A 72,089-nucleotide genomic window follows, 5' to 3' on the forward strand; every position below is an offset into this window, starting at 1 on the left:
TATGGGGGGTGCTGCCATTGACGTCCTTGGACGTCCAAAATTTTACCCATTCATTTTCAATGGGAAATTTTTTTTTTTCCCCAAATCAACAGAAAATGACTAGATATCAATAGGACGTGTCCCCCAAATGTCCCTGATTGGATTGCCGCTTATGGAGGGTGCTGCCATTGACGGACATGGACGTCCAATTCTCCCAATCTTTTCTAATGGCTTTAACTTTGTTTAGTGCCAATGACTGGCATTATGGTCCATTCTATTGATAGACCTGAGTGGGGCTAAGATTTGTATCTCCACAGAGGAAAGACCAAGGTGTGTAATTTCTCCCGAAATTGCAGTTTTTAGTTATTACCTGGGTCTTTCCTTTGGAAAGGCCAAGGTAATGCTGTTGTGCAACTTTATTATACTTATTATTTATTATTCTTTATTATTATAATTCATCTATTTCTCCGCGTTTTTTCGGCGCGCCGCGCAGCCCGAACCATAGCACCGATCGGCACCGTTCAAGTATCGGCACGACCGGAATTTTCGTGCGACGCGGGCAATTTTTCAAACCGCCACGAAAAATTTTCCGTTCGCCCGTAAACGGCAATTTTCCGAAAAAAAAAAAAAGTTTCAAAATGTATTTAGTCCTACAATTTTTGACCAAATGACGTAATTTGGGTATCAAAAATTCCGGGACGGTGAGGGGCATAAAAGTTGTATACAGAATTTGGCAAAAATTTACGGTTCCCCGGAAATTTGCCAAAAACTTTCCTATTCATTTTGAATGGAAAAAAAACGCGCGCTTCACACCCGAACCGTTAGACCGATCGGCACCGTTCAAGTATCGGTACGACCGGAATTTTCGCGTGACACAGGAAACTTTACAAATGGCCCCGAAAATTTTTCCGTTCGTCCGTAAACGGCAATTTTCCGTGAAAAAAAAAAAAAGTTTCAAAATGTATCTAGTCCTACAATTTTTGACCAAATCACATAATTTGGGCATCAAAAATTCCAGGACGGTGAGGGGCATAAAAGTTGTATACAGAATTTGGAAAAAAATTACGCTTCCTCGGAAATTTGCCAAAAACTATCCCATTCATTTCGAATGGGAAAAGTTCCCATTCACTTCCAATGGGATTTCCAATGGAATTTACATTGCATTGATGCCATTGACGGCCATGCATGTCAAATCTACTGATGCCAATGTACTTGGATTCAATTGACTATATGGATGTCGATGCCATTGACGGCCATGGACGTCCAAAATTTTTCCCATTCATTTTCAATGGGGAAAAAACAAAATTTCCCCAAATCAACAGAAAATGACCAGATATCAATAGGACGTGTCCCCCAAACTTCCCCAATTCCATTGACGCTTATGAAGGGTGCCGCCATTGACTTCCATGGACGTCCAAAATTTTTCCAATTCATTTTCAATGGGGAAAAAACTCAATTTCTCCAAATCAACAGAAAATGACCAGATATCAATCGGACATATACCCCAAACGTCCCCAACTCCATTGACGCTTATGGGGGGTGCTGCCATTGACGTCCATGGACGTCCAAAAATTTTCCCATTCATTTTCAATGGGAATTTTTTTTTTTCCCCCAAATCAACAGAAAATGACTAAATATCAATAGGACGTGTCCCCCAAATGTCCCCGATTGTATTGCTGCTTATAGAGGGTGATGCCATTGACGTCCATGGACGTCCAAACTTCCCATTAATTTCCAATGGCATTTCTTCATGTTTGTTCATTCTATTGATGCCAATGTACTTGGATTCCATTGACGCCTATGTAAGTTGATACCATTGACGTCCATGGACGTCCAAATTTTTTCCCATTCATTTTCAATGGGATTTTTTTTTTTTTTCCCCACATCTACAAAAAATGACCAGATATCAATAGGACGTGTCCCCCAAACTTCCCCAATTCCATTGACGCTTATGAAGTATGCCGCTATTGACGGACATGGACGTCCAATCCTCCCAATCATTTCTAATGGCATTTATTTTGTTTAATGCCATTGACTGGCATTATTGTCCATTCTATTGCTATACCTGAGTGGGGCGAAGATCTGTATCTCCACTGAGGAAAGACCCAGGTGTAATTTCTCCCGAAATTGCAGTTTCTAGTTATTACCTTGGTCTTTCTGAAAGAAAGAACAAGGTTATGTTATTCTACAACTTTATTATTATTATTATTATTATGCAATGGTTTCTCCGCGTTTTTTCGGCGCGCCGCGCAGCCCAAACCGTACCACCGATCGGCACCGTTTAAGTATCGACACGACCGGAATTTTCGCGCGACGATGGGAATTTTTCAAACGACCCCGAAAAATTTTTCGTTCGCCCGTAAACGGCAATTTTCCGATTTTTTACAACTTTTTCAAAACGCTACTTGTCCTACAATTTTTGACCAAATCACATAATTTGGACATCAAAAATTCCGGGACGGTGGGGGGCATAAAGATTGTATACAGAATTTGGAAAAAATTTACGGTTCTCCGGATATTTGCCAAAAACTATCCCATTCATTTCCAATGGGAAAAGTTCCCATTCACTTTCAATAGTATTTCCAATGGAATTTACATTGCATTGATGCCATTGACGGCCATGCATGTCGAATCTATTGATGCCAATGTACTTGGATTCATTTGACTATATGGATGTCGATGCCATTGACGGCCATGGACGTCCAAAATTTTTCCCATTCATTTTCAATGGGGAAAAAACTAAATTTCCCCAAATCAACAGAAAATGACCAGATATTAATAGGACGCATACCCCAAACGTCCCCAACTCCATTGACGCTTATGGGGGGTGCTGCCATTGACGTCCATGGACGTCCAAAATTTTTCCCATTCATTTTCAATGGGGAAAAAACTAAATTTCCCCAAATCATCAGAAAATGACCAGTTATCAATAGTACGTCTCCCCCAAACGTTCCGAACTCCATTGACGCTTATAGGGGGTGCTGCCATTGACGTCCATGGACGTCCAAAAATTTTCCCATTCATTTTCAATGGGGAAAAAACTAAATTTCCCCAAATCAACAGAAAATGACCAGATATTAATAGGACGTATACCCCAAACGTCCCCAATTCCATTTACGCTTATGGAGGGTGATGCCATTGACGTTCATGGACGTCCAAACTTCCCATTCATTTCCAATGGCATTTCTTCATGTTTGTTCATTCTATTGATGCCAATGTACTTGGATTCCATTGACGCCTATGTAAGTTGATACCATTGACGTCCATGGACGTCCAGAATTTTTCCCATTCATTTTCAATGGGAATTTTTTTTTTTCTCCCAAAATCAACAAAAAATGACTAGATATCATTAGGACGTGTCCCCCAAATGTCCCCGATTGCATTGCCGCTTATGGAGGGTGATGCCATTGACGTCCATGGACGTCCAAAATTTCCATTCATTTCCAATGGCATTTCTTCATGTTTGTTCATTCTATTGATGCCAATGTACTTGGATTCCATTGACGCTTATGTAAGTTGATACCATTGACGTCCATGGACGTCCAAAAATTTTCCCATTCATTTTCAATGGGAATTTTTTTTTTCTTCCCCAAATCAACAGAAAATGACTAGATATCAATAGGACATGTACCCCAAATGTCCCCGATTGCATTGCTGCTTATGGAGGGTGATGCCATTGACGTCCACATACGTCCAAACTTCCCATTCATTTCCAATGTCATTTCTTCATGTTTGTTCATTCTATTGATGCCAATGTACTTGGATTCCATTGACGCTTATGTAAGTTGATACCATTGACGTCCATGGACGTCCAAAATTTTTCCCATTCATTTTCAATGGGAATTTTTTTTTCTTCCCCAAATCAACAGAAAATGACTAGATATCATTAGGACGTGTCCCCCAAATGTCCCCGATTGCATTGCCGCTTATGCAGGGTGATGCCATTGACGTCCATGGACGTCCAAACTTCCCATTCATTTCCAATGTCATTTCTTCATGTTTGTTCATTCTATTGATGCCAATGTACTTGGATTCCATTGACGCTTATGTAAGTTGATACCATTGACGTCCATGGACGTCCAAAATTTTCCCATTCATTTTCAATGGGAATTTTTTTTTTTTCCCCAAATCAACAGAAAATGACTAGATATCAATAGGACGTTTCCCCCAAACGTCCCCAATTCCATTTAGGCTTATGGAGGGTGATGCCATTGACGTCCATGGACGTCCAATTCTCCCATTGATTTCTAATGGCTTTTACTTTGTTTAGTGCAATTGACTGGCATTATGGTCCATTCTATTGATAGACCTGAGTGGGGCTAAGATTTGTATCTCCACAGAGGAAAGACCAAGGTGTAATTTCTCCCGAAATTGCAGTTTCTAGTTATTATTACCTTGGTCTTTCTGAAAGAAAGAACAAGGTTATGTTATTCTACAACTTTATTATTACCTTGGTCTTTCCTATGGAAAGAACAAGGTATTGTTATTCTGCAACTTTATTCGCCTTATTATTATTATTATTATTATATCATCATCTTATTCTCCGCGTTTTTTCGACGCGCCGCGCAGCCCGAACCGTACCACCGATCGGCACCATTCAAGTATTGACACGACCGGATTTTTCGCGCGACGCGGGGACTTTTTCAAAATCCCCCGAAAAATTTTCCGTTCGCCCGTAAACGGCAATTTTCCGGAAAAAAAAAAAAGTTTCAAAATGTATCTAGTCCTACAATTTTTGACCAAATCACATAATTTGGGTATCAAAAATTCCGGGACGGTGAGGGGCATAAAAGTTGTATACAGAATTTGGCAAAAATTTACGGTTCCCCGGATATTTGCCAAAAACTATCCCATTCATTTCTAATGGGAAAAGTTCTCATTCACTTTCAATAGGATTTCCAATGGACTTTACATTGCATTGCCATTGACGGCCATGCATGTCGAATCTATTGATGCCAATGTTCTTGGATTCAATTGACTATATGGATGTCGATGCCATTGACGGCCATGGACGTCCAAAATTTTTCCCATTCATTTTCAATGGGGAAAAAACTACATTTCCCCAAATCAACAGAAAATGACCAGATATCAATAGGACGTGTCCCCCAAACGTCCCCAACTCCATTGACGCTTATAGGGGGTGCTGCCATTGACGTCCATGGACGTCCAAAATTTTTCCCATTCATTTTCAATGGGGAAAAAACTACATTACTCCAAATCAACAGAAAATGACCAGATATCAATAGGACGTATACCCCAAACGTCCCCAACTCCATTGACGCTTATGGGGGGTGCTGCCATTGACGTCCATGGACGTCCAAAATTTTACCCATTCATTTTCAATGGGAAATTTTTTTTTTTCCCCAAATCAACAGAAAATGACTAGATATCAATAGGACGTGTCCCCCAAATTTCCCCAATTGCATTGCTGCTTATGGAGGGTGATGCCATTGACGTCCTGGGACGTTCAAACTTCCCATTCATTTCCAATGGCATTTCTTCATGTTTGTTCATTCTATTGATGCCAATGTACTTGGATTCCATTGACGCTTATGTAAGTTGATACCATTGACGTCCATGGACGTCCAAAATTTTTCCCATTCATTTTCAATGGGATTTTTTTTTTTTTTCCCAAATCAACAGAAAATGACTAGATATCATTAGGACGTGTCCCCCAAATGTCCCCGATTGCATTGCCGCTTATGGAGGGTGATGCCATTGACGTTCATGGACGTCCAAACTTCCCATTCATTTCCAATGGCATTTCTTCATGTTTGTTCATTTTATTGATGCCAATGTACTTGGATTCCATTGACGCTTATGTCAGTTGATACCATTGACGTCCATGGACGTCTAAAATTTTTCCCATTCATTTTCAATGGAAATTTTTTTTTTTTCCCCAAATCAACAGAAAATGAGTAGATATCATTAGGACGTGTCCCCCAAATGTCCCCGATTGCATTGCTGCTTATGGAGGGTGATGCCATTGACGTCCACGGACGTCCAAACTTCCCATTAATTTCCAATGGCATTTCTTCATGTTTTTTCATTCTATTGATGCCAATGTACTTGGATTCGATTGACGCTTATGTAAGTTGATACCATTGACGTCCATGGACGTCCAAAATTTTTCCCATTCATTTTCAATGGGAATTTTTTTTTTTTTTCCCAAATCAACAGAAAATGACTAGATATCATTAGGACGTGTCCCCCAACCTTCCCCGATTCCATTAACAATTATGAAAGGTGCCGCCATTGACGTCCATGGACGTCCAATTCTCCCATTCATTTCTAACGGCTTTTACTTTGTTTTTTTCCAATGACTGGCATTATGATCCATTCTATTGATAGACCTGAGTGGGGCTAAGATCTGTATCTCCACAGAGGAAAGACCAAGGTGTGTAATTTCTCCCGAAATTGCAGTTTCTAGTTATTATTATTATTATTATTATTATTATGCAATGGTTTCTCCGCGTTTTTTCGGCGCGCCGCGCAGCCCGAACCGTACCACCGATCGGCACCGTTCAAGTATCGACACGACCGGAATTTTCGCGCGACGATGGGAATTTTTCAAACGACCCCGAAAAATTTTTCGTTCGCCCGTAAACGGCGATTTTCCGATTTTTTACAACTTTTTCAAAACGCTACTTGTCCTACAATTTTTGACCAAATCACATAATTTGGACATCAAAAATTCCGGGACGGTGGGGGGCATAAAGATTGTATACAGAATTTGGAAAAAATTTACGGTTCTCCGGATATTTGCCAAAAACTATCCCATTCATTTCCAATGGGAAAAGTTCCCATTCACTTTCAATAGTATTTCCAATGGACTTTACATTGCATTGATGCCATTGACGGCCATGCATGTCGAATCTATTGATGCCAATGTACTTGGATTCATTTGACTATATGGATGTCGATGCCATTGACGGCCATGGACGTCCAAAATTTTTCCCATTCATTTTCAATGGGGAAAAAACTACATTTCCCCAAATCAACAGAAAATGACCAGATATTAATAGGACGTATACCCCAAACGTCCCCAACTCCATTGACGCTTATGGGGGGTGCTGCCATTGTCGTCCATGGACGTCCAAAATTTTTCCCATTCATTTTCAATGGGGAAAACACTAAATTTCCCCAAATCATCAGAAAATGACCAGTTATCAATAGTACGTCTCCCCCAAACGTTCCGAACTCCATTGACGCTTATAGGGGGTGCTGCCATTGACGTCCATGGACGTCCAAAAATTTTCCCATTCATTTTCAATGGGGAAAAAACTAAATTTCCCCAAATCAACAGAAAATGACCAGATATTAATAGGACGTATACCCCAAACGTCCCCAATTCCATTTACGCTTATGGAGGGTGATGCCATTGACGTTCATGGACGTCCAAACTTCCCATTCATTTCCAATGGCATTTCTTCATGTTTGTTCATTCTATTGATGCCAATGTACTTGGATTCCATTGACGCCTATGTAAGTTGATACCATTGACGTCCATGGACGTCCAAAATTTTTCCCATTCATTTTCAATGGGAATTTTTTTGTTTTCCCCAAAATCAACAAAAAATGACTAGATATCATTAGGACGTGTCCCCCAAATGTCCCCGATTGCATTGCCGCTTATGGAGGGTGATGCCATTGACGTTCATGGACGTCCAAAATTTCCATTCATTTCCAATGGCATTTCTTCATGTTTGTTCATTCTATTGATGCCAATGTACTTGGATTCCATTGACGCTTATGTAAGTTGATACCATTGACGTCCATGGACGTCCAAAATTTTTCCCATTCATTTTCAATGGGAATTTTTTTTTTTTTCCCCAAATCAACAGAAAATGACTGGATATCATTAGGACGTGTCCCCCAAATGTCCCCGATTGCATTGCCGCTTACGGAGGGTGATGCCATTGACGTTCATGGACGTCCAAACTTCCCATTTATTTCCAATGGCATTTCTTCATGTTTGTTCATTCTATTGATGCCAATGTACTTGGATTCCATTGACGCTTATGTAAGTTGATACCATTGACGTCCATGGACGTCCAAAATTTTTCCCATTCATTTTCAATGGGAATTTTTTTTTTTTTTCCCCAAATCAACAGAAAATGACTAGATATCAATAGGACGTTTCCCCCAAATGTGCCCGATTGCATTGCTGCTTATGGAGGGTGATGCCATTGACGTCCACGGACGTCCAAACTTCCCATTCATTTCCAATGGCATTTCTTCATGTTTGTTCATTCTATTGATGCCAATGTACTTGGATTCCATTGATGCTTATGTAAGTTGATACCATTGACGTCCATGGACGTCCAAAATTTTTCCCATTCATTTTCAATGGGAAATTTTTTTTTTTCCTCAAATCAACAGAAAATGACTAGATATCATTAGGACGTGTCCCCCAAATGTCCCCGATTGCATTGCCGCTTATGGGGGGTGATGCCATTGACGTTCATGGACGTCCAAACTTCCCATTCATTTCCAATGGCATTTCTTCATGTTTGTTCATTCTATTGATGCCAATGTACTTGGATTCCATTGATGCTTATGTAAGTTGATACCATTGACGTCCATGGACGTCCAAAATTTTTCCCATTCATTTTCAATGGGATTTTTTTTTTTTTCCCAAATCAACAGAAAATGACTAGATATCATTAGGACGTGTCCCCCAAATGTCCCCGATTGCATTGCCGCTTATGGAGGGTGATGCCATTGACGTTCATGGACGTCCAAACTTCCCATTCATTTCCAATGGCATTTCTTCATGTTTGTTCATTTTATTGATGCCAATGTACTTGGATTCCATTGACGCCTATGTAAGTTGATACCATTGACGTCCATGGACGTCCAAAATTTTTCCCATTCATTTTCAATGGGAATTTTTTTTTTTTTCCCAAATCAACAGAAAATGACTACATATCAATAGGACGTGTCCCCCAAACTTCCCCGATTCCATTAACAATTATGGAGGGTGCTGCCATTGACGGACATGGACGTCCAATTCTCCCAATCTTTTCTAATGGCTTTAACTTTGTTTAGTGCCAATGACTGGCATTATGGTCCATTCTATTGATAGACCTGAGTGGGGCTAAGATTTGTATCTCCACAGAGGAAAGACCAAGGTGTGTAATTTCTCCCGAAATTGCAGTTTCTAGTTATTATTCAATAATTGTTGACGTTTTTTTCGGCGCGCCGCACAGCCCGAACCGTACCACCGATCGGCACCGTTCAAGTATCGGCACGACCGGAATTTTCGCGCGACGATGGGAATTTTTCAAACGGCCCCGAAAAATTTTCCGTTCGCCCGTAAACGGCAATTTTCCGGAAAAAAAAAAAAGTTTCAAAATGTATCTAGTCCTACAATTTTTGACCAAATCACATAATTTGGGTATCAAAAATTCCGGGACGGTGAGGGGCATAAAAGTTGTATACAGAATTTGGCAAAAATTTACGGTTCCCCGGAAATTTGCCAAAAACTTTCCTATTCATTTTGAATGAAAAAAAAACGCACGCTGCACAGCCCGAACCGTTTGACCGATCGGCACCGTTCAAATATCGGCACGACCGGAATTTTCGCGCGACGATGGGAATTTTTCAAACGGACCCGAAAAATTTTCCCTTCGCCCGTAAACGGCAATTTTCCGGAAAAAAAAAAAAAGGTTCAAAATGTATCTAGTCCTACAATTTTTGACCAAATCACACAATTTGGGCATCAAAAATTCCGGGACGGTGAGGGGCATAAAAGTTGTATACAGAATTTGGAAAAAAATTACGCTTCCTCGGAAATTTGCCAAAAACTATCCCATTCATTTCGAATGGGAAAAGTCCCATTCACTTCCAATGGGATTTCCAATGGAATTTACATTGCATTGATGCCATTGACGGCCATGCATGTCGAATCTACTGATGCCAATGTACTTGGATTCAATTGACTATATGGATGTCGATGCCATTGTCTGCCATGGACGTCCAAAAATTTTCCCATTCATTTTCAATGGGGAAAAAACAAAATTACCACAAATCAACAGAAAATGACCAGATATCAATAGGACGTGTCCCCCAAACTTCCCCAATTCCATTGACGCTTATGAAGGGTGCCGCCATTGACTTACATGGACGTCCAAAATTTTTCCCATTCATTTTCAATGGGGAAAAAACTACATTTCTCCAAATCAACAGAAAATGACCAGATATCAATAGGACGTATATCCCAAACGTCCCCAATTCCATTGACGCTTATGGGGGGTGCTGCCATTGACGTCCATGGACGTCCAAAATTTTACCCATTCATTTTCAATGGGAAATTTTTTTTTTCCCCCCAAATCAACAGAAAATGACTAGATATCAATAGGACCTGTCCCCCAAATGTCCCCGATTGCATTGCTGCTTATGGAGGGTGATGCCATTGACGTCCAGGGACGTCTAAACTTCCCATTTTTTCCAATGGCATTTCTTCATGTTTGTTCATTCTTTTGATGCCAATGTACTTGGATTCCATTGACGCTTATGTAAGTTGATACCATTGACGTCCATGGACGTCCAAATTTTTTCCCATTCATTTTCAATGGGAATTTTTTTTTTTTTCCCCAAATCAACAGAAAATGACTAGATATCAATAGGACGTTTCCCCCAAATGTGGCCGATTGCATTGCTGCTTATGGAGGGTGATGCCATTGACGTCCACGGACGTCCAAACTTCCCATTAATTTCCAATGGCATTTCTTCATGTTTGTTCATTCTATTGATGCCAATGTACTTGGATTCCATTGACGCTTATGTAAGTTGATACCATTGACGTCCATGGACGTCCAAAATTTTTCCCATTCATTTTCAATGGGAAATTTTTTTTTTTCCCCAAATCAACAGAAAATGACTAGATATCATTAGGACGTGTCCCCCAAATGTCCCCGATTGCATTGCCGCTTATGGGGGGTGATGCCATTGACGTCCATGGACGTCCAAACTTCCCATTCATTTCCAAAGGCATTTTTTAATGTTTGTTCATTCTATTGATGCCAATGTACTTGGATTCCATTGACGCTTATGTAAGTTGATACCATTGACGTCCATGGACGTCCAAAATTTTTCCCATTCATTTTCAATGGGAATTTTTTTTTTTTCCCCAATTCAACAGAAAATGACTAGATATCATTAGGACGTGTCCCCCAAATGTGCCCGATTGCATTGCTGCTTATGGAGGGTGATGCCATTGACGTCCACGGACGTCCAAACTTCCCATTAATTTCCAATGGCATTTCTTCATGTTTGTTCATTCTATTGATGCCAATGTACTTGGATTCCATTGACGCTTATGTAAGTTGATACCATTGACGTCCATGGACGTCCAAAATTTTTCCCATTCATTTTCAATGGGAATTTTTTTTTTTTCCCCAAATCAACAGAAAATGACTAGATATCATTAGGACGTGTCCCCCAAATGTCCCCGATTGTATTGCCGCTTATGGGGGGTGATGCCATTGACGTCCATGGACGTCCAAACTTCCCATTCATTTCCAAAGGCATTTCTTCATGTTTGTTCATTCTATTGATGCCAATGTACTTGGATTCCATTGACGCTTATGTAAGTTGATACCATTGACGTCCATGGACGTCCAAAATTTTTCCCATTCATTTTCAATGGGAATTTTTTTTTTTTCCCCAATTCAACAGAAAATGACTAGATATCATTAGGACGTGTCCCCCAAATGTGCCCGATTGCATTGCTGCTTATGGAGGGTGATGCCATTGACGTCCACGGACGTCCAAACTTCCCATTAATTTCCAATGGCATTTCTTCATGTTTGTTCATTCTATTGATGCCAATGTACTTGGATTCCATTGACGCTTATGTAAGTTGATACCATTGACGTCCATGGACGTCCAAAATTTTTCCCATTCATTTTCAATGGGAATTTTTTTTTTTTCCCCAAATCAACAGAAAATGACTAGATATCATTAGGACGTGTCCCCCAAATGTCCCCGATTGTATTGCCGCTTATGGGGGGTGATGCCATTGACGTCCATGGACGTCCAAACTTCCCATTCATTTCCAAAGGCATTTCTTCATGTTTGTTCATTCTATTGATGCCAATGTACTTGGATTCCATTGACGCTTATGTAAGTTGATACCATTGACGTCCATGGACGTCCAAAATTTTTCCCATTCATTTTCAATGGGAATTTTTTTTTTTTCCCCAATTCAACAGAAAATGACTAGATATCATTAGGACGTGTCCCCCAAATGTCCCCGATTGCATTGCCGCTTATGGAGGGTGATGCCATTGACGTTCATGGACGTCCAAACTTCCCATTCATTTCCAATGGCATTTCTTCATGTTTGTTCATTTTATTGATGCCAATGTACTTGGATTCCATTGACGCTTATGTAAGTTGATACCATTGACGTCCATGGACGTCCAAAATTTTTCCCATTCATTTTCAATGGGAATTTTTTTTTTTTTCCCAAATCAACAGAAAATGACTAGATATCAATAGGACGTGTCACCCAAACTTCCCCGATTCCATTAACAATTATGGAGGGTGCTGCCATTGACGGACATGGACGTCCAATTCTCCCAATCTTTTCTAATGGCTTTAACTTTGTTTAGTGCCAATGACTGGCATTATGGTCCATTCTATTGATAGACCTGAGTGGGGCTAAGATTTGTATCTCCACAGAGGAAAGACCAAGGTGTAATTTCTCCCGAAATTGCAGTTTCTAGTTATTATTATTATTATTATTATTATGCAATGGTTTCTCCGCGTTTTTTCGGCGCGCCGCGCAGCCCGAACCGTACCACCGATCGGCACCGTTCAAGTATCGACACGACCGGAATTTTCGCGCGACGATGGGAATTTTTCAAACGACCCCGAAAAATTTTTCGTTCGCCCGTAAACGGCAATTTTCCGATTTTTTACAACTTTTTCAAAACGCTACTTGTCCTACAATTTTTGAGCAAATCACATAATTTGGACATCAAAAATTCCGGGACGGTGGGGGGCATAAAGATTGTATACAGAATTTGGAAAAAATTTACGGTTCTCCGGATATTTGCCAAAAACTATCCCATTCATTTCCAATGGGAAAAGTTCCCATTCACTTTCAATAGTATTTCCAATGGACTTTACATTGCATTGATGCCATTGACGGCCATGCATGTCGAATCTATTGATGCCAATGTACTTGGATTCATTTGACTATATGGATGTCGATGCCATTGACGGCCATGGACGTCCAAAATTTTTCCCATTCATTTTCAATGGGGAAAAAACTAAATTTCCCCAAATCAACAGAAAATGACCAGATATTAATAGGACGTATACCCCAAACGTCCCCAACTCCATTGACGCTTATGGGGGGTGCTGCCATTGACGTCCATGGACGTCCAAAATTTTTCCCATTCATTTTCAATGGGGAAAAAACTAAATTTCCCCAAATCATCAGAAAATGACCAGTTATCAATAGTACGTCTCCCCCAAACGTTCCGAACTCCATTGACGCTTATAGGGGGTGCTGCCATTGACGTCCATGGACAACAAAATTTCCATTCATTTCCAATGCCATTTCTTCATGTTTGTTCATTCTATTGATGCCAATGTACTTGGATTCCATTGACGCTTATGTAAGTTGATACCATTGACGTCCATGGACGTCCAAAATTTTTCCCATTCATTTTCAATGGGAATTTTTTTTTTTTTTCCCCAAATCAACAGAAAATGACTGGATATCATTAGGACGTGTCCCCCAAATGTCCCCGATTGCATTGCCGCTTACGGAGGGTGATGCCATTGACGTTCATGGACGTCCAAACTTCCCATTTATTTCCAATGGCATTTCTTCATGTTTGTTCATTCTATTGATGCCAATGTACTTGGATTCCATTGACGCTTATGTAAGTTGATACCATTGACGTCCATGGACGTCCAAAAATTTTCCCATTCATTTTCAATGGGAATTTTTTTTTTTTTCCCCAAATCAACAGAAAATGACTAGATATCAATAGGACGTTTCCCCCAAATGTGCCCGATTGCATTGCTGCTTATGGAGGGTGATGCCATTGACGTCCACGGACGTCCAAACTTCCCATTAATTTCCAATGGCATTTCTTCATGTTTGTTCATTCTATTGATGCCAATGTACTTGGATTCCATTGACGCTTATGTAAGTTGATACCATTGACGTCCATGGACGTCCAAAATTTTTCCCATTCATTTTCAATGGGAAATTTTTTTTTTTCCTCAAATCAACAGAAAATGACTAGATATCATTAGGACGTGTCCCCCAAATGTCCCCGATTGCATTGCCGCTTACGGAGGGTGATGCCATTGACGTTCATGGACGTCCAAACTTCCCATTTATTTCCAATGGCATTTCTTCATGTTTGTTCATTCTATTGATGCCAATGTACTTGGATTCCATTGACGCTTATGTAAGTTGATACCATTGACGTCCATGGACGTCCAAAATTTTTCCCATTCATTTTCAATGGGAATTTTTTTTTTTTTCCCCAAATCAACAGAAAATGACTAGATATCAATAGGACGTTTCCCCCAAATGTGCCCGATTGCATTGCTGCTTATGGAGGGTGATGCCATTGACGTCCACGGACGTCCAAACTTCCCATTAATTTCCAATGGCATTTCTTCATGTTTGTTCATTCTATTGATGCCAATGTACTTGGATTCCATTGACGCTTATGTAAGTTGATACCATTGACGTCCATGGACGTCCAAAATTTTTCCCATTCATTTTCAATGGGAATTTTTTTTTTTTCCTCAAATCAACAGAAAATGACTAGATATCATTAGGACGTGTCCCCCAAATGTCCCCGATTGCATTGCCGCTTATGGGGGGTGATGCCATTGACGTCCATGGACGTCCAAACTTCCCATTCATTTCCAAAGGCATTTCTTCATGTTTGTTCATTCTATTGATGCCAATGTACTTGGATTCCATTGACGCTTATGTAAGTTGATACCATTGACGTCCATGGACGTCCAAAATTTTTCCCATTCATTTTCAATGGGATTTTTTTTTTTTTCCCAAATCAACAGAAAATGACTAGATATCATTAGGACGTGTCCCCCAAATGTCCCCGATTGCATTGCCGCTTATGGAGGGTGATGCCATTGACGTTCATGGACGTCCAAACTTCCCATTCATTTCCAATGGCATTTCTTCATGTTTGTTCATTTTATTGATGCCAATGTACTTGGATTCCATTGACGCTTATGTAAGTTGATACCATTGACGTCCATGGACGTCCAAAATTTTTCCCATTCATTTTCAATGGGAATTTTTTTTTTTTTCCCAAATCAACAGAAAATGACTACATATCAATAGGACGTGTCCCCCAAACGTCCCCGATTCCATTAACAATTATGGAGGGTGCTGCCATTGACGGACATGGACGTCCAATTCTCCCAATCTTTTCTCATGGCTTTAACTTTGTTTAGTGCCAATGACTGGCATTATGGTCCATTCTATTGATAGACCTGAGTGGGGCTAAGATTTGTATCTCCACAGAGGAAAGACCAAGGTGTAATTTCTCCCGAAATTGCAGTTTCTAGTTATTATTATTATTCAATAATTGTTGACGTTTTTTTCGGCGCGCCGCACAGCCCGAACCGTACCACCGATCGGCACCGTTCAAGTATCGGCACGACCGGAATTTTCGCGCGACGATGGGAATTTTTCAAACGGCCCCGAAAAATTTTCCGTTCGCCCGTAAACGGCAATTTTCCGGAAAAAAAAAAAAGTTTCAAAATGTATCTAGTCCTACAATTTTTGACCAAATCACATAATTTGGGTATCAAAAATTCCGGGACGGTGAGGGGCATAAAAGTTGTATACAGAATTTGGAAAAAATTTACGGTTCCCCAGAAATTTGACAAAAACTTGCCCATTCATTTTTAATGAGAAAAATAAAATTTCAAAATGTATCTAGTCCTACAAATTTTCACCAAATCACACAATTTGGGCATCAAAAAATCCAGGATGGGGAGGGGAATAAAGGTTATTAACACAATTTGGAAAAAATATACGGTTCCCCGGAAATTTGCCAAAAACCTGCCCATTCATTTTTAATGGGAAAAAAAGACAACTTTCAAACTGTTACTAGTCCGTCAATTTTTGACGAAAACACACAAGATGGGCGTCAAAAATTCCGGGATGGTGAGGGGCATAAAAAATAGCGAGAAATTTTTTTTGATAAAATGTACGGTTTCCCGGCAAATTGCCAAAAACTGGCCCATTCATTTTTAATGGGAAACAAAGAAAAGTTTCAAATTGTATCTTGTCCTTCAATTTTTGACCAAATCACACAATTTGGGCATCAAAAATTCAGTGATGGTGAGGGGCATAAAAGTTGTATACAGCATTTGTAACAAATTTACGGTTTCCCAGAAACTTGCCAAAAACTTTCCCATTCATTTCTAATGAGAACATTTCCCATTCACTTCCAATGGGATTTCCAATTGAATTTTTTTTTTTTTTTTACATTGCAGTGATGCCATTGACGGCCATGCATGTCGAATCTATTGATGCCAATGTACTTGGATTCAATTGACTATATGGATGTCGATGCCATTGACGGCCATGGACGTCCAAAATTTTTCCCATTCATTTTAAATGGGGAAAAAACTACATTTCCCCAAATCAACAGAAAATGACCAGATATCAAGAGGACGTGTCCCCCAAACATCCCCAACTCCATTGAGGCTTATAGGGGGTGCTGCCATTGACGTCCATGGACGTCCAAAATTTTTCCCATTCATTTTCAATGGGGAAAAAACTACATTTCCCCAAATCAACAGAAAATGACCAGATATTAATAGGACGTATACCCCAAACGTCCCCAACCCTATTGACGCTTATGGGGGGTGCTGCCATTGACGTCCATGGACGTCCAAACTTCCCATTCAATTCCAATGGCATTTCTTCATGTTTGTTCATTCTATTGATGCCAATGTACTTGGATTCCATTGACGCTTATGTAAGTTGATACCATTGACGTCCATGGACGTCCAAAATTTTTCCCATTCATTTTCAATGGGAATTTTTTTTTTTTCCCCAAATCAACAGAAAATGACTAGATATCAATAGGACGTGTCGCCCAAATGTCCCCGATTGCATTGCCTCTTATGGAGGGTGATGCCATTGACGGCCATGGACGTCCAAATTTCCCATTCATTTCTAATGGCTTTTAATCATGTTTTTTCATTCTATTGATGCCAATGTACTTGGATTCCATTGACGCCTATGTAAGTTGATACCATTGACGTCCATGGACGTCCAAAATTTTTCCCATTCATTTTCAATGGGAAATTTTTTTTTTTCCCCAGATCAACAGAAAATGACTAGATATCATTAGGACATGTCCCCCAAATGTCCCCGATTGCATTGCCGCTTATGGAGGGTGATGCCATTGATGTCCATGGACGTCCAAACTTCCCATTCATTTCCAATGGCATTTCTTCATGTTTGTTCATTCTATTGATTTCAATGTACTTGGATTCCATTGACGCTTATGTAAGTTGATACCATTGACGTCCATGGACGTCCAAAATTTTTCCCATTCATTTTCAATGGGAATTTTTTTTTTTTCCCCAAATCAACAGAAAATGACTAGATATCATTAGGACGTTTCCCCCAAATGTCCCCGATTGCATTGCCGCTTATGGAGGGTGATGCCATTGACGTCCATGGACGTACAAACTTCCCATTCATTTCCAATGGCATTTCTTCATGTTTGTTCATTCTATTGATGCCAATGTACTTGGATTCCATTGACGCTTATGTAAGTTGACACCACTGACGTCCATGGACGTCCAAAATTTTTCCCATTCATTTTCAATGGGAAATTTTTTTTTTTTTCCAAATCAACAAAAAATGACTCGATATCATTAGGACGTGTCCCCCAAATGTCCCCGATTGCTTTGCCGCTTATGGAGGGTGATGCCATTGACGTCCATGGACGTCCAAACTTCCCATTCATTTCTAATGGCATTTCTTCATGTTTGTTCATTCTAGTGATGCCAATGTACTTGGATTCTATTGACGCTTATGTAAGTTGATACCATTGACGTCCATGGACGTCCAAAATTTTTCCAATTCATTTTCAATGGTAAATTTTTTTTTCCCCCAAATCAACAGAAAATGACTAGATATCATTAGGACGTGTCCCCCAAACTTCCCCGATTCCATTAACAATTATGGAAGGTGCCGCCATTGACGTCCATGGACGTCCAATTCTCCCATTGATTTCTAATGGCTTTTACTTTGTTTTGTGCCAATGACTGGCATTATGATCCATTCTATTGATAGACCTGAGTGGGGCTAAGATTTGTATCTCCACAGAGGAAAGACCAAGGTGTGTAATTTCTCCCGAAATTGCAGTTTCTAGTTACCTTGGTCTTTCCAAGGGAAAGAACAAGGTTATGTTGTTGTACAACTTTATTGTACTTCTTTATTATTTCTTTATTATTATTATTATTATTCAATAATTGTTGACGTTTTTTTCGGCGCGCCGCGCAGCCCGAACCATGCCTCCGATCGGTACCGTTCAAGTATCGGCACGACCGGAATTTTCGCGCGACGATGGGAATTTTTCAAACGGCCCCGAAAAATTTTCCGTTCGCCCGTAAACGGCAAATTTCCGGAAAAAAAAAAAAGTTTCAAAACGCTACTTGTCCTACAATTTTTGACGAAATCACATAATTTGGACATCAAAAATTCCGGGACGGTGGGGGGCATAAAGATTGTATACAGAATTTGGAAAAAATTTACGGTTCTCCGGATATTTGCCAAAAACTATCCCATTCATTTCCAATGGGAAAAGTTCCCATTCACTTCCAATGGGATTTCCTATGGACTTTACATTGCATTGATGCCATCGACGGCCATGCATGTCGAATTTACTGATGCCAATGTACTTGGATTCTATTGACTATATGGATGTCGATGCCATTGACGTCCATGGACGTCCAAAATTTTTCCCATTCATTTTAAATGGGGAAAAAACAAAATGTCCCCAAATCAGTAGGAAATCAACAGATATCAATAGGACCTTTACCCCAAATGTCCCCGATAGCATTGATGCTTATGGAGGGTGATGCCATTGACGTCCATGGACGTCCAAATTTTTCCCATTCATTTTCAATGGCAAAAACAAAAAATGTCCCCAAATCAGTAGGAAATCACCAGATATCAATAGGACCTTTACCCCAAATGTCCCCGATAGCATTGATGCTTATGGAGGGTGATGCCATTGACGTCCATGGACGTCCAACTTTTTCCCATTCATTTTCAATGGGGAAAAAAAAAAAAATTCCCAAATCAACAGAAAATGACCAGATATCAATAGGACGTGTCCCCTAAACGTCTCCGACTCTATTGACGCTTATGGAGGGTGCTGCCATTGACGGACATGGACGTCCAATTCTCCCAATCTTTTCTAATGGCTTTTACTTTGTTTAGTGCCATTGACTGGCATTATGGTCCATTCGATTGATAGACCTGAGTGGGGCTAAGATCTGGATCTCCACAGAGGAAAGACCAAGGTGTGTAATTTCTCCCGAAATTGCAGTTTCTAGTTATTATTATTATTCATCTTATTCTCCGCGTTTTTTCGGCGCGCCGCACAGCCCGAACCGCTGCACCGATCGGCACCGTTCGGATATCGAAACGTCCGGAATTTTTGCGCGACGATGGCTTTTTTAAAAAGGGCCCCGAAAAATTTTCCGTTTTACCGCAAACGGCAATTTTCCAGATTTTTTTTTTTTTTTCAAAATGTATATAGTCCTACAATTTTTGACCAAATCACATAATTTGGGTATCAAAAATTCCGGGACGGTGAGGGGCATAAAAGTTGTATACAGAATTTGGTAAAAATTTACGCTTCCCCGGTAATTTGCCAAAAACTATCCCATTCATTTCTAATGGGAAAATTTCCCATTCATTTCAATGGGATTTCTATGGAATTTACATTGCATTGATGCCATTGACGGCCATGCATGTCGAATCTACTGATGCCAATGTACTTGGATTCTATTGACTATATGGATGTCGATGCCATTGACGGCCATGGACGTCCAAAATTTTTCCCATTCATTTTCAATGGGGAAAAAACTACATTTCCCCAAATCAACAGAAAATGACCAGATATCAATAGGACGTGTCCCCCAAATGTCCCCAACTCCATTGACGCTTATAGGGGGTGCTGCCATTGACGTCCATGGACGTCCAAAATTTTTCCCATTCATTTTCAATGGGGAAAAAACTAAATTTCCCCAAATCAACAGAAAATGACCAGATATTAATAGGACGTATACCCCAAACGTCCCCAACTCCATTGACGCTTATGGGGGGTGCTGCCATTGACGTCCATGGACGTCCAAAATTTTTCCCATTGATTTTCAATAGGAATTTTTTTTTTTTCCCAAAATCAAAAGAAAATGACTAGATGTCAATAGGACGTGTCCCCCAAACTTCCCCAATTCCATTTATGCTTATGGAGGGTGATGCCATTGACATCCATGGACGTCCAAACTTCCCATTCAATTCCAATGGCATTTCTTCATGTTTGTTCATTCTATTGATGCCAATGTACTTGGATTCCATTGACGCTTATGTAAGTTGATACCATTGACGTCCATGGACGTCCAAAATTTTTCCCATTCATTTTCAATGGGAATTTTTTTTTTCCCCGAATCAACAGAAAATGACTAGATATCAATAGGACGTGTACCCCAAATGTTCCCGATTGCATTGCTGCTTATGGAGGTTGATGCCATCGACGTCCATGGACGTCCAAACTTCCCATTCATTTTCAATGGGGAAAAAACTAAATTTCCCCAAATCAACAGAAAATGACCAGATATTAATAGGACGTATACCCCAAACGTCCCCAACTCCATTGACGCTTATGGGGGGTGCTGCCATTGACGTCCATGGACGTCCAAAATTTTTCCCATTGATTTTCAATAGGAATTTTTTTTTTTTTCCCAAAATCAAAAGAAAATGACTAGATGTCAAAAGGACGTGTCCCCCAAACTTCCCCAATTCCATTTATGCTTATGGAGGGTGATGCCATTGACGTCCATGGACGTCCAAAATTTCCATTCATTCCCAATGGCGTTTCTTCATGTTTGTTCATTCTATTGATGCCAATGTACTTGGATTCCATTGACGCTTATGTAAGTTGATACCATTGACGTCCATGGACGTCCAAAATTTTTCCCATTCATTTTCAATGGGAATTTTTTTTTTCCCCGAATCAACAGAAAATGACTAGATATCAATAGGACGTGTACCCCAAATGTTCCCGATTGCATTGCTGCTTATGGAGGTTGATGCCATCGACGTCCATGGACGTCCAAACTTCCCATTCATTTTAATTGTCATTTCTTCATGTTTGTTCATTCTATGGATACCAATGTACTTGGATTCCATTGACGCTTATGTAAGTTGATACCATTGACGTCCATGGACGTCCAAAATTTTTCCCATTCATTTTCAATGGGAAATTTTTTTTTTTCCCCAAATCAACAGAAAATGACTGGATATCATTAGGACGTGTCCCCCAAATGTCCCCGATTGCATTGCCGCTTATGGATTTTGATGCCATTGACGTCCATGGACGTCCAAACTTCCCATTCATTTCCAATTGCATTTCTTCATGTTTGTTCATTCTATTGATGCCAATGTACTTGGATTCCATTGACGCTTATGTAAGTTGATACCATTGACGTCCATGGACGTCGAAAATTTTTCCCATTCATTTTCAATTGGAATTTTTTTTTTTCCCCAAATCAACAGAAAATGACTAGATATCAATAGGACGTTTCCCCCAAATGTCCCCAATTCCATTTAGGCTTATGTAGCGTGATGCCATTGACGTTCATGGACGTCCAAACTTCCCATTCATTTCCAATGGCATTTCTTCATGTTTGTTCATTCTATTGATGCCAATGTACTTGGATTCCATTGACGCTTATGTAAGTTGATACCATTGACTTCCATGGACGTCCAAAATTTTTCCCATTCATTTTCAATGGGAATTTTTTTTTTTTCCCCAAATCAACAGAAAATGACTAGATATCATTAGGACGTGTCCCCCAAATGTCCCCGATTGCATTGCCGCTTATGGAGGGTGATGCCATTGACGTTCATGGACGTCCAAACTTCCCATTCATTCCAATGGCATTTCTTCATGTTTGTTCATTTTATTGATGCCAATGTACTTGGATTCCATTGACGCTTATGTAAGTTGATACCATTGACGTCCATGGACGTCCAAAATTTTTCCCATTCATTTTCAAAGGGAAATTTTTTTTTTTTCCCAAATCAACAGAAAATGACTAGATATCAATAGGACGTGTCCCCCAAACTTCCCCGATTCCATTAATAATTATGGAGGGTGCTGCCATTGACGGACATGGACGTCCAATTCTCCCAATCTTTTCTAATGGCTTTAACTTTGTTTAGTGCCAATGACTGGCATTATGGTCCATTTTATTGATAGACCTGAGTGGGGCTAAGATTTGTATCTCCACAGAGGAAAGACCAAGGTGTGTAATTTCTCCCGAAATTGCAGTTTCTAGTTATTATTTATTATATCATCATCTTATTCTCCGCGTTTTTTCGGCGCGCCGCGCAGCCCGAACCGTACCACCGATCGGCACCGTTGAAGTATCGGCACGACCGGATTTTTCGCGCGACGCAGGGACTTTTTCAAAATCCTCCGAAAAATTTTCCGTTCGCCCGTAAACGGCAATTTTCCGAAAAAAAAAAAAAAGTTAAAAAATGTATCTAGTCCTACAATTTTTGACCAAATCACATAATTTGGGTATCAAAAATTCCGGGACTATGAGGGGCATAAAAGTTGTATACAGAATTTGGCAAAAATTTACGGTTCCCCGGAAATTTGCCAAAAACTTTCCTATTCATTTTGAATGAAAAAAAAACGCACGCTGCACAGCCCGAACCGTTTGACCGATCGGCACCGTTCTAATATCGGCACGACCGGAATTTTCGCGCAACGATGGGAATTTTTCAAACGGACCCGAAAAATTTTCCCTTCGCCCGTAAACGGCAATTTTCCGGAAAAAAAAAAAAAGTTTCAAAATGTATCTAGTCCTACAATTTTTGACCAAATCACATAATTTGGGCATCAAAAATTCCGGGACGGTGAGGGGCATAAAAGTTGTATACAGAATTTGGAAAAAAATTACGCTTCCTCGGAAATTTGCCAAAAACTATCCCATTCATTTCGAATGGGAAAAGTCCCATTCACTTCCAATGGGATTTCCAATGGAATTTACATTGCATTGATGCCATTGACGGCCATGCATGTCGAATCTACTGATGCCAATGTACTTGGATTCAATTGATTATATGGATGTCGATGCCATTGACTGCCATGGACGTCCAAAATTTTTCCCATTCATTTTCAATGGGGAAAAAACAAAATTACCCCAAATCAACAGAAAATGACCAGATATCAATAGGACGTGTCCCCCAAACTTCCCCAAATTCCATTGACGCTTATGAAGGGTGCCGCCATTGACTTACATGGACGTCCAAAATTTTTCCCATTCATTTTCAATGGGGAAAAAACTACATTTCTCCAAATCAACAGAAAATGACCAGATATCAATAGGACGTATACCCCAAACGTCCCCAACTCCATTGACGCTTATGGGGGGTGCTGCCATTGACGTCCATGGACGTCCAAAATTTTACCCATTCATTTTCAATGGGAATTTTTTTTTTTTCCCCAAATCAACAGAAAATGACTAGATATCAATAGGACGTGTCCCCCAAATGTCCCCAATTGCATTGCTGCTTATGGACGGTGATGCCATTGACGTCCAGGGACGTCCAAACTTCCCATTCATTTCCAATGGCATTTCTTCATGTTTGTTCATTCTATTGATGCCAATGTACTTGGATTCCATTGACGCTTATGTAAGTTGATACCAGTGACGTCCATGGACGTCCAAAATTTTTCCCATTCATTTTCAATGGGAATTTTTTTTCCCCCCCCAAATCAACAGAAAATGACTAGATATCAATAGGACGTTTCCCCCAAATGTCCCCGATTGCATTGCCGCTTATGGAGGGTGATGCCATTGACGTTCATGGACGTCCAAACTTCCCATTAAATCCCAATGGCATTTCTTCATGTTTGTTCATTCTATTGATGCCAATGTACTTGGATTCCATTGACGCTTATGTAAGTTGATACCATTGACGTCCATGGACGTCCAAAAATTTTCCCATTCATTTTCAATGGGAATTTTTTTTTTTTTCCCCAAATCAACAGAAAATGACTAGATATCAATAGGACGTGTCCCCCAAATGTCACCGATTGCATTGCCTCTTATGGAGGGTGATGCCATTGACGTCCACGGACGTCCAAACTTCCCATTCATTTCCAATGGCATTTCTTCATGTTTGTTAATTCTATTGATGCCAATGTACTTGGATTCCATTGACGCTTATGTAAATTGATACCATTGACGTCCATGGACGTCCAAAAGTTTTCCCATTCATTTTCAATGGGAATTTTTTTTTTTTCCCCAAATCAACAGAAAATGACTAGATATCATTAGGGCGTGTCCCCCAAATGTCCCCGATTGCATTGCCGCTTATGGAGGGTGATGCCATTGACGTTCATGGACGTCCAAACTTCCCATTAAATCCCAATGGCATTTCTTCATGTTTGTTCATTCTATTGATGCCAATGTACTTGGATTCCATTGACGCTTATGTAAGTTGATACCATTGACGTCCATGGACGTCCAAAAATTTTCCCATTCATTTTCAATGGGAATTTTTTTTTTTCCCCAAATCAACAGAAAATGACTAGATATCAATAGGACGTGTCCCCCAAATGTCCCCGATTGCATTGACGCTTATGAAGGGTGCCGCCATTGACGGCCATGGACGTCCAATTCTCCCAATCTTTTCTAATGGCTTTTACTTTGTTTAGTGCCATTGACTGGCATTATGGTCCATTCTATTGATAGACCTGAGTGGGGCTAAGATTTGTATCTCCACAGAGGAAAGACCAAGGTGTAATTTCTCCCGAAATTGCAGTTTCTAGTTTATTATTATTATTCAATAATTCTCCGCGTTTTTTTGAGCCAACGCACAGCCCAAACCGTAGCACCGATCGGCACCGTTGAAGTATCGGCACGACCGGATTTTTCGCGTGACGATGGGAATTTTTCAAACCGCCACGAAAAATTTTCCGTTCGCCCGTAAACGGCAATTTTCCGAAAAATAAAAAAAGTTTAAAAATGTATCTAGTCCTACAATTTTTGACCAAATCACATAATTTGGGCATCAAAAATTCCGGGACGGTGAGGGGCATAAAAGTTGTATACAGAATTTGGCAAAAATTTACGCTTCCTCGGAAATTTGCCAAAAACTATCCCATTCATTTCGAATGGGAAAAGTCCCATTCACTTCCAATGGGATTTCCAATGGAATTTACATTGCATTGATGCCATTGACGGCCATGCATGTCGAATCTACTGATGCCAATGTACTTGGATTCAACTGACTATATAGATGTCGATGCCATTGACTGCCATGGACGTCCAAAATTTTTCCCATTCATTTTCAATGGGGAAAAAACAAAATTACCCCAAATCAACAGAAAATGACCAGATATCAATAGGACGTGTCCCCCAAACTTCCCCAATTCCATTGACGCTTATGAAGGGTGCCGCCATTGACTTACATGGACGTCCAAAATTTTTCCCATTCATTTTCAATGGGGAAAAAACTAAATTTCTCCAAATCAACAGAAAATGACCAGATATCAATAGGACGTATATCCCAAACGTCCCCAATTCCATTGACGCTTATGGGGGGTGCTGCCATTGACGTCCATGGACGTCCAAAATTTTACCCATTCATTTTCAATGGGAATTTTTTTTTTTTTCCCAAATCAACAGAAAATGACTAGATATCAATAGGACCTGTCCCCCAAATGTCCCCGATTGCATTGCTGCTTATGGAGGGTGATGCCATTGACGTCCAGGGACGTCCAAACTTCCCATTCATTTCCAATGGCATTTCTTCATGTTTGTTCATTCTTTTGATGCCAATGTACTTGGATTCCATTGACGGTTATGTAAGTTGATACCATTGACGTCCATGGACGTCCAAAATTTTTCCCATTCATTTTCAATGGGAATTTTTTTTTTTTCCCCAAATCAACAGAAAATGACTAGATATCATTAGGACGTGTCCCCCAAATGTCCCCGATTGCATTGCCGCTTATGGGGGGTGATGCCATTGACGTCCATGGACGTCCAAACTTCCCATTCATTTCCAAAGGCATTTCTTCATGTTTGTTCATTCTATTGATGCCAATGTACTTGGATTCCATTGACGCTTATGTAAGTTGATACCATTGACGTCCATGGACGTCCAAAATTTTTCCCATTCATTTTCAATGGGAATTTTTTTTTTTTCCCAAATCAACAGAAAATGACTAGATATCATTAGGACGTGTCCCCCAAATGTCCCCGATTGCATTGCCGCTTATGGAGGGTGATGCCATTGACGTTCATGGACGTCCAAACTTCCCATTCATTTCCAATGGCATTTCTTCATGTTTGTTCATTTTATTGATGCCAATGTACTTGGATTCCATTGACGCTTATGTAAGTTGATACCATTGACGTCCATGGACGTCCAAAATTTTTCCCATTCATTTTCAATGGGAATTTTTTTTTTTTCCCAAATCAACAGAAAATGACTAGATATCATTAGGACGTGTCCCCCAAACTTCCCCGATTCCATTAACAATTATGAAAGGTGCCGCCATTGACGTCCATGGACGTCCAATTCTCCCATTCATTTCTAACGGCTTTTACTTTGTTTTTTGCCAATGACTGGCATTATGATCCATTCTATTGATAGACCTGAGTGGGGCTAAGATCTGTATCTCCACAGAGGAAAGACCAAGGTGTGTAATTTCTCCCGAAATTGCAGTTTCTAGTTATATTTATCATTCAGAAAGTAGATAATTTTTTGCTTAGAATCATTAATTAATGTCTAGTATTTTGTTTACAAAGAAAAGACTTTAAAAAAATTATTCACTCACATATTTTAAACTTTTAAACAAATTACATCACAATAAAAAAATGGCGTCTGTAAAAAAGTCACGGATATCTACCTCATAACTATCGCTAAATTGTATTTTTTTGTTACTGTTGCATTTTCCTCGATATGTTAGATGATAAATAATCGATCCAAACAAAGAAAAATTGAAAAAAAAAATGTTTAAAAGGGTAAATATATGAAAAAGAAAATCTCGACCACTCCTTGATGTCTGCGATTTCAACATCACGACCCTTGTTGTATTACCATGTTTCACCCATACAATCCCCCCAAAATACATCTGTGGCCATTCACAGCTGTGTCTTGACACTCAGTGATACAGGCAACATGTAGTTTTTGGATCGAAACAAGATAAGTACGTGATAATATCTCGTTAAAGTCATGGCATCTGTAATTCTGCTCTAGTGTGATCTCGCCTCCAGATTGGGTTTTGCTGTTTAAAAAACTTTTTTTTTTCAAAAATGCCCTCCTGTCCAAAATTTTTCTTACGCCAGAAAATTGAGATTTTAAGCTTTCCAATGATGTATCACACAAGCATATAGGACAAATTTAAAATTTGGCCAAATTGGGTGTATCAGAGCGGAACTTCAAGTCACCGGAGTGTTTTCCGCCATATATAAATAGATGCGAAATGACAGACTCGCTGTGTTAGTAAACAGCCGCTATCTTAGAGCAGTAGACTTCTCAGGAAGGCTCTGTTGTAGCAAACCTAAGGTGAGTAACTTTTTGTCTAAAATACTCGTAAATCGGCAAAATCTTGGCTATCTTTGAATGATGAAACAGTTTTAAAACTTTAAGACTGCTTTAAGATGGCGGCTGTTTACTAACGCAGGGAGTCTGTCATTTTGCATTTAGTTTTATATACGTCTGCTAACGCCACTGAGTCTGTCATTTCGCATCTAGTTCTAAAATACGTAAGATATTGAAGGGAAAAGGTACCATTCTCTCACAAACCATATAATTGTTTGCATTAGTCTAACACATTCATTTAACTATAGTTTAGGCAGACTTCACTCAGTGGCCTTGACGCAGTAAAGTTAATCACCTTATCGGGGCTCCTGAGGGGGAAATGGAAAAATGGTACCGTTTCTCGTAGGCACCGTCTAACTGTTTGCATTACTCAAACACACCGAATACAATGAATCAGGGAATAGTATCATTTCTCATATTTACTGTGGGACTGTACTGCTCGGACACACCTAGTGTCGAATAGATAGCACACCATAGTTTAATGAAAAGAAGCAGAATAAATACACAACGCCATCTTATTATAGAAGCCCAACGTGTGCGCCACGAGCAAGATTGATGCACCAAAACTAGCCAATCAGTTCTGCAAGGACAAAGCGCTGTTTGTCCGAAAACAAGTACAGCCAGCCCGGGTAACAAAGTTGACAGCAGGCGCTTGAGACGTCAAGACCAGCATCGGTCGCTGTGGCAACCACATCACTTCCACGCACGAACGTAAACAGCCCGAAACCGGCCAGAGAGGGATGATCCCAAAGCAACGCATGGACACACCTTCAGCCGGCCCACTACATCAAGGACTTAAAAACACTGGACACTGAGATAACATAGATTTTTGCTGCTCGGAAACATGTAGCCTTGTTTTGGATCCAGAATTGTCCCTCCGTCATCTGTTTTTGACCATTGTCGACGAATAAATTGTCAACCTGCTTTCGGCGAGTCTTTTTCAAACTTTTGGAACATAGAGTCAGTACAAAGGGTTAACATCAGAGATGAACGCGTGAAGTTCCGCCTTCCCGGTTGGCGCGCGCGGAGGCAACATCAGCAGAGCGGCACTTTGTTCAGCTGTTGCTGTTTCCGTGCGGCTTGTCTGGGGAGGCGAATTTCAACAATATCTATGAGACACTACTTGCACAAACAAATGGCACCACTTCGGGTCCATTTTGCACAAAAATCTCAAAAATGATAGAAGTACTGTACGAACGAAAAATATTACAGCACAAACTAGGCAAAAAAAAAAGGTAAAATCAAAGTACCCAGGCTTCCTGAAGGCAGCATCATTTGGGGTTGCTTTGATTGACTGTCTCACAAGTCAACACATCTTTCGTCGAGGTCCCCCTCCCCCCTCCACAGCGTTAAAACAAGGCCAAAAGTTTTGAAACTGAAAAAAAAAAATCTGAAAGCGAAAAAAAGATTCCAAAGTGAAAAAAAAATTGAAAGTGAAAAAATAACATCTGCAGGTGAAAAAAATAAACTTTGAACCTGAAAATATTAACTTTGTAACTGAAAAAATCAAAACATTTTTTTCGCTTTTGAAGATTTACGAATAAAACCTAAACATTCAGTTTCAAAAATGTTTTTTTTTTTTCAATCGTTTCTGTTTTTTCAGATTACAATACTTTTGGCCTTGATTTAACACCATATTGCTCGATTGTGTTTATTCTATTTATTGATTCCTAACAGATGACTTGATTCAACCTTAGAATGCAATTTTTTGGAACACTCTTGTAGAATTTTAAGAAAATTGCACTGAAAATGAAGTTGGCCCCCATCAGATGCAAATTTATGGAAAAATTATGTAATTCGTTTGTGCTAGGTTTGTGCCGAAAAAAATCTTTCATTTCTGCAGCTATTGTCTTAGACATATTAACAATTGTTTAATAGGTCAATCTGAGGTCAACCAGCCCCTGTTTTGATTAAAAATGGTGTCAGACGTTTGTGCTACCTTTGTGCTGTCAAACGTTTTGTTTGTGCTGCTATGGTTTTTGTGATTTTAATTTTGAGTGATGACGTCAATCACAGCACCTCCGTCGCAGCTGACGAAGTGTACCAACTCTCTCAATAACAGAGGGGTGTCCCAACAACTAGCACTGTTGCGAGTGACGTCATCACTCGAAAATATTATCTCAAGCCCCCCATTAACTGTAAAATGGACCCAAAACCTGAAAAGGTGCCATTCGTTTGTGCTACATTTGCGCTAGTTTTGGGACATGTATAATAACAGTAAACTATACACCTTGTGCAACCAAGAGGCAGAGTCCTAAATTTATTCCGCAAATTTACTTATCAAGAATTCATTTCTTATCACATTTTCCCGACTTCATTTTCTTTTTCTTTACTATCTTCTGTCGCTGTGTAATTCCTCTAGTGTTTTAATTGCTCCACACATCAGCCCTCTTGCTTGCTTTTAGTTCTCATCCATCTTTCTTGGTTCTTCACATTGTTGAGACCCAGTCAGCTCTGCAGAGTAATTTGCTTGGGAGTGAGTTCTGGGCCAAATCTGTCATTGTGGACATACTAACACAGAACACAAGTGATTTCCCACAGGGAGAAAAGGCACTTCTAATCACATCCTCTGGGACAAAAGGAGACATAGGGAGCTGGTGAAAAATAACGGACGCGTGGCGTATTGGTGGAGGAAAGGAGAAGACCGTTAGATAAATAGATGGGGACACAATCGTAATACATTTAGATGTATGTATGATGTAAATTATTACGGAGTGGGGAATGGGATTTTGTCTTTTAAGTGACAGTTGTACTACTCAGCTGGCATTTATCAAACTGTCTGAATAAAAGCTGAAAGCAAAGTAAGTGGTACCTCGACATACGATCGCTAGGAGACACGATCTTGAATTTGACTTGCTGTTTGTTTCTACATCTGACGACATGCTCGAAATACGACGATTTATGACAGCGCACGGCGGATTTTCTTGGGAGAGAAATCAACATGGGCTCCAAGAATGTTAGTGCAGGTGGTAATAAAAGCAAAAAGGTTAGGCTTAACATTGAAATGAAGATGGAAATGATAGAAAAATACGAGCGTTGTGTGCACGTCCGTGAACTGGCTCGACAATAGAATAGAATAGAATAGAATGAGTAGAATGTCTACTATGACGGTCCTCCTCCGACCTCCGTTCGCTAGTCTTTATAAGTTAAGGTGACAATTATTGATGTGGTAACATCGCCAAAAAATCGCCAGCTTCGTCAGGTTTTTAATCATTTATTTCAGAACTTGTGCAACACAAACTACTGTCCACCGCAGCTGGACAAAGTGAAAGTAATAACTCCTCCCTCACTCAGTCAAGTTAGCCATGCGGTCCATTTAGGTACACCACGCAAAACACATCCGCCACATTACAACCCGATTCTTTACATTATTACAGGTATTATTATTACTATTATTGTACTATTATTCAGAATTTTGTTCATAATTTATTTGTTTTTCTCGGTGTAATTGCAATAGTACCAGCAGTATTTATTAAGGATTTAATGTAGGTTTAAGGCTGTGGGACAATTTAATGGAATTATAATGTATTCTTATGGGAAAATCCTGCTCGACATACGACCATTTTGACTTACAAACAAGTTCCTGGAACGAATTAACTTCGTATGTAGAGGTACCACTGTATAGGATAAATACCGTATAAGGGGCCCTTGTTTTGTAGACTGGTGCGATCAAGTGTAAAAGTGTATTTTCATGCCAGCGCAGACCAAACTTGACATTTTGAAATGTGTTGTACTTTGTAGACATATGTGGGTAGAGTAGCCAAACATTCTACTCAAGTAAGAGTAGCATTACTTTAAAATGATGTCACTCAAGTAAAATAAAAAATTAGTCATCAGTACGAGTTAAGTATTCAGTAAAAAGAATAAGTAATTGACTTTTTTTGTTAAGCAATGATACATTTTTTTTTCTCAGCACAATGTCATTTATAATAACTTTGATTAGTACACTGTACAATAACTAATTACAAGACCATATCAGGCAGAAAGAAATACACAAAAATCTTCGAATTCTGACTACAGATATGAAACATCACCCGTTCAAAGAGCAAAATGGCTGAAATTTGGGCTGTTTTTTCAATCATTTCCTCGTGACTTGTGGATTGCTTTTGCACCAATCTCAATAGAAACACTTTCTCCAGTATCCACTTTGGTATTGGCGATTATTGTCAAACAAGTTTTTTTACATTTAATAATGAAAAAATATATGATTATTAACTACTTTGTTTATTGAAATATACAGTATATGGCGGACAACACAGACATGATTGAAAAAGCAGTTTCTACTCATGCACCCCTCTTTAAAATAAACAGCTGTATTTTAAGCCAAAAGAACTGTTGTGTTTGATAGAACAATATGTCTATATACTGCCATAGCAGATTCATGGCGCATTAAGCCCCGAACTGTTTTTAATTAGTCCATTTTACCCTGGAAACCCCCATGTACAGACACTGCGCAACCGCTTTTGTGTCAACCCAGCCATAAAAAGAAGGTAAATAATTATTATTTGAAATCTCTGATATTTTTTTTTAGCTTAGAATCATTAATTGATGTCTAACATTTAGTTTGAAAAAAAAAAAAAAAAAGACTAAAAAATGATTCACTCGTATATTTTAAACTTTTAAACAAATTACATCACAATGAAAAAAAATGTCTGTAATAAGTCACGGATATCGACCTCATAACTCCCTTAACTGTATTTTTTTGTTACTGTCGCATTTTCCCTGTTATTTCAGATGATAAATAATCGATCCAAACAAAGAAAAATTGGGGGGAAAAAAAACGTTTAAAAGAGCAAATATATGAAAAAGAAAATCTCGACCACTCCTTGATGTCTGCGATTTCTGAATCGCGACCCTTGTTATATGAACATGTTTCACCTATAAAATCCCCCAAAAATCCGGCTGCGGCCATTCACAGCTGTGTGTTAACACTCGGTGATACATGCTACATGGAGTTTTTGGATAAAAAAGAGGTAAGTACGCGATGATATCTCGTTAAAATTGTGGCGTTGTAGTGACCACTACCTTATAACAGAATTCACCTATGGAACATGTGGAGCATGTTGTGTTCCGGTGGGAAAATGTGATGTGGCGCGCGTTTCCGACATGAGACACTACAGAGTTACGAGAGTCACGAGACACACAAGCGGCCGAACACGGCAACACGTCTACTCAGCGAGCTACGAGACTCAACAACATCATCCGCTACACTGGTGACCCCGAGTTGCCTCGTTGAAGTCTCAGAGGCATTTTACGAACACTTAAAGCAATGGCGGACACTGATTTTCTCCAGCTAATGATGTTCAACGAGTCTTCTGCGGCCTTGTGTGCACGGAGGCGCAGTTCGCCCTCCACAGTATAGTCGACGATACCATGCGCTTCTACCACGTGGTGGCCATGCTCGGGTACTCATAGGCAGTCAGAGCTCAGTGCTTTGTGTTTTTTCTGCCGAAGGAGGACAAGTATACAGTACAGGGCTCAAGGCGCACCTTCTCAGACTTTTGAACTATCATACTCATTGACTTTAAAGACGCCCAGGGTGCCCGCCTCGAGAGCCCTACTGCCTGAGGTTCCCGCCGACGATGGCGGTGCTTCAGCCCCGGCTCCTCGCAGTCGACCTTCTGTCCCAGTACCCGCGCCACCACAACATGCTCCCGCTCTGGCGCTTCCCGACGCTTACGTTGCTGTCTCACCTCCAGCGCCACTCTCGCTCAGCTCGGCTCCGGCGCTGCTCTACGTCGACACCGCTGCGCCCGTCCCTGGCGTTCTTGGCGACGCCCCGTCCGCCTCCGGCCTACTCGACAACGATGCGCCCGCTTCCGGCCTTCTCCAAGACGCCCCGTCTGCCTCCGGCCTACGCGACGACGCCCCGTCCGGCCCTGGTTTTCTCGACGGTGTCCTGTCCAGCCCTGTTTTTCTCGACGGTGTCCCGTCCGGCCCTTGTCTTCTTGACGGCGTCCCATGGTTTTCTCATCGACGCAGCGTCATCTCTTGGTCTTCCTCGCGACGTCAACCCTGTGCCCGATCTCTGGCCGCTACTGACGTCGCTCCAGCACTTGCGCCTCTGGATATCGCCGTGGTCGCTTCTCTGCCGGCGCCACTGGACGCCGCCACTGACCTTGCTCCAGCGCGTCCGGCGGTCTCCGTGGTCACTCCTCTGCAAGCGTCGCTGGCCACCACCGCTGACCTCGCTGCAGTGCCAGCACCTCCGGAAGCCTCCTCTTTGCCAGCGTCTGCAAACGCCGCCCCTGACGTCTTATCTTCATTCATCGCTTTTGGAAAACGCTGACGTCACTTTGAGTCCGGTTTTGGCGTTTCCCTCGCTCCTGCTACGACCGGTCTGCTTGGTGCATTTCGGCAGTTACCCTCGTCCCCGGCCACGACCCGTCAACTCCGACCACCGCGCCTGTCGCCCTCGTCTACAGCCTCGACTGGGTGGCACTGCATGTCGCACATCTCGACCTCATCCTCGTCCGCAGCTGAGCAACGCATGCCGCCTCTCTCGGCGTCTGTTTCTCCAGCCACGCCTGGGCAGTGCTGCACGATGCGCTCCTCGTCCTGGACGTCCTCCTGATCGTCACTTTCGGTCGGCCACCGCCTGGCATCCTGGACGTCCTACTGATCGTCGCACTTGGTCGTTCATCACCTGGCATCCCGGACGTTCTCCCGTTCGTCCTGCTCGGACGTTCCGCGCCTGTCATCCTGGACGTTATCCTGATCGTCAATTCGGTCGTCTTCCACCGGCACCCCGGCTGTGCGGCCCCACCGTTCCGTTCCGTTGAATCAGGTTGCGCCTGCCGTCCTGTGTGGGTGAATTCTGGGGGGGGGGGGGGGGACCTGTGTAGTGACCACTACCTTATAACAGAATTCACCTATGGAATTTACAGTATGTGGAGCATGTTATATTCCAGGGGGAAAACTTTGTTGTCGCGCGCGTTTCTGACACGAGACACTACAGAGTTACGAGAGTCACGAGAGACACGAGCGGCCGAACACGGCAACACGTCTACTCAGCGAGCTAGGAGACTCAACAACATCATCAGCTACAGCGTCTTTAATTATGCTCTCATTCTCTCACCTCCAGTTAGGGTTTTGCTGTTTAATTTTTTTTTTCAAAAATTTTCTTCCCCAAGAAAATTGAGATTTTAAGCTTTCCAATGATGTATCACAACACATGCATTTGGCCAAATTGGGGTTCTCAGAGCGGAACTTCAAGTCACCTGAGTGTTTTCCGCCATATACTGTCTATTTTACATATATATTTCCTTTAATTCACATAAACATACTGTATATCTGATCATTACACATAGTCATTCATTGTTCTCATGCCAGTGTTTTTACTAATTTTTGATGACAAGGAGTCTGTCTTGTCACTGATGTCCACATTCTTTCTCCTTTAGTCTGTTTCCACTGCTCATGCACAAGGCTGCTGCCTGGTATAACGACAAATATAAACTGTGTGATCCTGAAGGTCGGGGAAGATCTTCTTGGGGGCACCTGCATGGGGCTATCGGGGATGTTTGTCCTGGCCAGCCAGCTTTTAATTTTCCTTTCCTTAACATGTATTTATCAAAGTTGATCATTGCCTTCATTTTGTTCCTAAATAGTGTGTCATTATCTCGTGTTCACTAAGAGAATAAAATAATCTGTTAAAAGAGAAAATCAACTTTTTTCTTCTGTATAATATATATTATGGCTTACTAGGAGGGCATTGCTATAACGTCTATACTGCTAAAAGTATAGCTGTTTCGTTAGCTAAAGTGAGTTGACGTGTCTTCATACGTCGTGTTTTATGAGTGCGCCACTATTAAAGTGATGTATCTTCTTTTTAAGTAAACATAGCGTCCTTATAAGCGCCTTCAAGTTATTTTATTTTCCATGTAACATTTTGTGAACAGGCAACATGGGTTCCCCTTCCCATGGGCTCACCACCTGTGGGAGGGGCCATAGGGGTCGGGTGCGTAGAGAGTTGGGCGGCAGCCAAAGGCGGGGGCCTTGGCGGTCCAACCCCCAGCTGCAGAAGCTAACTCTTGGGACATGGAATGTCACCTCTCTGGCAGGGAAGGAGCCTGAGCTGGTGGGTGAGGCAGAGAAGTTCCGACTAGATATAGTCGGACTCTCCTCCACACACAGCTTGGGTTCTGGTACCAATCCTCTTGAGAGGGGTTGGACTCTCTTCCATTCTGGAGTTGCCCACGGTGAGAGGCGCCGAGCAGGTGTGGGCATACTTATTGCCCCCCGGCTTGGTGCCTGTACGTTGGGGTTTACCCCCGTGGATGAGAGGGTAGCCTCCCTCCGCCTTCGGGTGGGGGGACGGGTTCTGACTGTTGTTTGCGCTTATGCACCGAACAGCAGCTCAGAATACCCACCCTTTTTGGAGTCCTTGGAGGGTGTGCTGGAGAGCGCCCCCTCTGGGGACTCCCTCATTCTACTGGGGGACTTCAACGCTCACGTGGGCAATGACAGTGAGACCTGGAGGGGCGTGATTGGGAGGAACGGCCCCCCCGATCAGAACCCGAGTGGTGTTCTGTTTTTGGACTTCTGTGCTCGTCACGGTTTGTCCATAACGAACACCATGTTCAAACATAGGGGTGTCCACATGTGCACTTGGCACCAGGACACCCTAGGCCGCAGTTCAATGATCGACTTTGTAATCGTGTCATCGGACTTGCGGCCACATGTTTTGGACACTCGGGTGAAGAGAGGGGCGGAGCTGTCAACTGATCACCACCTGGTGGTGTGTTGGCTCCGATGGTGGGGGAAGTTGCTGGCCAGACCTGGCAGGCCCAAACGTATTGTGAGGGTCTGCTGGGAACGTCTGGCAGAATCCCCTGTCAGAAAAAGTTTCAACACCCACCTCCGGCAGAACTTCTCCCTTGTCCCGGGGGAGGTGAGGGACATTGAGTCCGAGTGGGCCATGTTCCGCACCTCCATTGTTGAGGCGGCCGATCGGAGCTGTGGCCGTAAGGTGGTTGGTGCCTGTCGTGGCGGCAATCCCCGAACCCGCTGGTGGACACCAGCGGTAAGGGATGCCGTCAAGCTGAAGAAGGAGGCCTATCAGGCCTTTTTGGCCTGTGGGACTCCGGAGGCAGCTGACAGGTACCGGCTGGCCAAGCGGACTGCGGCTTCGGCGGTCGCCAAGGCAAAGACTCGGACATGGGAAGAGTTCGGCGAGGCCATGGAAAACGACTTCCGGACAGCTTCGAGGAAATTCTGGTCCACCATCCGGCGTCTGAGGAGAGGAAAGCAGTGCACCATTAACACTGTGTATAGTGAAGATGGTGTACTGCTGACCTCGACTCGGGACGTCGTGAGTAGGTGGGGAGAATACTTCGAAGCCCTCCTCAATTCCACCGACACGCCTTCCTTTGAGGGAGCAGAGTCTGGGGACTCTGAGGTGGGCTCTTCGATCTCTGGGGTTGAAGTCACTGAGGCGGTTGGTAAGCTCCTCGGTGGCAAGGCCCCAGGGGTAGATGAGATCCGCCCGGAGTTCCTAAAGGCTCTGGATGTTGTGGGGCTGTCATGGCTGACACGCCTCTACAACATTGCGTGGACATCGGGGACAGTGCCTCTGGATTGGCAGACCGGGTTGGTGGTCCCCCTTTTTAAAAAGGGGGACCGGAGGGTGTGTTCCAATTATAGAGGGATCACACTCCTCAGCCTCCCCGGTAAAGTCTATTCAGGGGTGCTGGAGAGGAGGGTCCGTCGGGAAGTCGAATCTCAGATTCAGGAGGAGCAGTGTGGTTTTCGTCCCGGCCGTGGAACAGTGGACCAGCTCTACACCCTCGGCAGGGTCCTCGAGGGTGCATGGGAGTTCGCCCAACCAGTCCACATGTGTTTTGTGGATTTGGAGAAGGCGTTCGACCGTGTGCCTAGGGGAGTCCTGTGGAGGGTGCTCCGGGAGTACGGGGTACCGAGCCCCCTGGTAAGGGCTGTTCGGTCCCTGTACGACCGCTGTCAGAGTCTGGTCCGCATTGCCGGCAGTAAGTCGAATTCGTTCCCAGTGAGGATTGGACTCCGCCAAGGCTGCCCTTTGTCACCGATTCTGTTCATAATTTTTATGGACAGAATTTCTAGGCGCAGCCGAAGCGTTGAGGGGGTCCGGTTTGGTGGCCTCAGCATTGCATCTCTCCTTTTTGCAGATGATGTGGTGCTGTTGGCTTCATCAAGCCGTGACCTCCAACTCTCACTGGGGTGGTTCGCGGCCGAGTGTGAAGCGGTCGGGATGAAGATCAGCACCTCCAAATCCGAGACCATGGTCCTCAGCCGGAAAAGGGTGGAGTGCCCTCTCCGGGTCGGGGATGAGATCCTGCCCCAAGTGGAGGAGTTCAAGTATCTTGGAGTCTTGTTCACGAGTGAGGGTAGGAGGGAGCGGGAGATTGACAGGCGGATCGGTGCAGCGTCTGCAGTGATGCGGACTCTGCACCGGTCCGTTGTGGTGAAGAAGGAGCTGAGCCAAAAGGCGAAGCTCTCGATTTACCGGTCGATCTACGTTCCTACCCTCACCTATGGTCACGAGCTGTGGGTCGTGACCGAAAGAACAAGATCCCGGATACAAGCGGCCGAAATGAGTTTCCTCCGCAGGGTGTCCGGGCTCTCCCTTAGAGATAGGGTGAGAAGCTCGGTCATCCGGGAGGGGCTTGGTGTCGAGCCGCTACTCCTCCGCGTTGAGAGGAGCCAGTTGAGGTGGCTCGGGCATTTGGTTCGGATGCCTCCTGGACGCCTCCCTGGAGAGGTGTTCCGGGCATGTCCCACCGGTAGGAGGCCCCGGGGTCGACCCAGGACACGCTGGAGAGACTATGTCGCTCGGCTGGCCTGGGAACGCCTTGGAATCCCGCCAGAGGAGCTGGCTGAAGTGGCTGGGGAGAGGGAAGTCTGGGCTTCCCTGCTAAAGCTGCTGCCCCCGTGACCCGACCCCGGACTAAGCGGAAGATAATGGATGGATGGATGGCATTTTGTGAACAGACACCTTATAATCCCAACCCTTTGCTTGCTGTGTGGTGAAGCTGGATGGTTTTTCCTCTGTAGCTTGCTACATTTTTTTATATTTTCACAAAAACCCTGTGCTTCATTTTGTAAACCCTATTGCCTCAGTATACTGTATGCCTGCCTGTGTGGCTTCTGCCGTTGGAGTATCTATCGAAGCTTATTTGCTTAGCAACTGTAGCTAGGGGTGGGGGAACTTTTGTGAAAGGAAAATTACCTTAAATGTATATTGAGGTGCGAAGTATTTTAGTTACTTGACAGCTTGAACAGCTCCAAGGACTTAAAATTAATAATACTTTTTTTTAATAGTTCATAGGACTATCAAAGTATAACACTGCAATTGTTGTGAACATAAATGAATGATTACGACAGATGTCATTTCAAGCCATCCAGTAAATTATTTCACTTTTCAAATGTGACAGGAACACTTTCAAAAAAAAGGGACCTAATTGGTCACACAGGCTGGCGAGATAACCATGACCCTTTAACTACTTTTTTTCTTGTATGTGAAAAGTGATTTTTTTTGGTAAAATTAATAGTTATAGTATTAAAATAACTTTACTCATATGTGATATAAGCATGGGGTAAAAGTGGTGCGTCCCCTCTTCCCATCACTGAAGGCCGGTTTATGGGTCGCGGGTGGCCTGGGGGGGTGACGATGGCTCCTTTGCTGGGCTGCGGGAGGAGGGATGGTCTGCACTGGCTTTTCTTATCATATCCGTGCCGATCATTACGGTATATGACGTCACAATTTTGTTTCAGTAATACTTTACTCTGATTGGTCGAATGATTCCCGTGAGTTCATTTCGTTTGTACTGTATTCCGCTCTTTCCGATTACTGGTAAGAAATCAATTAAATTTATTTCATCATGGAGAAACGAGCAAGTTATACAGCAGCCTTTAAAAGAAGTCATTGCTGTATCCCAGGAAGTTGCGATTTGAGAAGCAGCAAGACAGTTTGATATAGGTGAATCGAGTGTGAGGTACAGTAGCTAGAACAAGTAAAGTCATCAGCAAATGCTATTGGTAGAGGTAGAAAAGCAGAGCATCCTGATCTAGAAAAAGAACTCATGGATATTTTGAAGGATAGGCGATGTCGGGGTCTTGCTAGCAACACCCTGGAACTGAGACTGGAAGCATAGAAAATGATGAAATGGATAAAGCCGCAGTCTGACTTTAAAGCCTCAGCGAATTGGTGTTTCCGATTCATGCAACGGAACAACATTTCAGTTAGGAAGAGAACATCAATTGCTAAAAAAATGCCTTAGGAAAATGAAAAGAAACTTATAGATTTTCAAAAGTTTGTAATAAAGCCAAGAAAAAAAAACATTTTTATCCACTGGGTAATATAGCGAATGCAGATCAAACCCCTGTTACTTTTGATTTGCCATACGCTCTAACTCACAAGGGGGACAAATCTGTGAAAATAAAGTCAACTGGCAATGAGCGGAACTGCTTTACAGTGATGCTTGGAGCAAAGGGGTATGGAACAAAGCTCATCCCTTCATTATTTTCAGCGGAAAAATCTGCCAAAGAATGCTTCATGGCCCTCTGGAGTCGTTGTACGGTGTCATCCAAAGGGCTGGATGGATAAGGACCTGGCCAAGAAATGGCTCAGGACAGTGTAGTGCAGCGGTCAACAAGGAGACGTATACTGGTATTGGAGGCATTCAAGTGCCACACCATGCCAGGAATCATAGAAATCTTTATGGAGGACCGCACAGATCTGGTGATAATCCCTGGGGGCATTAAAAGCCAGCTTCAGGTACTGGACGTTGTGTGCAACAAGCCTTTGGATGGACGGTGATCATCACCAGTACACAACAGGAAGAATGAGGAAGAAGCCAGATCTCGTCCTTATGGTGCAGTGGGTGAAAGAGGCATGGGATGCACTGGATCCATCCATCATCATCCGCGGCTTCAAGCAGTGCTGCCTGACAAACGCCATGGTTGCTAAGGATGATCTGGTGTGGGAGGAAGAGAGAATGCAAAAACAGGACACAACTGCAGAAGAGGCATATGAAGAAATCCTCAACGAGCAGGACTTCGGTAATAACAGAGTCCCTGTTAAGGAAGAACAACATATCTGACAACTATTTGACTGTGAGTCAGATTCTTCTTTTGACCGATTTAGTACTGAGGACTTATAAGTATGCTTTAGATTTTCTTGTAATACAGATATGGCTGTTTTGTTTTCTCACGGACTCTGTTAAGTTGCAGAAATTGATACCAAAATCATATTACCGGTATTACATATTGTTATTTAAATGTTTTGAACTATGAATGTGCTTTGCTTGTGCTGTGTTCTTACATCTCTTTGTAATTTTGCCCCTACCAAACTGAAGGCATTTCCACCAGGCAGTAAAATGATAGTTCTGTATTCGTACACAAGCTCTGTTTTCTTGTCATGTACTGTCAAGTTAGTGTTAAGGCCCCACCAATGTACCAACGTTGCGCATGCGTTCTTGACAGGTAACCATGTTTACTTCCGCTCGCTTCCCTTCCCCCAAATTTCGGGCAATTTCTTCATATTTATTGGTGCTAAAATTAGGGTGCGCTTTATGCACGACTACAATAATTTTCTCTAGATTTTACAGGTAAATTTCAGGTGCGCATTACACACGGGTGCGCGTTATATTTGGGTATATATGGTACGTGAATGAACCGTGTTTCAAGGAACGGGTACGAGTTGGTTCCCGTGACGATGGTGATGCCTGATAGCGGAAAACATTTATTGGTGTCTGATTTGTATCATACAGTGGGGAGAACAAGCATTTGATACACTGCCAGTGGCAAATACTTTGCCAATGGCAAATACTTGTTCTCCCCACTGTATATCTTATAGCAATTTTGATCTAATTTATTGACAAACTGCTTAAAAATTACAAAACCATTATTTGTATGACAAGTTTGACGACTGTGTGAATCATAGTCTCCAAATGAAGCCAGACATTAGTCATTTTTAATTATTACAGTAGATGCCCGTGGTGCTCTCATTTTCTAGGTGGGCGCAGGGAGTATTAGCTCTATGTGCTGTTTTTATACACCCTGCAATTGTGTCAGATAATGCTCAATTTCACCCAGAAAATGATTGCAATTACAATACTTTGGTAGTAATACCTTCATTTATTTTGCTTGCAATGAAAACTACAAAAGAGAATTTAAAAAAATTAAAAAATCATGATCATTTTGCACAAAATTCCAAAAATGGGCCGGACAAATATATTGGCACCCGCAGCCTAATACTTGGTAGCACAACCTTTAGAAAAAATAACTGCAAACAACCACATCTGCTAACCATCACTGAGCTTCTTACAATGCTTTGCTGTAATTTTAGACCATTCGTCTTTGGCCAACTGCTCCAGGTCACTGAGATTTGAAGGGTGCCATTTTCAGATCTCTCCACAGGTGTTCTATGGGATTTAGGTCTAGACCAGACATGTCCAAAGTCTGGCCCGGGGGCCAAATGCGGCCCGTGGTCAAATTTCATCTGGCCCGCAAACAGACTTAATAAATTGAGCAGCATATGATGCTAAATGCTGTTCCTCATTTACCTACTAAGGGCAGCAGCACTCTGTGTTAGGTTTTGTGTTTGTTTTCTCCTAGTGTGACTTGTCCCTGTGATTGCCCGTTGATTTCACCTGTTGTGCCTGTTCCTAGTGTATCCTCCAATCTACATCCTCATGTGCTCACCTGTTCCTCGTTGTCTCGATACCCCTTGTCTCTGTGTGGGTATATAAGCTCCCAGTTTCTTTTCACTTCTTGTTGTGTCATTGTCAATGTCTTCGTTCATGCCAGCATCAATTTTGCCTGTTCCTACGTCACAGCCCTCGTGTTCGTCTCCCCAGTAAGTTTTTGAGACCAGTCTTTTGCCAATACCCTGTGTTTAGTTTGCAACTGTGTTTTTTTTGGGATCACCTCAGTTTTGGTTTGTACTTTGTTTTTTTCTGTCAGCTTTAATTAAATTACTTTTGCACCGCCTTTTTGCTTCGCTTCCCTTTCCCTGCAGTTGGGTCCACACACCACCTGCCTGCCCGCTTACCTGACACTCTGTGTGACATCACTGCATGTAACGCTTTATCCCCAATTTTCTAAAATGGCAGCAATAAACAAAAAAAGGAAAGTTGACTGTGAGGGCTGGCGCTTCAAGGACAGGTGGAAATTGGACTATTTCTTCACTGAAACTGCCGTGGATGACATGAAACTTCCGTGGAATAACATTTCTGGGATTATTACGGATGGAGTAAGTCTCTGAATTGATTTTGTTTATTAGGATCAGTATATTCATCAGTATATTCAAGTGAATATTCAACTGCATGTGATATGTGAAATGAACCAAAACACATGCTTAATACTGTTGAAAATATAATAAAAAGGCAAATGTGAAACCGAATGGCTTGCTAAAATTTGTTTAAATATATTGTTGTTGTACGTAAAGAACCTCAGCCAAGGTCGGCCCCCCACATTTTTACCACACCAAATCTGGCTCCCTTTGCAAAAAGTTTGGACACCCCTGGTCTAGACTCATTGCTGGCCACTTTAGATGTCTCCAGTGCTTTTTCTCAAACCATTTTCTAGTGCTTTTTGAAGTGTGTTTTGGGTCAATGTCCTGCCGGAAGACCCATGACCTCTGAGGGAGACCCAGCTTTCTCACACTGGGCCTTACATCATGCTGCAAAATTGGTTGGTAGTCTTCAGACTTCATAATGCCATGCAATGTCAAGCAGTCCAGTGCCAGAGGCAGCAAAATAACCCCAAAACATCAGGGAACCTCTGCCATGTTTGACTGTGGGGACCGTGGTCTTTTCTTTGAAGGTCTCATTTTTCCCCCTGGTAACTCTATGTTGATGCCTTTTCCCCCAAAAGCTCTACTTTTGTTTCACCTGACCAGAGAACATACTTCCAAAACGTTTTTGGCTTTCTCAGGTAAGTTTTGGTCAACTCCAGCCTGGCTTTTTTATGTCTCTGGGTCAGAAGCAGGGTCTTCTTGGGTATCGTACCATAGAGTCCCTTTTCATTGAAACGCCGACAGATAGTACGGGTTGACACTGTTGTACCCTCGGACTGCGGGTCAGCTTGAACTCTTTAGGATGTTAGTCGACGTTCTTTATCTACCATTTGCACAATCTTTCGTTGAAATCTCTCGTCAACTTTTCTTTTCCGTCCATATCTAGGGATGTTAGCCACAGTGCCATGGGCACTTATTGTTGACACTGCGCACGTTAGACACAGGAACATTCAGGTCTTGAAGATGGACTTGAAGTCTTCAAATTGCGCATGCTTCATCACAAGTCCTCAGACAGTTCTTTGGTCTTTCTTTTCTCCATGCTCAATGTGGTAAACACAAGGACTCATGACAGAGGTGGAATCAACTTTAATCCATTTTAACTGGCTGCAATTGTGATTTAGTTATTGCCACCACCTGTTATGTGCCACAGGTATGTAACAGGTGCTGTTAATTACACAAATTAGAGAGGCATCACATAATTTTTCAAAGGGTGCCAATACTTTTGTTCGGCCCATTTTTGGATAATAATTTAATTTTTCTTTCCATTCTCTTTTGTGTTTTTTCATTGCAAGCAAAATATATGAAGATATTACTACCAAAGAATTTGTAATTGCAATCATTTTCTGGGAGAAATTAAGCATTATGTGACGGAAATGCAGGGGTGCTAATACTTTTGGCCAGCAGTGTATGTACCGAGCTGACAGACACTCACCATAAAAGGCTGAACAAACCAAACAATATGAAAAAATATTCAATAGATGTGGAAATATTGTCTCGTAGAAGGTGGTGTGCTGCATCATGAATGGACTCTAAGACCTCTCAAAGGCAGCCCTCCACCAACAATCCTCCAAGCTACGTATGTTATCAGTTCATGCATCATACCGTGTCAGGCTGTCCAGTCCTGCATTTAAAACATGGGACTCAAGTGGCACATGTGGCCAGATAAACTAGGGGATGTGGCAGAACTGTGGAAAATAAATCTATATGATCTATAGTGTCACACTTCTTCCGAGCTTTCCTTAATGCCTTGGCCATATTAAGTTGCAGAGCTGCATCCAGTGGCAATTCTTCCAAGGTTACTGTCAGATGAAGAGGGCCGTAGTGATGAAGCAAAGGTATGAGTCAAAGTGAAGGGTGAATCAAGTTAAAACGAACAGGAGAAGTCGAAAGGTAAGCTACAAGATGTGAGATAATGGGAATAAAATATGTTTCAACAAACTATCTCTGTATTACGCAGAAATGTAAAATGTGTTCCTCTGCGAACTCCTGTGACATCAGCGGCAAATCAGCAGAAGCCAGGGAGGACGTTATACAGCATAAAAAAAAAATAGTTGTTGAGAATATATGTTTTACAACTACGTAAAGGTACTGGGTGTACACACGAAGGTGAATGTACTCACATTGGCCCATATTTTAGAGGCAAGATAGAGTGAACGAGCAGGAGAGAGCTAGACAGACAGACAGACAGACAGACAGAAACATATTAATGGTCATAGGAGACATCTCAGCCTGTCTCGTTGCAGGCAGTTATAAATTATCCGCACTTTAGCTGCAAATATTTTGTGTTGCATTTTTGCCTTATCATATCACCAGGCAGGATCAAGGATCTGAATTTTGATATAGCCTTTTTTTCCATTCACGTTCCCAAACCCAGTGGTCGTGAGTTCAATTCCCTGGCCTGGTGACCATATCTAAGTATCCTTGCGCAAGATCCTGGACCCCCGCATTGCTCCTGATGCTGCGTGATCAAGTAAATGATATAGTGTCAATGCGCTTTGAGTGCCTTGAAAGTGGAAAGGTCCATTTGAACAGTTATCATTTCCGCAAAAGAAGGCTCTGTATTCAAAGAAACACACTCTACAGGTAGTCCCCTGGTTACAACGTACGTGACTTACGTGACTTCAATTTTAAAATGCCGGTGTCTTGTTTTTTTATTTCATAATGTTGACTTTTGGTTAGTGATGCATGCTTATTTCTTGACACAGGAAGCGTAGAGCAGATAGTACTAATGGCACGCTAGTAAGAGTGCATGTACACACGAAGAACATATTTCGCACACGAAGAAGACCGCACGCGTACACACGAGGAAGAGCGCATCTGCGGGTAGTGACAGCTCCCAGGAAGAAGCCGTGCAGCCGAGTGAGAAAAAAGGGGACAGATTACTGTTGCAAGCCCGTTGTAACATTTTTTGCCTGTGAAGCATCCTCAGAGGCAACACCTGTATATAACACCTTATGTACTGTTTATTGTGCATTTTCAATTGTTGGCAAATATTTAAGGCGAGTTAATGTGATTGTTTTTGATGATGTGCGGAACTGACTGATACATGCTAATTGTCTGTGTGGTTTGTTATTGCTGTATCAGCGTAGCCTGGTACTCCAGACTCACCGCTGTTCCAGCTATTGAGTCTGGCCACCATTAAGCGGATAAAATTTCCAGGGCGGAGCAAGCCACAGCAAACAGACAGCGGAGTGGACCAATCAGCGACGGGCGGATGTGACGGTAGAAATGCGACGAGGGACTTGCTTGCGGAAGTAAACATACGAGGAGAGCGGAGTTTATTCATGTCGATGTGTTTTTGGTCATTTAAAACTGATTTTACCGTGGATTGGAACATATTCTTGGCTCTCCTGTTCACTATCTCTGTTGTTGTGGAGACGACTTCCGACGTGGAAGAGTGACGTTGCTCGTTAAAAACACATCATGTAAATAAACGAATCTGATTTGACGATTTATTTTGTACTTGCTCGAGAGGCCGTTAATGGTCTGGCCATGCCAGGCAAGTATCAGCGGCTTGTTATAAACGCAAATTTGAACTCCGGTAATGAAGATGAAACCGATTTAATTTCGTTTTTAGTTTCATTCTGCAAGTGTTGATGTCATGACCAGCTGAATGAAGTCAGCAAACCACACGGCAACTGACATCGTCATTTGGGAGGTTAGCTCCGACATCCTGGCGAGGAGAGTACAATGGCATAAAGCACGTTTTTGGAAATTTATTTTGGGATTTAGGGGGAATGAAATTGTTACGATAGGATAGGATGTGTCATTGAAACACAGTACAAGTACAGATGACAACGAAATTGCGTTCGATGAGTGAGCATCGGGTCGCTGCTTCCGCGCTGTAAACTTATCTTCTTCAAAAATTGCAGTAATAATAAATAGTAAAGTAATAAGTAGTAAAGTAAAGTAGTAAGTAATAAAGTTACAATAAAAAAATAATTAAAAAAAATAATTCCGACTTACGCAGAAATTCAGGTTATGTCGCCAGCGAAAGAATGGGACTCATTCGTAACCTGGGGACTACCTGTATAACTAAAGTTGGATTGGTGGTTGTTTGTCAAACGAGCACACAAATGACTAAAGTGAATAGACATACGGCTAATATGCTCACCACCCTACGGTTGATGAATTTCACAACTCTTTTGTGAGTTTGGCGCAGAAGTTCTAAGAAGTTCACAAAATACCACATCTAATGTGGACTTTAATTCAAGCCGGAAGGAAAGAAAAGTTACACTATTTTAAAATCTTTAATAAACTCATCTATGTAGAGACATTTCAACGTCTATTGTAATTTCAACAGATTTTTTTTTCATAGTGTTGATTGTCAGTCCTCTTTGAAGCGGCACTGACCAATTAGTAGTGGTTTATTTGCAATTCTTGCTGTAGTCGCTTGGTTAATTCATAGCAATATTATGGAATGAAAATTGAAATAATAGGCTGGTTTAGTAATAGCAAATAATATAGAATACAAGTTAGGGACATTATCAATCGCATGACATAACTGACTGACACAACATGACATTACATGACGTGACTTTGGTTAGCTTTATTTCTCTGCCTTATATCCATCCATGGGATTTCTGTACCTATATACAGTGGTACCTCGACATACGATCGCTTCGACGCACGATCTTTTCGACATCCGAGGTAAAACTTGACTCGCCATTTGTTTCTACATTCGACGACATGCTCGAAATACGCCGACATGACAGCACCGCAGATAAATGCATGGCGGATTTTCTTGTGTAAGAAATCAACACAGGTTTCAAAAAGGTTGCTACAGGTGGTGAAACAAGGAAAAGGTGACGTTTACCTTTGAAAGGAGGTTCAAATTATAGAAAATTATGAGCGTGGGGTGCGCATCCGTGAACTGGCTCAATAATACATCTTGAAGTCAGTATACATCTCGCCTAATGCAATCTTCTGATATGCTTGCAAGCATGACCAGTTGTTTATCACTGAAACTGCTGATAGTTAGTTTTGCGTGAGATAATCATGGACTTTTAACTGCCAACACAACAAGGCTCATGACTTATTTTATTATTTACGCGTTTCAGTCACACCTCCTTATTTGTATTTAAAGAAGGCCGTGTTTCTTGATCAGTGTGCATTTCCTATACAGCCTGTCTTGTAGCTAAGTGCACCCAGAAATGTTTTAAATTAAAACTGCGCAGTAATGATCTCTTGCCTCCAGTCTTTATTCTGCAATCCAGTCAAGCCGTCTCACCTGAATTGAAAATGAACACACGGAGGACCTGAAAGACTGCCTCCAACAATCTCCAGGGTCCTCCTCCGACCACTGTTCACAAGTTAAGCTGAAAATTATTATTGTGGTAACATGGCCAAAGAAATCGCCAGCTTTGTCAGGTTTTTATCATTTATTTCAGAACTTATGCAACACAAAACGCCTACTGTAGGCCGCAGTTGACGGTGTTCTCAAGAATACATTGAAAGTGAAAGTAACTGACGTCAGCCACGTGGTGCATTCACGTACAGCAAAAAATGTCCGCCACATTAGAATCCGATTCGTCACATCATTACAGGAATTATTATTGTCATAATTTTATTATTATTCCGATTTTTATGTATAATTTATTTGTTTTGCTGTGTGTAATTGCCATTTTTAATAGTACCAGCAGTATTTATTAAGGATTTAGTGTAGGTTTTTGGGTTGTGGAACGATTTAAAGGAATTATAATGTATCTTATGGGAAAATCCTGCTCGACATACGACCATTTTGACTTACAAACAAGGTCCTGGAACGGATTAACTTAATATGTAGAGGTACCACTGTTCTACTGTCCCTGAAGAATTTACCTGGTTGACCTTGAAATGAGACAAAATATCACTGACCACGCCCACTTAGATGGCTAAATGTGGGTAATCGTCACCAAATGAACTAAGTGTCTTAATTTGACCCAATTAGGAGCGAATAGGGAGAAGATGCTGTCAGAGTAAATGTCATAGCATATTCATCTCGGTTAATTACACTACCTTTTCCCAGTGCATCACGGATGCTCTTTGGTGGGCAGGGATTAGCACAGACCTTGGAGAGAGAAACTACCATTCCAATTTGACCCTCAACCTTCCACTGGAATGAAGATATATGAGTGCATGTTTATGTTACACTAAATTTAGAAAGCCACTTCAACACCAAATGATTGATCATGCGGGACTATTTTTAATGGAGAAACAGTGTTTGACATTTTGAGCCAGCATCTCACTTCCCTCTTTGAGGAATCTTGTTATAATTGTCTGTACCGTCTAACAATACTAATTTAGTATAATAAGGACAGTAATGCAGTGACATACAATAAAGGGGAAAATAAGTCTTCACATTTAATGGTTTATCCATCCATCCATTATCTACCGATTAATCCAGGGGTGGGTCGCGGAGGCAGCAGCTTTAGCAGGGAAGCCCAAACTTCTCTCTCCCTAGCCACTTCAACCAGCTCCTCCGGCAGGATTCCAAGGTGTTCACAAGCCAGCCAAGAGACATAGTCTCTCCAGCGTGTCCCGGGTCATCTCTCCCGAGAGACGTCCAGGATGCATCCGAGCCAGATGTCCGAGCCACCTCAGTTGGCTCCACTCAACACAGAGGAGCAGCGGCTCGACCCTGAGCCCCTCCCGGATGACCGAGCTCGTCAACCTCTTTTCCCTTGCTCGGAGGCGCGTTAGCGGGGCATCACCCCCTGGAGGCTGGAGGTGGGGCATGAAGGCGAGCGTCCGCTGGCTGGACCTGTATCCATGGCCAGGCACAGCCCGAAAGGCAACATGGGTCCCCCTTTCCATGGGCTCACAACCTGTGGGAGGGGCCAAGCAGGTCAGATGTGTAGGGCTAGAGTCCGACTCCTAGCTACAGAAGCTTAATGGTTTGTCCCAATGGTAATATCTTCTTTATGAAAATGATTCTTCACAGGTAGCCTTCAATTATTTTGATATGTATGTGTTATTTTGATAGGTATGTGTGTATGTATAAATACAATAGCTCAAACCCTAGGTCCAGGCTGTGCACAGATGCTCCGGAAGAAGTCCAACACATGGTAGAAGGGTGTAAGATGCCAGCTCGATCAGTGTACATGGACAGACACAACCAAGTAGTTGGGATAGTATGCATCAGTGCTTCTCAATTATTTTCTGTTACGCCCCACCCCCCTAGGAATACGTAAATGTTTCGCACCCCTCCCCTCCACCTCTCTGCTGCCACTGTAAATAGTATCATTTATCCATAAAATTATCATTATTAGTAGTACACCTCTGCCTAACATTGTGTGATTTTTTTTTTTTTTTTAAAGAAAAAAAAGTAACATAGATCAACTTACATAAAGTATAATTTTTTTTTAACATTGTGTGGTGTTGCTTTATACATAATTCAGCTAGAGGAACGTGTTGTGTTAGTTAGTTAGTTAGTTAGTTAGTTAGTTAGTTAGTTAGTTAGTTAGTTAGTTAGTTAGTTAGTTAGTTAGTTAGTTAGTTAGTTAGTTACGCCCGGACCCTTTTAGGGCGTACACACCTCTCTTGGCTCTTCCTTGTACCTCATGTTTGCTGAGCAAGTTCTGTTCTGAAGAGAAATGAATGTTCTCAAGTTTGGACCACAATACTCCACGTCTGACTCTTTCCTGGCACTACAATTGTTTTGTTTGTAACAGAAAAAATTTAAAGCGCACCAATTTGCCTGAATTAAAAAATAAAATAAATAAATAAATAAATAAAACAAAACTAAAAACAAAGTCACATCCAAACTGTAAAAATACACATATATTTTTTTGACCATTTGATACTGAAAATTAAACTTTAATATAATCAATAAACAATAATAAATTCAAATTGATTAGTAACATTTACTCATGAGGACCATATGCCAAACAATTTGACCGAAAAAAACAACAAAAAAAGAACAAAAACGATCGTGTCATTGGACAGAGGGACAGTTTTTATTTTTGTTGCAGACAGTAGCTCCTTTGCTATAGACCCCACTCACCAACGTCACACAATGACGTGTCGCTGTATCCGGCCACCATATTGTCCGTCATTGTTTATCCGTATTCTCAATGGTTTCAATTTGTCGTGCAATTTATAGTGCAATTCATGGAAGCCCCGGTGCTTTCAGACGCTGTAAACTCATTGGATGCATTGCATAAAAGGTGTTATGTGGAAAAGCTTCGGTCTATCCATTCGCCAGATCCATATTTGATGCCTAAATTGATCGCTGTCTTCGCCCTCTCTTCCTGACATCTGCTACCCTGATATCTACAACTATCTTGTCCACACAAAATCAGCCTATTCTCACGAAAGTTTGAAAAACTTTAAGAGCAGCACTTTAAGCAACATTACCCCGTGTGACCCTTTACTCCCAATTTTCTAAAATGGGGACAATCAATAAAAAAAAAAATTTGACTGCGATGGCCGACGCATCAAGGATAGGCGGATATTGGACTATTTCTTCAATAAAACACGCACCAACTGTGTCTGCCTCATTTGCAAAGAGATGGTCGCTGTTTTCAAAGAGTTCAATGTGACGCGATATTACCAAACAAGACATACTGACATGTATGACAACATTTCAGGGAAGATACGCAGCGAGAAATTATAGCAACTTGAAGCTTGTTTAATTTAAAAGCAGCAGTATTTCGCAAGAGCCCGAGTGTTGAAAGAGAACGCCACAAAGATGAGATTGTTGAAATTATGAATTTAAAAAAAATAATATAGCAAATGTGACACACAGAAGGGCTTGCTAAAATTTGTTTGAATATATTGTTCTATGTAAATCATCCAAGGTAGCCCCCCGCATTTTTACCACACCAAATCTGGCCCCCTTTGCAAAAGGTTTGGACAAACCTGTTTAACTGATGATCCGTAGACGAGGCCAGCTTCTTTCACTTGGTACCAGCTAAATATTATTCAAAAAATGATGGTGGAAGAAATAAGCATCTTGAATTTGAAACTGTATGTTGTCGGCGATTAGCCTCGCAATGATCTTAATTGTGGTTGTCAGCCCAAAACCCTCTAAATATATATTAAATGCATCTTGCCAGATATAAAATGACTACTACATGGTCTGTGGTGATCGTTTGGTGCCCAGTTTTCTCGTCGAATTGCAGCAGTCCATCTCGCTCTCCTCTCCGGGTCTCTCGGAATACGGTAGAACTTCAAGTCTCTCCGTCTATCTTCTCTGTTACTGCAACCAACCGCCACACACGCCTTCACCATTTTGATTATTAATGTTAACGAGCAGAAAAACACGCCATAATAGGAGGAATTAACGTAGCGGTAATGCGTAAACACGACGAGCTGACAGACAAAATGGCGCTGAGGCGTGGTTGTGACGTCATGTGAGTGGGGTCTATACTGTGGGATTATTTTGCACTGAGCATGCTAAACAGTTATTGCTAGTTTACTGATGTAACATTGACAAAGCGGGATGATTGTTGGTAATATTCGGCACATATCAATGAGATTGGGGTCTAATGTATTTAAGTGACGTTTTAATTGATTTGGCTTCCCGCTGTCTGCTACAAATATTTTTAGACACCGTAAATAGAGAGGTCTTTCCTCGTCTCCCACTGTATTAACAGTCAAAGCCAAAAGCTACATGCGCTTCGTCATATTTCCTTGTCGTAGCTCTTCATATCTCCAGTGCTCTTTGCTGTGTACTCTTGCTTGGTTCAAAAATACTGTGCACATTCTGAAAATGAGAGCGCCACTGCCACCCACAGAGTGAATGTGCAATGACACATTATTCTTGTATGGCAGAAAAGTATGTTGCCCGAGGTCACATGCGCCACCCCTGTACTGGTATACAGGAACATCTGTAACTCGTATTGAAAAGAAGTGAACATCTGTAACTCGTATTGCAAAGAAGTAAACCAGATCCTAATGCACCTGCCACAGAAGGTGGCTGAGAACAACAAGGCCAAAGTTCTGTGGGACATCACCTTCCAGACCGCAAACAGCTCCAGGCAAACTAAACCGTACATTTTGGTGGTTGACAAAGAACAGAAAAGATAGATGTGGCAATACCAGCAGAAGGCAGATGCGAGAGGGTGGAAAAGTAGCAAGGACTGAAAGAGAAAATAGGGCACATGTGGAAGGTGAAAGCTAGCGTGGTTAACGTTGTACTGCATTCTCCCGCTTCTGCCTTCCTCTCCCCTTTCTCCCGGGCCAGCTTCATAGGGCTCTGGTGGGGTTTGCCGGCTGGGCGTGGGGGTCGTAGTGGGGTGCCACTCCTGCTCGAGGCCTGGTGGGCCATGGGGGTCCCACTGTGGGTCGCGTTGGGCAGGGGATTGTGCCGATGGCTGGGGGTCTGAGTAGGTGGGCGGGTGCGGTGGTTGGATGGTTGGTGGCACATCTCCTTGTCCTTTCCCTGAGGGTTGGTCAGTTGATTGGGGCATTGATGGCCTGGGTCCCAGGGCGATGGCGGCGGCCCATTTGTCGGAGCTTTGGTGAGAGGGTTGTGACGCTCTTGCTCCACCCTGCTTAGTCATGTTTTTTTTTCAATAGCCTTCCTTCCTCTTTTGGCTCAGCTACCAGCCCCTCCGCCCACTCACACGGTGTCCAAAGGTAAATAGACTATGATAGCACAACTATGTACTGTAGCATAAGTGATTAATGATGCTATTCTTTTTGCTGTTGTTTGTTCTTTTCCTATTCTGTCTGCTTCCTTTCTCACGGTCCCCTATAACCCCTTCCTATCCGCTGCTTTCGCCTCATAAATTAAACAAAATGAACAACTACAATGAGAGTATATTAAACTCCGATATGCCATATTAAAATTGTTCAGTGTTAGGGCCTTTGCCCTCTCTCTTGATACATGGGCCATCTCAGGCAGGTGTGAATATTTTATCTGATTCACAGGTTGGCCTTCAGACAGGTAGAGCTGCCACAGGTGCAGGCTATCACCATCAGCCGTCCTAAAAAGACATTGGACGCCCCACTTCGTCACCAAATCAACTCGTCTATTTCCGCTGTCAGCTGCATCACGCCTGCTTACATTTCTTCCAAGATTCCCAGCTCAGGATTTTTTGCTCCCGACCCAGGACCTGTTTTTGCATGCCCCATGTCAGATTCTTAAGTCTGAGTCTTCCCTGAGCCTTGTCTGTCTCTCGTTGATTCTCACAACAATAAATGTTTGTTGATCACAGTCTGTCATGCTGGTGTTTGCATTTGGATACCCACAGTTCCACAAATCCTAATAGTTCTATAGTCTATAAGGACACGAAGACACCATTCTCCGTGTCTCTGTAACTGAACATGACAGGTTGAAAAAAAATCAAAACTGTGAGAATAATATACACGCTGTACAAGATGATGGCCATAGCTCTGCCGTGTGGCCGTGGCGTAGTTGGTAGCATGAGTTGTCCTGGCACTGAAGGGTCAGCGGTTCGATTCCCGGCTATGACTGCCCACTGTTGAAGTGCCCTTGGGCAGGCACTGAACCCTAACTTGCCCCCAATGGGATGGCAGCGCCTTGCATGGCAGCAGCACCATTGTTGTGTGAACGTGTGCGTGAAAAGGGTAAATGTGTGCTAATGTAAAGCTCTGTATAAGAACACTCCATTTCCCATACCGGTTTCTGAACCTGCTCAGCTTATTGAGTTACTTTACTCAGGTGCCATGGATAATTCTCTCATACTTGAGCTAAACCGTGAAATGGAAATGAACATCTTCACCAACACCTTAATTTCCTGCCGAAAAAGCTTCTGCTGGAGCACCAAGTCTGGCCTTTTAACTGTCACACACGAGTTAAACCTCACAACTCTCTTGGGCGAGCTAAAATGCCAATTCAAGTATGAAGCAATGATGACCTACTCTGTGCAATACAGCATCATTGACAAAATGGGGGCAGATGCTGATAAGGTATCCAGGGATGTGTATGTTGCTTTCTGGGCAGAATTCTTGAACTGTACAGTTCAGCAGAGGGAACAGATGTGAGGGATGGCCCATCCATCTCCCCAAAATGGTAAGAGGAGGAATGGAGGTCTGTTGTTAGGATCTTGGCCAAGGGACCTCAAGGACCGTAGGTATTATCATTTAAAGCTCGCCCAAACCTTTATAGCTGCTATTACATTTGGTGAAGATTGATTTACTTTCTGACTCGATGTTGTTCCTTAGTCAGTGTGAGTGTGACCTCTTGGCCATAGCTTTGAAAGAGACAGTTGTCTGTGAGGACAGGTTTCTAGATCCTATGGCCCACATGGGCGTAAGGACGATACTAACACAACAACAATACCAACACAAGACAACATGAAAGCTGTACTCATCCAGGTCACCCACAAACAAATTATCAGGCACCCAAGTATGCACTGGTTAAAATGGCAAAAGTTGCAGGACCAATACTCAGGGAGTATTTCCCCTGTGTAGAGGATATTAAAAACTGTGTGAAGACATTAAACCAACAGTTGAAAGGTGATTAGATGATAACAGCTTTTATAGCTACATCAGCAGAGAACCAAAGTTTGCCATTTTTAATTTATTACATTAGGGAGTGGGATGAAATTACTCTCTGTAGATTGATGTGAATTCTGACGGGGCCTGGTGTCATCTGCGCAAAGGAAATTCAAGTGACTTTCACTTCTTTGTAAGGCTTGGAATGTAGGCCAGTTACCCATACATAAGGCCCAACTTTGGAGCTGCCATCAACTTACAGCTGCTATCCTGAGCTTCGAGCTGAAATAGAGGTTATATTGTCCAGCAACAGTCATGCAATGATAATAGTTTGTAAGTGACTGACGATGTTCTTAGAGAAAGCATTCATCACTGTTAAATTATAGAATGCTAAGCTCTACACCATGTGCAATCTTAATACCAAAAGTGTGAAGAAATACAGATGTTTTCTTTCAGTCAATATGACCTCAGATATCTGATCCATTGAAAGTGGGTGAGCAGGGAGGGAATAATTAGCTGAGCTTCAAATTTAAATGAACGTTATTCTGTCCAGCAACAGTCATGAAATGACATTGTCTAAAAATTTTAGCATTTGAAGTTCTGCCTCATGTGAAATTAATAATTAAAATGTTTGTGAATATTTCTTTTTCTAATGGTAAATGTATTTTTGCAAACAGATTGTGTCTTTACTGTTGAGCATTTGATACTGAAAAATAAAATACTATGTAATGTTGCTGCTGTCACAGCCTGTTCTAGTATAGTCTATAGCATGGAACTAGAACAGGTATACTGTAGTATGGAAATAGAATAGGCTGCCAGAGCCCTCAGTTCTGGCTACATAGTACAGAGCTCAAACAGGCTCCCGCCGCCAGATGCCATTTCTCCTGCTGAGAGTGCACAGCAGTGACATTACACTAACCCCACACACCCTAACCCAGCCCACGAGATTAGTTTTAAAGGAGGGAGGCATCCGATTGGCTGCAGACGGGCTTGGTTTAGATAAAAAATGCATGTGTGTTTCTTGGCTGCATAAAACGAGACTCAAAAAGATCGACACCCTTGTGAGTGCAGACTTTAACTTAAGAGCAAAATATTGTTTTGATTTAACCTTTATTTAACAAGGAAAAAGTGTTGAGATTAAAAATCTCTTTTACAAGAAAATCCAGGCCAAGACAGGCAGCAGCACAAACACGGAGTTACAAAAACAAACACAGCCCCAGGGTCCCACACGTTTCTTTATGGCAGGGCTCCTGGAGCAGGGCCTCCTCTTCGCTTAGGCTGTCGGTTGTGATCGGGGTGGGGTCAGGGCTCCGGTCCCGGGCCTCCCTGCGGCAGCCACTTGGCATTCTCTTGCTTCTGCCTTCCTCTCTCTTTTCTACCTGGGCATCTTTTTCTGGCTCCGGCGTGGGTCGCCGGCTGGTTGTTGCCCACTCCAGGTGGGGGTCCTGTCCTGCCTCAGGCCTAGTGGGCCGTGGGGGTCCTGCATTGTGCTGCATGGGCTGGGGGATTGCGGTTGTGGTCCAGGTGATCGGGTGGTGGTGGGGCGGGCACAGGGGGCAGTGGCACATCCCCTCATCCCTTCCCCGAGGGCCGTTAATGGGGGCACGGACCACCCTAGTCCCAGGGGGATGGAGGTGGCCCTTTTGCCGGAGTTGCGGGAGGAGGGGTGGGCCGTGCTCACTACACCCCCAACCCCCCACGCCCCGGTTGGTTGGGGCGGTGCCAGGACCCTAGGCAGCACTTACACTTTTCTGCAGGACTATTACACATCTGTGTGGGTTCACGCATGACTGGGTGCAATTAGACACACTAAAGTAGAGAGGTTGTGTATACCAGAATTAGCGATCTGTTGGCATATACTACATTTCCACGCTTACTGTACATGTGATTCACATCATGCAGGATTCCACACCTCATTTTGCTGATTTGTGTACGCTCCGCCCTGCCTAATCAAGTCCCCTTTGACTTGCCTCCTCTCCTCTTACTCTTTGGCTAAATATTAAGCTAACGATAGCAACACTATGTTCAGAGGTAGCATTGGCGCGTAAAAATTATATTTCCTGCAGTTGCTTGTTTTTCCCCTCTTCTGTCTGCTTCCTTTGTTTTCTGTCTCCTTATAACCCCTGTACATCCACTGCGTTTTCCTAATGAAGAAAACATTATGAATAACCACAATGGATGTATATTAAACTCCCATGTGATACATTAAAACTCTTCAGACAATAAGGACACTCAGACTCCCATTCTACGTGTCTAAGCAGCTGAACAGGACAGGTTAAAAACACACACAGTTAAAAACAAAGCACCAAAAACAGTTCACAAAATAAAAAACAAAATCAGCAGTCAAAGCATCTACAGCCAAATGTATTTGCTTCCAAGTCTTCAGAGGAGCCCTAAATGCATCAAATGACACCAGATTATGTAATTCTAGGGTTTTTTTCAGCTCATTCCATGCAGAAGGGGCAGCATAGCTGAAAGTCCTTACTACCCAGTACAGTGCAGACCTGATGCAGTCAGTAGAAACAAGTCCTGGGACCGAAGGTTCTGACTCCCAGTGCTTTTTTGAGTGAGATAATTCGACAAATAAGATGGAAGCAGGCCAAGAATGGCCTTGTAAACAGACACGCCAGTAATAGTCTGGTGGGGGTGCCAAATTGCTTAGGAGAAAAAAATACCCCCTCATTAAAAAAAAAAATGTTTAATATCATGCTACACGCAGAATGTTTTCAAGACATATCAAGTACTTTTAAATCGGCTACACCTAAAAAAAAATATTTACTGTTTCCAATCTGGATTGTCTTAGCCACCTGCTATTTTGTGGCACCTATGAGGCAGGGAGGAAGAGTCCATGCTCACCGTGTGTAAGCAGATCCACTTCACGAAAAATGACAAATAATGGCAGGTGATTAAATCAAAGGTCATTCAACCTCACAATCCAAAAGGAAACTAAAAGTATCACTCACAACAAACTAACAAGCAATTTTTATTTTTTAAAATTTATTTATTTATATGTTATTTACAGCTATACTGCTGCAATGCATGCTGGGAGGCATGAGGCAACAACAACAATGGTGGCAGCAGAGGTTTTCTGTCTCTCCCAAGGAAAATGAGTGAGTAATCACTCATTTCCCTTGAGCAGAGATAGCCAAATTAAGCTTAAGTCATGGTGGTTCATTTGCTCTTTCTGTACAGTGTATTTAATTATAATATAATTCCTCAATATTTATACACACTCAGTGTGAAACTTGAGCCTGTTTAGATGAACACAAAGTCGATATTATGGCAGGAATCTTGTTCAACAGCTCTCAGTCCCTTCCTGTATTTATTTTTTATAGCAGTTCGGCTTGAAAGCTCAGAATTATCAGACAGGGCTACTTTAGGAATGTCTTTAACCGCATTAGTGCCGAACATCTCGCCGACAATGGATTTGCAGACAGGTTTTAATGTCCCTGCCACAATGTGGGTGGGACTTTTTGGATTTAGCAAGCTCAGCAACAAGCTAACTGGCTTTGAGGGCTTTCTCATTTACCTTTGAAGTTTTTCTACAAAAAGTTGCATGTTTCTCTGGTTTTCACGAAGGCGAACAAAATAGTCCATTGTTTGAAGCGACGGGTGATTCGTTTGGAGATGATGTTTAAACTTGCTTGGCACAGATGCTCGTTTCGCATTCAAAAACTGCTCAGATTTCTAGCCATTAGCCACCTTGCTATCCTTGACAATGTGTTGGAATAAAAATGGGGGAGGATGGACGGTCGTCATATATGGATACAATGGAAAGGACACTTTCGTGTAGATCTACACTTGATGAGTCCAATCAAATGATGCAAAGCGGACGGGCTGGGGCTCACATTATCACAGACGGCAAGGTGACTGATGGCTAGAAATCTGAGCAGTTTTTGAATGCGACACGAGCAATATATCGCTCATCTGCACACGACCGGGAACTTTCTAGCTACTCCTTCCTAACTTCGCCCGACGACGTTTGAAAAAAAAAAAAAGCGATATTTGATCATTTCTCGCGGCACACCTGACGATCTCTCACGGTACACTCGTTGAAAAATACTGCTTTATAGCATGCAGATGGACTGCGGATTCAACCGATTTTGCGGATTAATTTATTTTTTACATCACACCAGCCAAATGTGCTGCAGGGTTTGGTTGCTGCATCAAGGAGAGGCGTGTGAGCCTTTTTGGGTTTCAAAAACCCCCACCACGAGATTGTCCCAAACAACTCCGACAACTGTGGGACTATTGGACTTACGAGGAAGAGAGTAAACCGTGTTTTGTATTATGTCAAATACTGGGATCATGGCACGATCATGGCACGTTTTAATAAGACCTGGAAACGCCGCTCGGTTCGGGTTAGCATGCCGGCTAGTTGTCACCCCTCCTGGTGCTAGAAGTACACAGTTTCGACCATTATGGAGTAATTTTGCCATGTCGTACTGAATAAATGCATTTTTAATATTTTATATTCTATTTAGCACAAGATTGTTATTTGTCATGACCATACCATATATTTAGCAATTGGGGAAAAATACTTACAGTGGGGCAAATAAGTATTGAGTCAACCACCAACAGTGCAAGTTCTCCTACTTGAAAAGATTAGAGAGGCCTGTAATTGTCAACATGGATGAACCTCAACCACGAGTGACAGAATGTGGGAAAAAAAATAGAGAATCACATTGTTTGTTTCAAAAGACCCTGATGGAACATAAAAACAGGAGTACGTTTACCCGGCCCGGAGGAGTACTGGGGCTCCGCCCTGGAGCCAGGCCTGGGGTTGGGGCCCGTGTGCGAGCGCCTGGTGGTCGGGCCTTCGCCCATGGGGCCCGGCCGGGCACAGCCCGAACCGGATACATGGGCTCGTCGTCCTGTGGACCCACCACCCACAGGTTGAATCCACAGGGTCCGGTGCTATTTGGATCGGGTAGCAGACCAAGGCAGGGACCTTGGCGGTCTGATCCCCGGTAGTAGAAACTGGCATTTGGAACATGGAACGTCACCTCTCTGGCAGGGAAGGAGCAGGAGCTTGTTGAAGAGGTTGAGCGATTCCGGCTAGATATAGTCGGCCTCACCTCAACACATAGCTCTGGCTCTGGAACCCAGGTCCTCGAGAGGGGTTGGACACTCTCCTTTTCTGGAGTTGCTCCGGGGGGGAGGCGGAAGGCTGGGGTGGGTCTTTTGATAGCCCCATGGCTTTCTGCCTCTGTGTTGGGGTTTACCCCAGTGGATGAAAGGGTCGCTTCCCTGCGCCTTAGGGTTGGGGAACGGGTTCTCACTATTATCAGTGCATATGCACCGAATGGTAGTGCAGATTACCTGCCCTTTTTGGAGTCTCTTGGAAGGGTACTGGAATGTGCCCCGAGAGGGGACTCCATTGTCCTACTGGGGGACTTCAACGCCCACGTAGGCATTGACAGTGTGACCTGGAGAGGAGTGGTTGGGAGGAACGGCCTGCCTGATCTGAACCTGAGTGGTGTTCAGTTATTGGACTTCTGTGCTACCTACAGTTTGGCCATAACGAACACCAAGTTTGAACATAAGGATGTTCATCGGTGCACATGGCGCCAGGACACCTTAGGCCGCCGGTCGATGATCGATTTTGTAGTCGTATCATCAGACCTTATGTTCTGGACACTCGGGTAAAGAGATGAGCAGAGCTGTCAACTGACCACCACCTGGTGGTGAGTTTGATCAGATGGCAGGGGAAGAAGCCACACAGACCTGGTAGGCCTAAACGAATAGTGAGGGTCTATTGGGAACGCTTGGCGGAGGAACCTGTCAGACTGATTTTCAACTCGCACCTCCGGCAGAGCTTTGACCGCGTTTCGGGGGCAGTGGGGGACATTGAGTCTGAATGGACTTTGTTTCGCTCTGCCATTGTCGAGGCGGCTGCTGAGAGCTGTGGCCGCAAGGTAGCTGGGACCAGTCGTGGTGGTAACCCTCGAACCAGATGGTGGACACCGGAGGTGAGGGGGGCCATTAAGCTGAAGAAGGAGGCATACAGGGCATGGTTGGCCTGTGGGTCTCCTGATACAGCTGACTGGTACCGGCGGGCCAAGCGGAGTGCAGCTTTGGCAGTCGCCGAGGCAAAAACTCGGACGTGGGAGGAGTTCGGTGAGGCTATGGAGGAAGACTATCGATCGGCTCCAAAAAGGTTCTGGCAAACCGTCCGACGCCTCAGGGGGGGAAGGCGGCATCTTGCCCACACTGTATACAGTGGGGGCGGGGAGCTACGAACTTCAACTGAGGACATAGTCGGGCGGTGGAAGGAATACTTTGAGGACCTCCTTAATCCCACTAACACGCATTCCATGAAGGAAACAGAGCCGAGGGACCTGGAGTTGGCCGGGTCAATCACTGGGGCAGAAGTCGCCGAGGTAGTGAAATCACTATACGGCGGCGGAGCTCCAGGGATTGATGAAGTCCGCCCTGGGTATCTCAAGGCTTTGGATGTTGCAGGGCTGTCTTGGTTGACGCGCCTGTGCAACATTGCGTGGTCATCGGGGGCAGTGCCTTTGGAAAGGCAAACCGGGGTGGTGGTCCCTATCTTTAAGAAAGGCGACCAGAGGATGTGTTCCAACTATCGGGGGATCACACTCCTCAGCCTCCCTGGGAAAGTCTACGCCAGGGTACTGGAGAGGAGGGTCTGGTCGAGAGTTGAACCTCAGATCGAGGAGGAACAATGTGGTTTTCGTCCTGGCCGTGGAACCACGGACCAGCTCTTTACCCTCGCGAGGGTGCTTGAGGGGGCATGGGAGTTCGCCAATTCAGTCCACATGTGTTTTGTGGATTTGGAGAAGGCTTATGACCGTGTCCCCAGGGGCACCCTGTGGGGGGTACTCCGGGAGTATGGGGTGGATGGCCCTCTGCTAGGGGCCATCCAGTCCCTCTACCACAGGAGTATGAGTCTGGTCCGTGTGGCCGGCAATAAATCGGACCTGTTCCCGGTGAGGGTTGGACTCCGCCAGGGCTGCCCTTTGTCAACGGTTCTGTTCATGACTTTCATGGACAGAATTTCTAGGCGCAGCCGGGTGGTGGAGGAGGTCGAGTTCGGTGGTAGGAGGATCTCATCTCTGCTTTTTACGATGTGATGTGATGTGGTTCTTCTGGCTCCATCGAACAGCGACCTCCAGCTCTCGCTGGAACAGTTCGCAGCCGAGTGTGAAGCGGCTGGGATGAGAATCCGCACCTCCAAGTCTGAGCCCATGGTTCTCAGCTGGAAAAGGGTGGATTGCTCGCTCCAGGTGTGAGTTCCTGCCACAGGTGGAGGAGTTTAAGTATCTCGGGATCTTGTTCACGAGTGAGGGTAGGTCGGAACGTGAGATTGACAGTCTGTCGTGGTGAAGAGGGAGCTCAGCCGGAAGGCGAAGCTCTTGATTTACCGGTCAATCTACGTTCCTACCCTCACCTATGGCCATGAACTTTGGGTAATGACCGAAAGAACAAGATCGCGGATACAAGCGGCTGAAATGAGTTTCCTTTGGAGAGTGGCCGGGCTCAGCCTTCGAGATAGGGTGAGGAGTTCGGTCATCCGGGAGGGACTCTGAGTTGAGCCTCTGCTCCTTCATGTCGAGAGGAGCCAGTTGAGGTGGTTTGGTCATCTGGTTAGGATGCCCCCTGGACGCCTCCCTCGGGAGGTGTTTCAGGCATGTCCAACTGGGAGAGACCCCAGGACACGCTGGAGGGATTATATCTCTCGGCTGGCCTGGGAACGCCTTGGGATTCCCCCAGATGAGCTGGTGGAAGTGGCTGGGGAGAGGGCTGTCTAGGCCTCTTTGCTGAGGCTGCTGCCCCCGCGACCTGGATTTGGATAAGCGGGAGACGACGACGACGACATTGTTTGATTTTTAAAGAATTTATTAGCAAATCATGGTGGAAAATAAGTATTTGGTCAATACCAAAAGTTAATCTCAAGACTTTGTTATGTACCCTTTGTTGGCAATAACGGAGGTCAAACGTTTTCTGTAACTCTTTACTCTTCGCTTGGTGTAAAGAAATGTGGGAGCAATTATTAAAAAATGGAAGACATACAAGACCACTGATAATCTGCCTCGATCTGGGGCTCCATGCAAGATCTCACCCGGTGGCGTCAAAATGATAACAACAACGGTGAGCAAAAATCCCAGAACCACACAGGGGGACCTAGTGAATGACCTACAGAGAGCTGGGACCACATTAACAAAGGCTACTATCAGTAACACAATGCGCCACCAGCGACTCAAATCCTGCACGGCCAGACATGTCACCCTGCTGAAGCCAATACACTTCCAGGCCCGTCTGCAGTTCGCTCGAGAGCATTTGGATGATCCATAAGAGGACTGGGAGAATGTGTCATGGTCAGATGAAACCAAAATAGAACTTTTTGGTAGAAACACAGGTTCTCGTGTTTGGAGGAGAAAGAATACTCAATTGCAACATACCCTGTTGGGATTCTGGGTGAGAAGGAAACCCAAGTGCAGAGGAGGCAGGCAAGGTGGCAGGAGTTACAATAGTTTATTGTGAAATGTGACAGCAGTCTGTGTCCAGTGATCAGGCAGGCATTTGGCGATTGAGCAGGTGAGCTGACGAGGCAGGCGGGCAATGCAGGATCTGTGAATAAAGATGAAATGAGCAAAAGCAAGGCAATACGGATTTCAAGAATTATCAAGGGCTCGTGTCACAAACTCTTGGAGTTGTTGATCTGGCGATGAGGTGAGGCCAGGGACTGGCTTATGTAAGCCGGTAACGACGATCACCTGCACCTGGTTCCAGGCTCACCCATCTGTTCAATCCTGCAATCAAGGCAGACACACACACACACACACACACACACAAAGACGAGGAGCAGGGCTCAGGGGGCAGGATCCCTAACAGTACCCCCCCCCACGAGTGCCACCTGGCGCACGAGCCAGACGACCAGGGTGCTGACGGTGAAAGTCTCGGATAAGCGACCGGCACAGCACATGGCGGGAAGGGACCCAGCTGCGCTCCTCAGGCCCATAGCCCTCCCAGTCCACCAAGTACTGGAGACCCCGACCACACCGGCGCACGTCTAGTAGCTTTCGGACAGAGAAGGCAGGATGCCCGTCGATGAGCCAAGGAGGAGGAGGGGCCGGCACTGGAGGAGACAGCGGACTGGATGTTACAGGCTTCACCTGTGATACATGGAACGTGGGGTGGACTCTGAGGGATGCAGGGAGCTTGAGGCGGACAGCACATGGGTTTATAACCGCCACGACTTCGTAGGGGCCCACGAATCGTGGCGACAGTTTCTTGGACTCCACCTTGAGTGGGAGGTTACGGGTGCTGAGCCAGACCCTCTGCCCGACGGTGTAAGATGGCGCTGGTATGCGCCGGCGATTGGCTTGCTTTTCGGAGCTTGAGGCTGCACGGAGCAGGGCATCGCGAGCAGTCTTCCAGACCCTGGCACACTTGTGCATGTGGGCTTGCACTGATGGAACGGAGCATTCACTTTCCTGCGATGTGAACAATGGGGGTTGGTAGCCCAAGGAGCATTGGAAGGGGGACATACCCGAGGAAGCGTTTGGCAACGTGTTGTGCGCATACTCGACCCAAGCAAGATGTGAACACCAGGAAGAGGGGTGTGTGCCGGACATACAGCGCAGGGCAGCCTCCAGCTGTTGGTTAGCTCTCTCTGCTTGCCCGTTAGTCTGTGGATGGTATCCGGAGGAGAGACTGACCTTGATGTCTAGGGCCGTACAGAAAGCCTTCCACACCTGGGAGATGAACTGGGGGCCCCGGTCAGAGACTATGTCGGCAGGGATTCCATGTAAACGGAAGACGTGGTGTACCAACAGATCTGCAGTTTCTTTAGCGGTTGGGAGCTTGGGCAGTGCTATGAAATGAGCTGTCTTTGAGAACCGGTCTATGACTGTGAGTATGACTGTGTTGCCCTTGGAAGGCGGGAGACCAGTGACAAAGTCGAGGGCAATGTGCGACCATGGACGTCTAGGAATAGGAAGTGGCTGAAGAAGGCCGGTACTGGGCTTGGAGGAGGTTTTATTACGGGCGCATACTGTGCAAGCCGCCACAAATGCCCTTGTGTCTCCCTCCATGGAGGGTCACCAAAACCGCCGTCTGATAAAGGCCAGGCTTCTGCGCATGCCAGGATGACATGTCAGGGGTGTCGAGTGGCCCCACTCCAGCACCTCGGTTCGGACAGAGTCGAGCACGAACAGACGGTTCCTGGGGCCACCTCCGGGGTCTGCCTGCTTTACCTTGGCTCGCTTCACCACTGACTCGATTTCCCAATCGAGCGAGGCCACGAAGCATGTGGGAGGCAGAATGGGTTTAGGGTCTGGTACATTGCAGTCAGGCTCAAACTGACGGGACAGGGCGTCGGGCTTGGTGTTCTGTGACCCTGGGCGATAGGACAGGGTGAAAGAGAATCGGTCAAAGAAAAGAGCCCACCTGGCCTGTCTGGAGTTCAACCTCTTTGCCGACCGGATGTATTCAAGGTTCCGATGGTCAGTCCATACGACAAATGGGTGCTCTGCTCCTTCCAGGAGGTGTCGCCATTCCTCCAGGGCTAGTTTTACTGCCAGGAGCTCCTTGTCGCCAATGCTGTAGTTGCGCTCTGCTGCAGAAAGCTGACGGGAAAAGAAGGCACAGGGGTGTACCTTGCCATCCTGTGAGCGCTGGGAAAGCACCGCGCCCACCCCCAGGTCCGAGGCGTCCACCTCGACTATGAACTGGCGAGACAGGTCAGGGTGACAAAGAACAGGTGCGGAACTGAAACGCTTCTTTAGGTCACTGAACGCTGCGTCAGCTGGACCAGACCACTTGAATGGAGTAGATGGTGAGGTCAGGCCTGTGAGGGGTGCCGCCACCCGGCTGTAGTCCCTGATGAATCGCCGATAGTAGTTTGCGAAGCCCAAGAAGCGCTGAAGCCCTTTCCGCGTGGTAGGCCTGGGCCAATCAGCGACAGCCGTCACCTTGGCGAGGTCCATCTTCAGTTTTCCCTCAGCGACGACAAAACCTAGGAATGTGGTCTGGGAGACATGGAACTCACACTTCTCCGGTTTGACGAACAGCTGGTTCTCAAGCAGTCTGTGGAGCACCTGCCGCACGTGACTTACGTGAGCTGCGGGCGTTTCTGAAAAAACAAGTATATCGTCCAGGTAAACAAAAACAAATTTGCCTATCATGTCCCGCAGGACGTCGTTGACCAGGCACTGGAACACAGCAGGTGCATTAGTTAAGCCAAAGGGCATCACCAAGTACTCATAGTGGCCACGATGAGTATTAAAGGCCGTCTTCCATTCGTCCCCCTCACGAATGCGAACGAGATGGTAGGCTTGGCGCAGGTCGAGCTTGGTGAATAATGAGGCCCCGTGAAGGGGAGTAAAGGCAGACTCAATCAGGGGTAGCGGGTACCTGTTCCTGACAGTTATAGCGTTGAGGCCCCTGTAGCCCACACAAGGCCGCAGGGTCTTGTCCTTTTTGCCCACGAAGAAAAACCCAGCCCCCACTGGCGAAGAGGAGGGACGGATGATCCCGGTATTCAAAGACTCAGTGATGTATTCCTCCATAGCTTGCCGTTCCTGGAGTGATATGTTGAATAAACGGCCAACTGGCAGAGGCGCACCTGGCTTCAAGTTGATGGCACAGTTGTATGGTCGATGTGGAGGCAGCATCTTGGCACGTTTCTCACTAAAAACAGGAGCAAGATCATGATAACAGACTGGAACACGAGACAGGTCTACATGGTTGGGAGCTGGAGGTGAGATGACGAGACCGGTAGCCGAACCCAGGCAGTTACCGAAACAAAAGTCACTCCATGCACTTATGCTGCCCTCCCTCCAATCGATATTGGGGTTGTGGGTCTTTAGCCAAGGAAGGCCGAGAACTAAGGGAACTTGCAGATTTTCGAAAACATAAAATTTAGTTACCTCCCTGTGGTTGCCAGAGAGTACTAAGGATAATGGGACAGTCTCCTGGTAAACACAAAATAATACATGACCATTGAGGGCCCGAGCTTTGATGGGGGTGTCTAAAGGCAGCAGTGTTATTCCCATCTGGTCCACCAGGCTGCGGTCGATTAGGTTGTCATCTGCACCAGAATCGACAAGAGCATGTAATGGCACAGACTGGTCCCTCCAATGAAGTGTAGCAGAAAGTTTTAACCGAACGGTGCTTATGGTGTGATCATTACCCACCAGGCTGTCCTTTTTGGAGGAGGGAGTGGCCTTCCTTCCCGACCGCAGTGGACAGTTAGCGAGGAAGTGGTTTTCTCTCCCGCAGTAAAGACACAGATTGGCTTCCCGGCGGCGCTCCCTCTCTTCACTGGAGAGCCGGGCACGTCCCAGCTGCATTGGCTCAGGTCCCGCACTAGGGGGCGATGCAGATGGAGAGTTGTTGGGCCCATGGAATGAGGGGGACAGCGGGCCGTGTGGTAGGGTGGCTGACGAAGCCACTGGTCCCTGGCATTTCGAGCGCTCCCTGCGACACTCATGGAGACAACAATCAAGTCGGATTGACAGGTCAACAAGCTGGTCGAGGTTGGCAGGTTCGTCACGGGCAGCCAACTCATCTTTGATAGAGTCGTTGAGCGCACCCCTGAAGATCTCTTGGAGTGCCTCATCGTTGAAACGGCTCTTAGCGGCAAGTGTCCTGAAGCGGATAGCAAACTCTGCTACGCGGTCAGAGCCTTGCCGGAGCAACATGAGATGCTTTGCTGCCTCCCTGCCGCGCACTGGGGGATCGAAAATCTTTTTCATTTCCTCAGTGAAGGCAGCATATGAGGCGCAGGTAGGAGAGTGTCCCTCCCACGTTGCCTGGCCCATTCAAGCGCTGAGCCCCGCAGGCAGCCAATAAGGTATGCTATTTTAGCATCATCGGAAGCATACATGCGGGGCTGCTGTTTGAAAACGAGCGCACATTGCACCAGAAAGGCCCGGCAAGCCCCTAGGTCACCATGATAGGGGGCCGGTGATAGAACAAACGGCTCTCTGACAGCATAAGGGACTGTGTTGCATGGCTCGGCAGCGGGCAGAGTGCGCTCGGAGGTCAGAAGGGAGGAGAGCCCAGTCTGGAGGCGAGTTAGGGTTTCGGCGAATAAACGAACCTGACTCATTAGGGCGGTGATTGCTTCGCCATGCTGCTCGAGAAGGTCGTCCTGTGCGGCTACTTGACGGCGGAGCGGACTGTCCTCCGCTGGGTCCATATTTTGGCCAGATCAAGCTGTTGGGATTCTGGGTGAGAAGGGAACCCAAGCGCAGAGGAGGCAGGCAAGGTGGCAGGAGTTACAATAGTTTATTGTGAAATGTGACAGCAGTCTGTGTCCAGTGATCAGGCAGGCATTTGGCGATTGAGCAGGTGAGCTGACGAGGCAGGCGGGCAATGCAGGATCTGTGAATAAAGATAAAATGAGCAAAAGCAAGGCAATACGGATTTCAAGAATTATCAAGGGCTCGTGTCACAAACTCTTGGAGTTGTTGATCTGGCGATGAGGTGAGGCCAGGGACTGGCTTAAGTAAGCCGGTAACGACGATCACCTGCACCTGGTTCCAGGCTCACCCATCTGTTCAATCCTGCAATCAAGGCAGACACACACACACACACACACAAAGACGAGGAGCAGGGCTCAGGGGGCAGGATCCCTAACCTTCCCCACTGTGAAGCATGGGGGTGGAAACATCCTGCTTTGGGGCTGTTTTTCTGCAAAGGGACCATGACGACTGATCTGTGTAGAGGAAAGAATGAATGGGGCCATGTATCGAGAGATTTTGAGTGAAAATCTCCTTCCGTCAGCAAGGGCATTGAAGATGAGACATGGCTGGATCTTTCAGCATGACAATGATCCCAAACACACTGCTAGGGCAACAAAGGAGTGGCTTCGTAAAAAGTATTTCAAGGTCCTGGAGTGGCCTAGCCAGTGTCCAGATCTCAACCCAATACAAAATCTGTGGAGGGAGTTGAAAATCGGTGTTGCCTAACGACAGCCCCAAAACATCACTGCTCTAGAGGGGATCTGCATGGAGGAATGGGCCAAAATACCAGCAACAGTGTGTGAAAAGCTTGTGAGGAGTGACAGAAAACGTTTGGCCTCCGTTATTGCCAACAAAGGGTTCATAACAAAGTATTGAGATGAACTTTTGGTATTGACCAAATACTTATTTTTAACCATGATTTGCAAATAAATTCTTTAAAAATCAAACAATGTGATTTTCTGTTTTTTTTCCCCCCACATTCTGTTTCTCAATATTGAGGTTTACCCAGGTTGACAATTACAGGCCTTGCTAATATTTTCAAGTGGGAGAACTTACACAATTAGTGGTTGACTAAATACTTATTTGCCCCGCTGTAGATAAAAAGAATATCCTGTAAAAATATTGGAGTAGTGAGACTGAAACAATGATGACATTTTGCTGCCTTGTGTCGTATTTTCCTCGTTCTGAATCTTCCCTCTCGATGGGCTGAATTCTAAATCAGCTGAAATCATGACCCTGCCAACATCATCCTCCAGCTGTGGACGCTATAGCGCTATAATGACAGGTGTGGTTACACGGCAGATTAAAAGACTAATTTCTCGTCATCTGCGCTTTGCCAAATTGTTGTATTTAGTCGAATCGTCTCCAAATATGTAATTTATATCTTAAAAAAATTAAAAATGCAATTTAAGTCTTTTTTTTAATCTTGTCATATGCACTTTAAGAACCACTGCTCTACAGTTAAGAGAATTTATATTATTTTTTTATATTATATTATTATTTTTTAATTCTGATATTGCATAACACCGCCCTCTGGTGGCTGAGTTGTGGCAAGCGTGACAACCAACCCCATTACCCCCGCTCCATAGATCCATTTATATTACTAAGAAACATACTTTTTTTTAGACTTGAGTGAAACCAATTATAGACTAGACATCTAAGGAACATACATAACAACATAACAACAGTTAGCTCAGATTGGTTCAAAAGTACATGTTTCTGGGACAACAACAAAAAAAAAGAACAAGCTTGTCGAATTAATGTGGTAAAAAAGGGCATTGCAACGGAAAAATGATCAGATCGTAAAGCGAAAGGAAAGAGTTGAGGAGGCTTATTTTATTATTTTTTTGCTCTGATGGGGTGGTTCAGAACATCTTCCAATGCTTGACTCCAGAAATAATAAATGGAAAATTCTTTTTTTTTTTTTTCATCTTGTTTTTTTTTTAATTTGATAGCTTTAGGTGATCCCTAACATATAATAATTAAAAAAAATTGTATCGTGGTAAAACAAATATAATTCAAGTAAGATTGTATGTAATAAGGTTTTACACATTTTTTAACTGCAATGAGTTCCAGAAATGCTTGTCTCAAATGTGATACATTTGGCAATATAGTTAATGTACACTTAGGACTTATTTTTGTTCATTTACCTATGTTAGGCAACTTATTTATTTCCTCTTAATATAAAAAAGTCAATGATTGATCTTCAATATTATTTTACTGTGCATTATGTAAGTCGTTTGTACTTATTTTCGTTAATGTATGTAACTTTTTTTTTCCCCCAAAAATATAAAAGTCAATGTTTACATTATGTTCAATGTTAATGTACATCCTATGTATGTTCTCAAGTAGTTAAAGTTGAGGTTTTGCATTTAGATGTAAGGAAATGAGGGGAAAATAAAAATGAGGGGATGTAAAAATGCAATTGTGAATAAGAATCAGTTTCTCCTTGTTACAGTAAGTGAAATGCAGTAGCCTAATGCATGTGTAAAACCTGAATTGGCATTTGATTGGAATTGAAAAATTGGCTGGTGAGTGCCAACGCCATAAATCCCAGAGCAGACGAGGAAGGTTCATCCTCAAGCGGATCGGATTCCAACGTGGTGTGTATTAGTGGCGTCGTTAGGCCTATTAGGGGGCTGAAGCCCCCCTAAATAATTTGTGGTATTTAAAAATTGAAAAATACAACAACAACAAAATGCTGACATTTTCACGATGAAGTTGCCAGGATATTAGTTTAAATCAGTAATCATACAACCTTGTTATTATTAACTTGAATATAATCATACATTTGTCAGTTTCCCCTCACTTCATAGAGTAAGGTAGAAAGTCCCTTCAGTGCGTCATTAACCAATCCATTTGTTGAAATAGAGAATGCCCACGTCACTGAAAATCCAGTGTTCGTTTTCCCTGTCACCTTGCTCGCAGTCGGTACCGGACTACTGGCATGTGTGTGTGTACCTCTGACGCACGGAGAGCGTGGATAGATGGATGAAGGATGGATTTAAGGTTTTCCAAGAAAGTGAGTATTTATCGCTGCTGATAGTAACAGTTAGCTCCACCCCACCACTAAAAGCAAAAAGTCCGATGTGATTAATAAACCACTGCTCCGTTTTTGACTAATAAAAAGCTGGCTTGCACACTGCAGACAATCTCTGCGCCCGTCTTACCTTTGTTGTTTTGCGGCCAAAAGTTACATCCCATCTCTAAAATAACGCTGCCACTTCGCTGCTGCTAGCTAATTTGTCTGAAATGCATTGTGCAGGTCCTAGTAAAGTTAAGTATGCACTTTTTTACTTCTATTATTGGGTGACTTCCTTCTGGAGCA

The sequence above is a fragment of the Corythoichthys intestinalis genome, chromosome 14, assembly GCF_030265065.1.
Source record: "Corythoichthys intestinalis isolate RoL2023-P3 chromosome 14, ASM3026506v1, whole genome shotgun sequence".
Lineage (NCBI taxonomy): Eukaryota > Metazoa > Chordata > Actinopteri > Syngnathiformes > Syngnathidae > Corythoichthys > Corythoichthys intestinalis.